The sequence below is a fragment of the Balaenoptera ricei genome, chromosome 4 (assembly GCF_028023285.1).
Source record: "Balaenoptera ricei isolate mBalRic1 chromosome 4, mBalRic1.hap2, whole genome shotgun sequence".
Taxonomy (NCBI): Eukaryota; Metazoa; Chordata; class Mammalia; order Artiodactyla; family Balaenopteridae; genus Balaenoptera; species Balaenoptera ricei.
The window spans coordinates 146,131,966-146,204,054 of record NC_082642.1 but is presented as its reverse complement, the minus strand read 5'-3'; the positions used below and the strand labels follow the sequence as shown (position 1 = coordinate 146,204,054).

The following is a 72,089-nucleotide window of genomic DNA, read 5'->3' as shown; positions in this document are numbered from 1 at the left end:
TTAGAACTCTCTCCCATCTCTTCTGTCTAGACTTTGGCTTTGTCTTCTCCTACTGTAGACAGATGTCTGCACATGGAGCTCATTCCCAACAGCTCTACACCCAAAGAGGAAAGGAGCTGTGGTATATTGGAGGACTGGTCCCAATTCTTTACCCCTCTACGTATCCACACACTAGCCATGGTCTGATCACAGGCTGTATATACTTCTGCCCTGGCTTTGGGCTTGTCCACGTGACTTGCTTTGGCCAATAACATATGGGCAGAAATGACAGTGTGCCACTTCTGAGACTAGGTCTCTGAGACTTGCATGTTCTCACCTGGTCTCTTGTGGAATATTCCCCAGCTAGTCTGCTGGAAGGTGAGAGACACACGCAGTAGACATGCAAACCTGAAGTATGGACTAGAGACACCCCAGCTGCTGTAGCCTAAATCAGTCCACCCAGGTCCAGCCTGAAGACTCATGGGTGAGCCCAGCTGCGATCAGCAGAGCCTGCCCAGCAGACCTGCAAATGTGTGAGCTAAATAAATGCTCACTGTTTCAAGTCACTTAGATTTTATGGGTTTTTTTGTTATGCAGCAGTAGCTGACTCATACAGGTAGCTCCTCTCTCTGAACCCTAGTTTGAAAAGTCCCAGGGAAGAATACTCTTGTCCACCTTGTTTCAAAGGCCCACATCTGTCACTAAGTAGTTATGTATTTTAAGAACAGGGTGCTGGTGCTGGTTTCAGGCAAAAATGATAAATTTTGTATCTTAAAATGTGAATTTGGTAATAAACATATTTTAAAATCCAAGTAAGAAAGAAATAGAGTTTTTTAAAATATCATTTACCACAACTGAGAGAAATAAGAACTGTTTTCCCAGGGAAGTAAAGAGAGCTGTCTCTCAAGTCACAGGTTTAAAGGATGACTTTAACATCTTATTGCCATCTGGCCACCAGCATCAGCTCCCGGCAAGGGATTAGAATAAATTACTTGGTACCAAAGGCAGGTGAACTGAGCTAGTGGGAGAAGCTATAGAAGGAAACTAGCCAGAAAAGTGAGGCAAAGGAGAAAGAAACAGTAAAAGGATTAAACAGAACAAGGATTAGGACTCACAGCAGAGTACAAAGAGGAGAATTTCACATACATTCTGGTTCCAAGGGTCTAGGAACAACCACAGCCATAATCTTTGGTGAGCAAGGCAGAGCACAACAGAGCAGAGAACCCTGGAATGTCAGATGGCTGCTTCTAAAGAAATCCATCCAAAATCGAAGCAGGATCAACAAGAAGAGGATCCATAGGAATTAAGTTCACAAGAGGGGAGGCAATGCCAGCTTTTGTCAAGGGAAAGCACACAACAGCATTTGAAACCCAAACATCTAAGAGAGCCAAGTGGAAAGAGGCTGGGTAAGCAGCCTGGTCTCCCTGGGAAGGGCATTCAGAGGATCAGTAGCTTTCAGTTACGAAGCAGACAAAAATTATTTCCAAATTTCGTTATTTCCAAGCACAGTTCTACTGATATACTGCTTCTGTGGCCTCTCTTTGGACCCATGATGAGTTGAAAACAGCCTGCAGATAATTGAGTACTTAGTAAAAACAGCTGGGATAAGGCTAGAGCAAAGCAAAGACTGAAATTTGGGGGGCCTTCAGGATTTTTCTGCTAAAGACTTTAAAGATCATATAACATCTTTATAACTATGGGCATATGTTGATCCAACTCTTGATATTTGCAGTAGGAAATCGGGTTAAGTGCTAGAGGACTCCTCCCTTGCCTTTCATCTTTTTAAGCACTATGACCCCTTGCCATGAATTAATAAGAACAATGGGTGTAGTCAGGGTTCTTCAGAGAAACAGAAACAGACTAATAGAATATGTGTGTGTCTACATATATATACACACAGGTTGGGGCCCATTTCTAGAGATGGAGTGGGATCCATGTCACCCACAGCACCTGGTTTGTGAATGGGGGAGGAGGGAGCTTCTGCAGTGTCTGGAGAAAGGAACATTATGTGCTGGAGAGACAACCAATAGAAGCGCACTACTGCCTGATGGCAAGAAAGTGTCAGGGCCTTTTCCCCTTTGATTCATTTCCTTCTGTGAAGTGGGGAGCCCAGGTAATTAAAGGGAGAAGAAATGAAAATAATTTGAGAAACACTTCATCCCACCTACAAAACAGTCATTCTCATCTATGCAGTTATTTACGGTTTTCAAAGCACTTTCTCAAACAGCACTGGACCTGCATTATAGCAGCTCTAGGGAGACAGCCTAGTGGGTAATATTATCCCCACTAGAGACCTGAAGCAAAGCAGCCTTCTTTTCTCACTGCTCAGGATGTGCCCCTCTCATGCTCACTGAAGGGGAAACTCCCAACCTGTCTGCATGGGAGGGAAATACTAGGAGATTCCATGAGAGGATGCTGGAGGCTGAGTGGTGAGAACAGAGGAGAAAGTGCAGAAAGAGGAGAAGAGGTTCAAGGTAGGAAAAGAAAAGCTGCAGAGTGATGGAACAAAGTGCCCACTACCAACAGCAGGAACTGTATTTGTTTCCACGAAGTGGGTGACTTAAGCAACAGAAATTTATTGTCTCACAGTTCTGGAGGCTAGAAGTCCACGATCAAGGTGACAGCAGGGTCAGCTCCTTCTGAGGGCTGAGAGGCAGAGGCTGTTCCACGTCTCTCCTCTAGCTTCTGGTAGCTTGCCAGCAAACTTCGGTGCTCCTTGGCTGGTAGGCACATCACCCCCTTCTCTGTCTTCATCTTCACATGGCGCTCTCCCTGTGAGTCTGTCTCCAAATTTCCCCATTTTATAAGGACGTCAGTCATATTGGATTAGGACGCATCCTAATGGTCTCATTTTAACTTGATTATCTCTGTAAATATCTCATCTCCAAATAAGGTCACCTCCTGAGGTACTGGGGGTTAGGTCTTCAACATCTGAATTTTGAGGGGACACAATTCAATCCATAACAGGTACTAAGTCTTTAGAGCTGAGCTGGATATCACGGTGCCCACTGGCCACATGTGGATATCGAGCACTTGACATGTGGCTAGTCTGAACAGAGGTGAGCTATGAGTGTAGAATAGACACCAGAGTTCAAACACTTAGAGTGAAAAAAAGAATGCAGGATACCTCAATTATCTTTATATTGATTACCCGCTAAATACTTTTGATATATTGGGTTAAAGAAACTAAAATACAGAATTAAGATTAATTTCCTCTCTTCTTATATATTTCAATGTGGCTTCTAGAAAATTTACAATTACACATACAGCTTATATTTGTGGCTTGCCTTATATTTCTATTGTACATCACTGTTCTAGAAAGAGAAATTCACCAGATCCCTGACACCTGATCACCTTGTGAGAAGATTTTCTGAACTTCTCACATAGTTCTCTGACAATGATGGCAAAAGTAAGCATTTGAATCACTTGAAATGTGACATACAGTAGACGGTAAACATCAAACTTTATACCTGTACAGCATACTCTAAATGTGAAATAAGTTTTTGTCTAACCTAAGTGACAAAAGATATATTTGATCAATAAGGATCGCACTTTATTTTTTATTACTAAGAACTCAATTTGGAACAGGCCACCCAATATCATCTTATAATAGTGGCTCCTGTTTAAGGTATTCACTTTTTCATTTACCTTGTGTGAGAAAAATGAGGCTGCATAGCAAGGATGCCTTTTATTAATGATTACATCAGAATAGTACCAGTGCTTATTAAAGATGGTTTTCCAAGTGAGGTTTTGCATATGTTCCATGCAGATAAATCATGGGTACCTTAGTGAAGTCACATCAGTGTAGATGGATTTTGCTTTATGAAATGCACTGGGTTATAAATACTCTGACCTTGTTTATAAAGGAAGCCGGTTAGTTCACTTAATGAAGACATTAATTTGCCATTCAGCTTGGACTGATTATTCATTAGCTGCTCTTTCCTGACCAACAGCTCTGCCTTACAAACGCAGCCCGTTTATTTGATTGTAGGCAGTGGTGTGCTGCCACCTATGGCTGGAAAGAAAAAAGGATAAGGTGCAGAGAGTTCTGACAAAGCCACAACTATTGAAAAGAGTCAGAGTATGAATAAAAAAAGGCTAGAACAAAATACGTTTGAAAGTATACTACTGTGGACCTTTCCCCATGTTAAAATCATTGTAAGACATTGACTTATTTGCAAGCAAAATAAAACCTAGATGAAGTAAGCCATAAATGTCACAACTGCAAAGTCTTAACCCAATTATTCTTGGTGGGGCTGGTGTCATAAGATCAACAGTACTGATAAGTCAAACAGTGTAAGATCTACTATAATCACTTTCCAAGTAGGCCACTGCTTGTATTTCCCAGAACTCACCTTGGGATCTTTCTTTTTTTCACTCTTCAGGTCTTTTCTCTACTCTAGGACAGCACCTTTGGCAACACTCAGCAAACATTTTTGGATTCCAGGCATTGTCCTGGATATTTGAGATGCAACATGGACGAGGATTTGTGTGTAAATCTCCTGCCCTTGAGATGCTTACATTCTAGTAGAGTGAGACAGGTAATAAACACGAAGCAAAAGAAATAAGCCAATTCTCTAGTATGTTGGAAGGTGACAGGTGATATGGAAAGAGAAAATGAAGGACAAGATACAGAGGTTGGAGGTGGGATGGTAAGATGGGGGTAGGGTGCAATCTTAACTAGGGGAGCCTCACTGAGAAGGTGACACTGGGTAAGTGTCACCTGGAAAGGTGTTAGAGGTAGCTGCAAGAAGAGCATTCTGGGAAGAGGGACCCCTTGGACCAAGGCCCCATGGAGTGACAGTGTCTGGTGTGCTGAGAAAGAAGAGGCCTGTGGAGCTGGGGACACAAAAGAGGAGGAGAGCTGGGAGATGAAGCCAGAGAGGAGGGGAGGGAGACCATCACAGCAGGCCTTGGGGACCACCATCAAGATCTCAGCTTTTAGCTGAGTGAAATATAACTTCCTGACTTTTTTACATTTCTGGCTGACCTACCCTTACATTTTTCTCTTTCTGGTTTTTGTTTTTAAAATCATGTTTGATAGTTTTATAGTTGTGGTGGTAGTTATTGTCTCAAGATTCATGTATACCCATGAAAGCAAATTGGAATAAATAAGAATGTGTTCACCTTTCACGGACTTCTTTTCATTATTTTCTATTCTATTCATTATTTTTCTATTCACATTATTTTTCTATTCATATTTCATATGCATGGTTATAATCATTCTCGATACATGTGTCTTGCTTTTATGTTTAGTATGTCACAAGCACTTTTCATGTTATTCTATGTTTATTATAAACAGCTTATTAGCTTAGTAAAACTCCTAAAAGAGGATAATATCTACCTTTCGAAGTTATTGTGAAGATTAAGTGAAAAAATCATGAAAAGAGATAAATGTAGTGTCTGGCACAGAATAAACCCTCAATAAACTTAGCTTTGAGTAGATGTACAGGGATTCACTTTTTTTCCATTTCTAAAGGTTTATTCACTACTATTTACTGGGTTAAATAATGCTTTGATGAACTACTTGGTACATAGAGGAATTTGTAGGATTAGTTTATGGCTAAAGTCTATTAGATCGCAAACTGCTTTCCCAAGCCTTCAGAACTTTGAGAAAATAAATTTCTGTTATGTAAACCACCTACTCTGTGGTCTTTTGTTATGGTAGCCCAAGCTGACTAATACACACTTCTTCCCATTCAGGAATGTGGTACAGTGCTCCATTTATTTAAATTTTCCTTTACAACTCTCAAAAACAGGTTTTCAATTTATTTTGAATAAGTTCCAGCCATTTCTCACCAGAATTTTATTTCTAGAAATGGCTATTTTGCTTTTATCATTATGTATTGGAAATCCTTTTTATCAGGATATTTTCTAGCCAATTATTGGAGATAAATAGAAAACCTTCTCATTTTATATATCTCATGTCTAGCCAGACACCTTATTGAACTATTATATGTAATAAATTCCTGTAAAAGCTAACAAGGAATTGGAGAATAAATTATTTAACAGAAATTATTTTAAAAGCACATTGCTCTCTACAGTTCTATGTAGTCAGAAGTAGGCCTCAAATTTTCTCTTACAAGCAAAAAAAATTAAAGGAGGAAACAAAATCCATCCTAAGTTAGTATAACTAGTTGTAGTTAATTCTTCCTACTTCTAAAATCTTCCTTACTACTGAAAAGCAATTTCTCTAATAGAGCCTCAATAAGAGGACCCAGCTTTCTCATAAAAGAAACTCTTTTTTTTGTTTGTTTGGTTGGCTGGTTTTTTAGGTGTTCACTGTGGCATTGTTTAAAATAGAGAAAAAACTGGACACAATTTATATATCCATCCACACAACCGCATAATTTAAATACAAAATACAATGTAATATTATGAAGTAGTTGTTTAAATTAGATCTCTCTATGTAATATGTATATATCTTTAAAATATACTGTAGGGACTTCCCCGGTGGCATAGTGGTCAAGAACCCGCCTGCCAATGCAGGGGACACGGGTTCGATCCCTGATCCGGGAAGATCCCACATGCCGTGGAGCAACCAAGCCCGTGCGCCACAACTTCTGAGCCTGCGCTCTAGAGCCCATGAGCCACAACCACTGAGCCCAAGCATCACAACTACTGAAGCCCGCATGCCTAGAGCCCGTGCTCTGCAACAAGAGAAGCCACCACAATGAGAAGCCCGTGCACTGCGATGAAGAGTAGCCCCTGCTCGCCACAACTAGAGAAAAGCCTGCACGCAGCAACGAAGACCCAACGCAGCCAAAAATAAACAAATTAATTAATTAATTTAAATATATATATATATACATAATGTAGAATGAAAAAAAGTAACAAGCAGAACAATAAGAAAGAAACTGTTTTTTAAGAGCCCATGACCTAACTCCTTCAAACCAAAGGACTGCAGTATTTCTTTTTGAAGTTTCTAGTTATCTTGGAGTTTCCGGCAAAAAGCTAAATTCAGAATCTGAATTCAAAACAAAGTTATGGTATACGTATACACCACCCAATTTTTCTGTAATAGGAGGTTTTTCTGTAACTTGGGCTCAAAATATTCAACTTACTCAGCTCCTACATAAAGAAACGCCTAGAAATTTTAGCTAATTCCTCCACCAAACCAACTAGCCCATATTTCAGTTGCTTTCTCCTGTGATGATGCAGTTAGTAGACATTCCATCAGCTCCCTAAAACTACACCCACACTCCCTCATTCCCCCAAAATGGAAAGCCCAGTCTTACAAACATCGTGGTGGTTTCCTGGAATCATTCAGCTGTCTTCCTCCTTCCAATGTCATGAGTCTATGGGATGGAGAAGCACATCCATACAGGAGTCTTCCTACAGAGACTTGTCTATGTTTGCAGCAGTTGCAGTGCCTAAAAGTGGACACAAACCCCCTCTCCTGAAAGGATGCAGGAGTTAGTGGATAAGAATACACAGCAATACAGAAGTCAATGGAGAAACACACATAACTGCTTTTCTCCTTATTTTAAACCCAATAACTCACTCTGTATATTCATTAAATTTACTCATCTGCATCCCACATCCCCCCCTAAAAACTATATTAATTTGGATTTTATTTATAATTCCCTAGGAAAGACATACTGATGTTTTTGTTTTGTTATCTATACTTGTAACAGTAAATATATCATAATTTTTTAAGTAATTAATACTAGAACCACCCTTATTTTAAAACCCTATTGAAATAGGAGAGAAATAGGTGAGGGAGATTAAGAGGTGCACACTTCCAGCTACAAAATAAATGTCATGAGTATGAAATGTACAGTGTGGGAAATACAATCAATAATAATGTAATACCTTTGTGTGATGACAGATGGTAACTAGACTTTTCATGGTGATCATTTTGTAGTGTAGGGGAGTATTGAATCACTGCTGTACACCAGGAACTGTGTAGTGTTGTAGGTCAATTATACTTCAAAAACAAACAAACTCATAGAAAAAGAGATCAGATTTGTGGTTACCAGAGGCAGGGGGCTGGGGGTGGGGGAATTGAATGAAGGTAGTCAAAGGTATAAATTTCCAGTTATAAGATAAATAAGTACTAGGTATGTAACGTACATCATGATAAATGTAATTAACACTGCTGTATGTTATATATGAAAGTTGTTAAGAAAGTAAATTCTAAAATTTCTCATCACAAGGAAATTTTTTTCTTTTTCTTTTACTTTCTATCTCTATGAGATGATGGATGTTCACTCGACTTATTGTGGTGATCATCCCATGGTGTATGTGGGTCAGGTCATTATGCTGTGTACCTTAAACTTACACAGTGCTGTATGTCAATTATATCTCAATGAAACTGGAAGGAGAAGGAAGGAAAGAAAGAAAGAAAAGAAAGAAAGAAAGAAAGAAAGAAAAAGAAAGAAAGAAAGAAAAGAAAGAAAGAAAGAAAGAAAGAAAGAAAGAAAGAAAGAAAGAGAGAAAGAAGGGGAGAAAGAAAGAGAGAGAGAGAAAAGAAGGAGAAGGAAGGAAGGAAGGAAAGAAGGAAGAGAGAAAGAAAGAAGGAAAGAAAGAGAGAGAGAGGAAGGAAGGAAGGAAGGAAAGAAGGAAGGAAGGAAAGAAGGAAGGAAGGAAAGGAAAAACTCCTTCACTGAAACAAATGAATGGATAAACAAAATGTAATATATACATACAGTGGAATATTATTCAGTCTTAAAAAAGGAATGAAGTTCTGAGACATGCTACAGCATGGATGAACCTTGAAAACTTTATGCTAAGTGAAATAAGCCAGATACAAAAGGACAATTACATGATTCCACTTATATGAGGTACCTAGAGTAGGTAGTCAAATTCATAGACAGAAAGTAGTCAGATTCATAGACAGAAAGTAGAATGATGGTTACCAGGGCCTGGGAGGAGGGGAGATTGGGGAGTTACTGTTTAATGAGAAGAGGGTTTTAGTTTGGATGATGAAAAATTCTGGAAATGGACAGTGATAACGGTTATACAACATTGTAAATGTACTTAATGCCACCGAGTTGTACACCTGAAAATGGTTAAAATGGTAAATGTTATGTATATTTTACCACAATAAGAAAAATGAATTTAAAAAGTGAACTCATTGTAATATACAGGGAGTCCCCTATGCTAAGCCCTTTGGCATCCTACCATGATACCACCATCAAGTACATTTTTAGCCAAGTGTTTCTAACTAGACCATAACATCTTGAAAAATGTTGTGAATAAATCTTTAGATGTTATCGAAACACCACTAGGAAGTTTGTACCAATTTACCTCTCAACTGGTAGTGTTCATTTCTTCACTTACTTGTTGACATTCAGCTTTGATTGGCAGTCATTTAAATCTTTGGCTGTAAGACTATAGTTTTATTTCAACTTCCCGTGTTATTAGTTGAGTTGGAAGATGTTTTCACAGGTTTGTTGGCCATGGCAGAACAAGCATTCTCTACACAAGCTGTTTTTGCTTTTCCACCTCTCACTTACCAGGTCACCTAGTCTCCCTAGACTTGGTCATGGTCAGACTCACCCTGAGCACCTCATCACCAGTGGAGATGTTCGGTCCTTATCTGACAGAAGGAGTGCATCTCCTTCCCAACACCACTCTTCCATGTTATTCTTGTCTTTCGATTTTCCTTCTCCTCTGGTGTTCCTTCTTGTCCCCTTGGTAGATTCTTCTCTCTTAAACATCATTATTCCTTTGGGGTCTGTCCAGGACTATCTTCTCTGCTCACTGTACACACTCCACTCACATGGCTTCAAAAGTAGATCATATGTTAATGCATAAATGTAAAGCTTGGGTGCAAATCTTCCTCCTGGGCACAAGTCTTATATATCAAGTACCAAATCGACCTCTCCACACAGAAGCACACGTTGTGTCTCACATGCTGTACATTCATCACAGAAGTCAGCATCTGTTCCTCAAACCTGCTTTGATCTTGTGTTCACCACCTCATTGAATAGCAACGTCTTCTACTCTGTTATTCAAGAAAGAAATCTGGGAATAGTCCATGATTCTTCTGCCCTTTTTTTTACCAATCCTTCTCCCCACCTCAAGTCAGTCACCTTTTTCCTGCCTGTTTCATGAATCTGGCTACTGTCTTGTTTTCCCACTAGCACGTCCTTAGTCCAGCCCACCATGATCCCTTGTCTGACTACAGCCATGGTCTTTTATTTAGCTCCCCAATTCCACTCTTTGACTCCACCATCTACTCTCTTCGCTACAGCCAAAGCAAACTTCTTAAAACACAAGACCAATCATATCACATCTTTCAGAAGTTTCCCATTGTCTTTAAGATAAATTCCAAATCCCATAGTATACCTAAGGAGGGCTGGACTCTTCTCACCCATCTCCATCTCATGCCACTCCTCCAACCTGCAGTCATCATCACCCTGACCACGCACACAGAGCATTCAATCATGCTAGACACACTTCAGGTCTACAAATAAATCAGGCCCTCTCTTATCCCTCAGCTTTTGCACATGCAATCATTTAGACTCAGGACACTCCTCCCCAACCCTTTTTACCTAAATTCCTGCTCATCTTTCAGATGTCTGTTGGTTGGCTACTTGCAATCCCTCATCAGCTCCTGTACCTGAGGGTAAATCTCAGTTTCTTCCTTTTAAAGCTGCCTCATCACCTGGCAGAAGCCCTCTTGCATAGGATCCCTTTGGAAATGACCCCAGACAAATAGCCCTCCCTTGGATTCCACATCTAGTGGCTAGAACCCTACAACTCTGACCCATACCAAAGCAAATCCCACTTCTTCTGAAATGCAGCCCTCTAGTCTGCCGCCACAGGTGTTCCATCCATCTCCCACCCCAAGGTTATTTTTGCTTTTTGTTTTCATGAGTCAGGTACCAGTCCTTTGCATCCCCCAAACTCCAGGTGACTTATGTCAAGGTTTACCTAGGGGGTCCCTCATAGCCCATCTCACTAAGCTTAAGAGGGTTAGATTCCCAACACAATAATAACATTTTCTAAAGAAATTCTCTATCTTCTCCAACAAATTCCTGTCAGTCTTCTGAACCACCTTTTTAGGCTGGAGGTGGGTGGTCAGTTAAGGATACTTAAACCAGTTCTTGGCCAGCTCCTTTCAGATGCTGCAGAGGAGAAGGAGGAAAACTTTGGCAAGTTGAAAAAACAGAGAGAGGACCTCTCACTGAAAGGTAATGACAAGAGAGGGGAGTGATATGAAAGGTAATCAGTAGGATAGAAAGGATGCAAGACCATGGTAGAGAGTTTTATATATATATATATATATTTTTTTTTTTTTTTAAAGGGAAACCACTGAAGCATTTTGAGCAGAGGAGAGACATGACCTGCTCACATGTCATAAAAGTCACTTTCTTTCCTTTGTGTAGAATGGAATGTAAAGGAACAAGAGGGAAACTAGGAGACCAGTTAGAAGGCATCTCAGTGCTCAGTGGCTCAGTGGAGAGATGGGAATGGCTCAGGTGAGATTGTTGACATCAGGTAAGAAGATCGCTCAATCAGATTAAAGCTACGTTTTGTGGGAGAACCAACAGGTATTGCTGGTGGATTGGATATGAGAAATGAAGTAAAAGGAGAAAAGAAGGATGGTTCTAAGGATTTTGCCTCAAGCAAATGGGATAATTTACTGAGGTGGAAATGACTGAAAGGGGAGCAGGATGCCGGTCAAAAAAGAGTATGTATTCAAAAGTCTATCTTGGTTATGTTAAGTTTGAGATGATGATTAGATATCCAAGTGGAGAGGTCAGGAGGGCAGCTGGAGTCTAGAGTCCAGATGTTCTACCATTCCAGTTATCTATTGCTATGTAACCACCCGCAAAACTTCGTGGCATAACTATAATTTTTCTTTATGCTCATGGAATCTGTGAGTCATGGACCAAGATGGTTTGTCTCTATTCCTTGATATCTGAGACCTCAGCTGGGGAGACTCAGACAGCGGGACATGGCTTGAATGACTGGGGATTAGGATCATCTGGAGGTTTCTTTACTCACATATCTGGCACGGAGCCTGGGATGACTTGAGGGCTGGGCTCAGCTGGTACCGTCAATGGGCGTGCCTACACAGGGCCTTTCCGTGTGACTTGGGCCTCCAAAAGCAAGGGTTCCAAAAAGCAAATATTCTGGTAAAAAACAAACAAGCAAAAAACCAAAACCAAACAAACAAACAAAAAACAGCCACAAGGCCTTTTGAGACCTAGGTTCAGAAATCTCAGAGAAAGAGTTCTACAGTGTTGTTCTATTGGTGGTGAATGCAGTCACAAGTCCACCCAGATTCAAGAAGAGAGGACATAACATAGATCACACTTTTCAATGGAGGAGTGTCAAAGAATCTGTGGCCATCCCCAGGATACTCTCAGAGTCCCTGCTCAATGGTGGAGACCTTGAAGAACAGGGAAGAACAGATAATTGTAGTGTGAATCTGAGAAACCAGTTTCACGAGAGGGAGATGGAGAGAAAAGTCAGACCACAAGGGCTTCCCTGGTGGCGCAGTGGTTAAGAATCCACCTGCCAATGCAGGGGACACGGGTTCGAGCCCTGGTCCGGGAAGATCCCACATGCCTCGGAGCAACTAAGCCCATGTGCCACAACTACTGAACCTGTGCTCTAGAGCCCGTGAGCCACAACTACTGAAGCCTGCGTGCCTAGAGCCCGTGTTCCACAACAAGAGGAACCACCGCAATGAGAAGCCCGAACACCGCAAGGAAGAGTAGCCCCCGCTCGCCGCAACTAGAGAAAGCCTGTGCGCAGCAAAGACCCAACACAGCCAAAAAAAAAAAAAAAAAAAAAAAAAGTCAGACCACAAGACTATAATTAGGGAAGAGAGAAAAACAATCTGCACATTTTACTAGCAAATGCCTCTGTGCAACAGTATATACTGGACCTTGAAATCGAAACTAAACCTTTCAGTTACATATTGTACATACCTAGTGTATTAAATGGGCCAAATCCCATAATGGTTTGGTTTTTCTTCCATCGCTTCTGATATTCTGTGATGTCTCTTCCCTATCCTCTGGTGGTAGCTCGGGCAAATCTCAAAACTTTACCATTGTTTTTGACTAAGAGAATAGTTTTATTTTCAGGTGTTCAAAAACCCAGAACAGAATCTGTTCAAAATATGTACTATATTTTGAAAATCGCATAGTTGCACACAAAAATCCAGCAGTCTGGCTTCTTTTGAAAACCTGAAGATCTGGTAACACCAGACCTGCACTGCAACAAATGGTAGAAGCTGAGTAGCACCTGTCCCTTTTTGGATAAGCTGAGCGCCTCTGGCCCACAGCCCTGCTCATCCTGTTTGTGAATTGCATTAACCTCACCTGCTTGGTCTCATGGCTCTGGGACCTGCCCCAGGGACTGGTCATGTGGTCTGCTCTTCCACTCCCTGGCTCTGCTTTCTCCTCATTGGCCCCTGATTTAATTTTCTCTTTACTGTTGATCCCTTTCAAGGCAGGCAACCAGATGTCAGCCTTCCCTTGGGAGGCATCTCTGTGGTCTCCTCAGAGATCTTCCACAGCGACATGGGGGAGGCACCTTCCAACTGACATCTGACAGCTACTGCTGCACCCAGACGCCTGCCTTCACCACACAAACAAAGACTTTGCCCCTTGTTATGAAGGCAGGTCCTTACGTGGCTTTAGCCTACCTACCCACTGTGGCACATACTCGGCACCAATGTGGGTTCCTCTGCTTGTGGTGGCCACAAGCAGCAGGGCAGGCTGTTCCTGCTATCTCTCCCCAACCCATTCTCACAGGCAACTCAGCCAGCCTCCCCATCATTAGACATCTCCACTGGGGAGCAGTTACCTCTCCGTCCACACAGACCCCCTCAAATTCTCAAGAACACAAACCCGGTTCACCCAAGAACCCTTTCCTACTTGCCTCTGAGAGCAGCCAAGGTGGGGGGCGGGTCACACACGTTTCTGCAGCTCAGACACATCCAGCCGGGAGTGAATATGATGTCAGACTCCCCTTCCACCAGACACCATATCTCTGTGTGAGGTTCTCCTGGCAGCCCCTTCACTTGACTTGTAAGATCAGAAGCTCCCCTTCCACACTCCACAGCACTCTCTACTCTGATGAATTCACTGGAAAGAGTCTAGTCTCTCAGTGAACCCTGAGGCTTCTCTTATCCAGGCTGGAGATCAGAGATTGTTTGGCCAAAAGCCTCATTTGGCCTCCACTAGTAAGCCCTGCACAAATGTGTCTATGCTAATATCTCTCTTTAATATGTGGGAGCACTTGTCTCCCACTGTCCTCAGCTATGAGGCTTGAGCTGAAATTCTAAGACAGCAGAGTCCCACGACACTCCTGTTATATATAAAACTGTATTTTCTTTGATTTATCAACATTAGATAGTCTCTTTAGCACTTCGCCATAGAGCTTTCTACAATGATAGACATGTGCCACGTCTGCACTGTGCAAAACTTCAGCCACCAGCCACATGTGGCTATTGAGAATTTGAAATGTGACTAGTGAGACTGAGAAATTGAATTTTTAATACTACTTAATTTGAATTAATGTAAGTTAAGATAGCCCCTTGTGGCTAGCAGGTACTGTATTGGAGGGCACCAGTCTACATAATAAGAAGACTGAAACTTATTACATGCTAGCTACGTACTAACTGGCCTTCTGAAAGGAATTATTCCATACATTGTTTCATTGGATTTTTACTATAGCCATACTAGATTGGTATTTTCTCTATTTTTTTCTTTATAACTTAAGCCACAAATAATCTTCAATGTATAACCAACTAAAACTCACTTAATGCCCTTCAGTTCTTTTTTCGAATGTCATCTTCTCGGATGACTTTCCGTCGTCACCCTGTGCACATCTGCCACCCCGCTCTTCCTTCTGTGCTTATTTTTCTCAGGCCCCTTTTCATCATCTAATACACTCTGTGCTTTATAATGCTGTTTACTGTCCATTTATCTGGACTAGAATGTAAACTCAGTGAGGACAGAGGCTTTCATCTCTTTCTCTAATGGATCCCTGGAGCCCAGAACAGTGTTTAGTCGTTCCTCCTGGAGCTTACTAGGTTTTTGTCGAATGAATGAATGAGCTGCCTTCTAGACGAGACTGCTCCACGAAATGCCCTCTGTTCTGCGGAGCCCTTGTGTGGCTTTGTAAGTGGAGATGGTCCAAAGCCATCCTCAGAGGCTGAGACTGGAGAGAGCTGAATGGGGGCTCCCCAGGGCAATCAGGAGGAGAAGGAAAGAGAGGGGAGCCAGGGGTGGCATGAGGCTGAGACCCAACATGAGGCTGGGCAGGCTGTGAAAATCCCCCAGTGGCGGGGAAGACCTCAAGACAGAGCTATCTCACAGCGTTCACATTGAAGCTGTCTGTATTGTTGTGAAATAAATATATTTCCCACATTTTCAATAAAGCCTACTCTACCCATACAAGTCTAGTGCTAGAGGTAATTTTTTACTGAAGTATAGTTGGTGTGCAATATTATATGCTACAGGTGTACAAGAGTGATTCACAATTTTTAAAGGTTATACTCCATTTACAGTTATTATAAAATATTGGCCATAGTCCCTGTATTGTACAATATATCCTTGTAGCTTATTTGATACATAATAGTTTGTACCTCTTAATACCCTAGCCAAGAGGTATTTTATTTGTTTGTTTGCTTACTTACTTTACTTACCTGCTTACTTATTCATTTGGGTGAAATTAAAGGACGTTATTGAGTTTAATGGCTCCATCAACAATGTGTAAAATGCAGCACAAGAAAAGATAAGCTGAACTATTTGGATGGAAGCAGGTGCCTAAGACAGGGTGACCATGAGACTCTAAGCCAATTCAACCACAAATACCCACACTCACTCTCCAGAAATCCACCCCTCCTTCCCAATTTAGGGAGAGCAATTAATAAATATGTGTTGAATAGCTGATTAGGACTTCCATAGGGTGTGAATGAGTTGGAGTCAATTTGACTTTGATCTCAAGGGCCAGAAGACGCACAGATAAGGAAACTATGGGAGAAATCAAACGCAATTTCCTATGGCTGTTCAGTGATGAAGTGTCAAAACCAGGCTTCAGAACTATGTGTCTTAACTCCAGGTCCATAATCTTTCTATTCGTCCCCATTGTCCTCTTTCTGAAAAGGCCTGGATTTGTGCCTGAGTCATTGCCTAAACTTGTGCAATTCCTTTAGTCCTTAAGTGCATACTTCATTTTTTAGCCTATTTAAAGTATGTTTGCAGCTGTCGGCTCTCCCAGACCCTAGTGAACACAAGGCCAGTCTATGAAGTGCTTGGACTAGCCAAATTCTCTTGCTTATCTTAGCAGCTTGATGTCCTTAACTTATATGTGCTCCACTCCTCATTCTTGTAAGTTTCAAACCCCATCCTTGATTCCACATCAAGCTTCCCTCCCAGAGGTCACTCATTTATCTGGTTGGCTGAAACAGGGCTGTCTGAGCAGATACCCAGATTTCTAGGAGGTATGGAAGACTTCTTGGCCGGTTAAGTTTTCCACAATTTCCCACAACAGACACCTCAAATATCAGGTGTTGAGCACAGTAGGTGAGGTCTTCTAAAAACACAGATAAAAATCTCTGACAAGCCCAAAACACGGTGTTTAAAAAGTTATTTTTTTTTAGAAAAATTTATTTTAAAGGTACTCGTAGTGGTCCTGTTCATTTAAGGTTACCATTTAAATCAAAGCAAGCAAAACAGAGTATACCTATTTCACAGAGGAAAATTCTTTGAAATTAATAGTCCAAAGCAAAAAGACTCTAAGTTTCTGAGATGGATCAAAGAGGTATTACTTTAGGAAGATTAAATTATAGTGGATATTTCCATATCTAATAGTGCTCTGGGTATTATTCACAGGATTTCCTTGCAAGAGATTAATATCACACCAGAAACCTGCTTAACAAGATGGTATCTAGAAAATTATTTAGGTCTAGTCTCCTGAAAGAAGGAAATTAACTGTTTAGAAAACAGCTGGCTTTCTGGACAGTGAGTAAATGTAAACTAAGCGGGGAGAAGGAAACAGTGTCTGCTGAAAAGACAGTTATTTTTAAATGAAAAAGAAATATGTGATCATCAATTTTTAAAATCTTTTCCATTCTCTTTTCTTTTAAACTTCTAGAACTGTGCAAATAACAGCAGTGAAGGAGAGGAAAAAGAAGTGTTTGGGCGTAAGCACAAGGTAATACTTTGTTTTTATTTTTTAATTTTTTAACATCTTTATTGGAGTATAACTGCTTTACAATGGTGTGTTAGTTTCTGCTGTATAACAGAGTGAATCAGCTATACATATACATATATCCCCATATAATACTTTGTTTTTAAACCTGAACCTATGTTCCCACTATGGGCGGAGTGGGAGGCTGAGGAGGCTGGGAGGCTGGGAGGCTGGGAGGCTGGGAGGGTGAGTTCATGACCTTCATCGCGGCCTGCTTCTCTTTTGAATACCTTGCTGTTTCTCTTCTTGTAAGCTTTCCAAAGCCCAGACTCACTGCCTCCATGTAATTCCTCTCCACATTTTCCCCTTAACCTCCTACGCTCTGGCTTCGGGAAGATCCTCCCTTAACCTCTTTACTCACTCTGTCCCTGGAGAGGTGGGAGCTGATTGATGAATTTGGGGAAAAATAACTGGCTGTTCTCCACTCGGCATGGCCCTTCTCCCTCTTGGGATACACCTGTAGCACCACTTGTACTCATTCCTGCCGCCATGCTGATAAGAGTAGAGGCAGTATAGGTGGTGTGGTGCTGCTTAGAGGAAAATCTCTCTTCACGGAAACCAGGAGTAGGGAAACGTTAATTCCCTCCAACAGGAAACAAACTGATAACATAAACGTGCCTCATTCTGGAGTTCACATCAGGCTCTCTAAGCTACTCCTTCGACTACTCTTTACTGAGGTTTTATTTTGGTTTTCCACCCACCATTCCTTCATTTTATTTCTCTAATTGCTCATAACCCAGGAAGGGAATATGAAATGTTCCTCTGGAAACCCAGAGGAGCAGGGCAGGGGGTTGGAGGGGGTCAGTGTTTAGAGATACTGAGAAATCAAAATCAGAAGAACAGAATTTGGTAGTGAAGTATACATGTGATCTGGAACCTCGGGGCCCCACGGTACACAGTGGAAGCCAGGGAATTTTAACTTCGGTGTTGCCTGGAGGCTTGGACTAGGCCCAGTGGGTTTTCACAGTAGCACAGGTGGCCTGGGCGAGAGGTTTTAAACCAGCCCGTGAGCCTTTTGAATCTGGAGGGTCATTGTGGCTTATGGTATTTTACTCATAAAATGTGACTTTCTGTGGAGTCCCAACTGCCCTTCTTGGGCTTTTGAAAAGGATGAGTGGGTATCTTTAAGCCACAGGCGCGAAGGCCTCAGCAGAGGTGTGGGTTGCCCCTCACAGGGTCAACGTCATTCCTTCAGGGACTCAGAAGTTGTAATAAGGATACACACAATATTATCACAGTACTTGTGCCACCTGGTTTGAAAACAAGCCAGCATCCAACCATCAGAGCAGTTATCCCAGGAAAAGTCACATGCCCAGAACACAGAACCCAGTGTACCCAAAGGCCGTGGTAGACACTCAGCGGCCCGCAGAGATTCCTTGCATCAGTTTTCCCGATTCCAGTCAATGCCCACTTGCCAGAATCTACTGCCTATGAACTTAAATTCAGTTGGCAGAAACACCCTCGCACACACACTCTGGTGGACTGCAAGAGGCCTTGGGAAATGGGTGCAATGTGGCATAAATGAACTTGCAGGCAGCAGGCCTGTGGGTTCCTCTCCAAACAGCAGCAGCACTGCAGCCTTACAAGCAAAAGCCCAGCAGCAGCCAGCCTTCAGCCCAGGCAGGTAGCCTCAAGGCACCACTGCTGAGTTTCCAGGAAAAAGGACTTCACAGCGCTGTTAGGCAGAACTGGGAAGAATATGTGTTGCTTTCCTGCTTTTTTCAAGGCATCTGGGTCCCAGTGCCCTAGAGAGTACTGGTAAGGTTCTAGCTTTTAACTGGTAGTGCCAGGCCAGTGTCACCAACACTGCACTTACTGACCCAAATTCCATTCTGCATGCAGGCCCAAGGAGGGAACGCAGAGGGACCAGCTTTGGATCCACGTGGCTTGTCTTTAGTTGCCTCTGGATTGCTTAAGTCCACGTAAAGGAAAAAATATCCCTGGGAGGCGGCTTTCTTAGGTCTGAACATTGCTTTGCAAGGGGCAGCCTACACATCACTGAGGCTCAGGCCTGAAAATGCTTGTTCACACAGGAGTGCGGCCCTGAGCCCCTAGAGGGAGCCCTCACTCAATCCGTCCTGGGTGCCAGAAATACCACTGGAAGGGGAAATGTAAATGAAGGCCATTATGCAACGGTTAAGGCTCTCCCCCAGAAACGATCAATGCATAAAGACAAAATTAAGCCTCCACACAGGATGCAATATCACCCCCAGTTGAGACTCACAATTATTGGATCAGAAGACCCTGATCTGGATGCAGATAGCTCTGGGCAGCTGCTCGAAGCTTGATTACAAGGGCCTGGTTAGAAGTTGAATGTAACATGGTAGAATTGACTCTACAGATAAATTTTTTAAAACTGAGGACTGAAAGAGATACTACCCCTTAAAGAACCCTACAGCTCTAGCCAAAGACTAAAATTAAATCAGAAGCAAGGCTAAAATCTGTGCTTCCTTGAACACCCGACTGCTGGGAACTTTCTTTTCAGGCATGATAATCAACTAATGAAAGACTCTCTCATACAAATGCCAGAGTCATACTGTTTATTGATCAAAAGACCAAAATTAGTAAACTCATATGAGAGATGAAAAAATGGAAATGGAATGTACAACTCTAGTCAATCAGAAGCAATTTTAGAGAATTTTATTGAACTGTCATTTTATTACCAACATCTAACATTTCTAGCTTTGCTACATTTGGATAAGCACATTAGGAAGAAAATGTAAATTAAATACTATGAAAGTTCACTTTTAATGAAACATAATCTTAACAGATATGGATATATTAATTTAGTGGTTTTATTGCATTGTTAGAAAATTATATTATGAAAGATACAAAAAAATCAATAGCCGTTATTATTTCTGTTTATTTTACAATCAGTATGCCATCTTTACCATTACGGCTTTAAAATTTCATTCTGCCCAACAAGTTTCAAAGAATACTTTATTACATGCCTTAATAAAACAGTTAAAATATTTACAAATTCAAAATAGATGTTTCATAACTGAAAAAAGTTCACCTGAGAATTCATTGTAACATTGCCATTTTTTGATTTTTTTTCCAAGTTGTTAATGTGGCTGAGTGTCCACATGCAACCTGTATCGTCTACTGCACCAAATATATTTGATTCCTTATTTTAAATTAGTTAAGCATTAAGCTATAGTAAATTATGTTATAAAATGTACAGATGGAGAACTTAGATTTATATCCATATTTGTTTTGAATTTAACAATTTAATGACAAATTATTTGCTATAGCTGCAGGATTCAAATAATAAAAAAAATTTTAAGGTATGGTTATTTTATCAAGTTAGACCTAACAGCTTTTTAAAAATCATCAAGCAGTGAGAAGGCTAACTCATAAAATAAGGAACAATGATCATGTAAATATGCAATATACAAACTGAAAAACACCTTGCCAAAATTCTGCATGAAGGAAAAGATATACACTGTATACACATAATCCTGTCATTTGTCTTCGGCAGCCTCAAAAAAAAAAAAAGAATCAACTTAAAACACATTTTCTTAGAAAAACTTCTTTAGAAGTTAATGTTAAAATAGGCATAAATGTGTAATGCTATGCAATATATAAAAACTTCCCCACTTTATGGCCAAAAGACAAAGATAAAAAAATTTTTTATCTATCTGTCCCTCTGGATTACAACTTGAAAATCATATAGGTATGAGGTAGTGTAGTTACTTGTATTACATGCTGGCTATTAAAAGTAATGCTATATTTTACGAAACATTACACTTGGCCAATAATCAGAATATGATTAAAATAAACCCTTAATGCTAAACTGTTTATATGTAGAGAGAAATTTAAACCAAGTGCCTTAAAGATCGTATTTAAACTCTGGAGACAACTAGGTTTATCATAAAATAGAAAGTAATCTTTCAAAGCAGTTATTTACAGTAGCAATTAAAGCAAAAGATTGACATTTGCACATACACAAACTGATGTGACAAACAGTTGAGTGTACACTGAGGTAGGAAATCAAGGAGTCCATTGGCTTGTATAAGATTTTGCATTTTGTAAACCAGAAAAGGTTTTATATTATTGTATATTTTGAAGTTAAAATTTAAAATTACAAGTATCAAAGAAATAGGTACATGGGGGTGTATATATATATATATATATATATACACACAAACACGTACACATATCATTCTTTTGTAGTACGGGATACATTACCATTGAATTATCATTCTCCCTGACAAACTGAGTGTACTTATAAAAGCCTCTAGAAAATAAACAAGCCCAACCAGTTTTCTCTTACAACTAAGCTGATAACAGAGATAACACACAAACCAATGAGGATACTAGCCGTATCTTCCCAACGCCACCCGCCCCCATGAAAAAGGGTAACATTTGACAAATTGCTCTGAAATATGAAGTCTGGTCCCCACATCCCCTCACAGCAGAGGCCTACTGGCTTGCGACCCATTCCTACACGGCACATGGCCGTCTCCCACATCAGCTACACAAGCCCTTCACTAGACTCAGGATGCAATCTACAAAAGTCTCCTCTCAGGTGTCTCATCTTGGTGAAATGAAGTACTTTCTAATCCAAACACTAAAAATCACTCTCTGTACCCTTTCAAACTGGATTCTGCAAATGTTTCTGTGACTGTGAATATGAAATTTTGTTTTCGTCATTGAGAGGTCCATAGCTTTCGTTTGACTCCCAAACAAGCCTACAACAGCAGAATGGCTAAGAACCACAGTAAAATGTTATGGGGTAGGGGCTCAGATTATGAAAACACTATTGTAAAACAGGATTGAATAAACACAAAGACTGATTTTAAAATGCCCAAGTCCAAAATGATTTGTGTGCCCTTATATACTAGATTTGGGGAAGAGAACAAGATTAAATCTGGCTTCCAAATTCAAACCCACCATGGAACAAGATCAAGTTTCATCCTATTTCACAAACCTGCACGGCTGTTGCAGATACATTTTTATCTACCATAATGCTTTTTACAAAGAAACCACAGGGCTTCAAAAAATAGGATGGAAAATGAACTGCCACTCCTGATCAATGTAGGCCATCTTCTTACCCCACGATATCTGGTTTCCTTGCATGGGTGACTTATGGTGGGCAGGCCGACAGCCTTGTATCTGGGGAGCTCTCCAAGATTCTAGGGAGGCTAAGACAATGCTCCCAACACGTGAGCTCATGCCACTGTATCCTGAGTCTCATTTCTTCTTCCAAAGTGACAAGAACGTCAGGAAACAGAAAGATCATGATGGACTCAGATGTGGAAGAGACTGAAGAGAAAAAAGAAAAGAGGGAAGTGACGCTTATCTACCGCTGACGCAGCCAGAACTCTTTGAGAGTCGACACCGAGGAGGAGCAGAAGCCTCTGCCTTAGCCCACCGCTTGCCCGTTTCCCAACTATTCAGGACTCACAGTGCAGGCCAGCCAATCCCCGGTTTTACCAGGAGCTGAAGAGCAAAGTGCCAGGATTCAGGCAAGACGATTACGTCATGTTTTCACACTGCAGTTCTACACCAATATTCCCAAGGAGCTGACACCCTACTTCGCAGTAGAACTGAACCCTATCAGCAGACTTGGGGAGAAATTTTCTTTTAAACCAGTATGTTGTAAGAAGGCCAGATTATTAAACTTTTGCAGGCTACTTCTTGATAGTAAGAACTATCTGCCGACGTTTCAAGGTGTTTAAATGTTGTTTGATATGCTACAGTTTTCATTTTCTTATTCATTTTTAATACTGGGAAGAGTCATTACTAATAGTTATTATTCTTTAAAACACGTGAGTTTTCAAAGCCTTACTACATTTCCACATATGATTTTTCGGTATCCAGGAGACAAGTCATTTCTGCATTTCCTGTGGAAATCAAGGAAAAGTCAAGGGTTGACTTCAGAGGAATTCCCTTCACGGCAAACTACAAGGGGAGAAAAACGATATTGTTAGGAGACACATGGCTACGGCTATGTCAGGCTTTCAAGACAATGTCAGAACTTCAGTAGAAAATGAGACGGTCTGAAGGAAGTGGAAGCAAGTTTACTCATCAGTAGTACATTTGTCGGTCATCTGCTGACAGAAATCCGAGATGCCACCACTCTGGCGACACTGCTCCCCGGGCCCGGCCTGCTCCGAGGGGGCGCTGGCAGCTGCCCGGGACTCCGGGCCCCAGGCACCACCCGCCTCACCACCCTCGGCACTGGGATAGCGAGGGCTCTGCTCCCCAGCAGGCGGCCCAGCTGCAGGCCCTTCAGGCAAACTCAAAATCGATGGTAACGTGAGCTCACCATCAGCAGTACTCTTTCCTTTCTCAGAAATTAAAAAGGAAAGTGGGCAATCGGAGGCCGAGTACTTGGCGAGTATCTGTATTTGTTCTTGACTTAGAGCTGCTTCTTTACAGACTTGCTGGCAAAGTCCAGTTAGGTTCTGCTTTGTCTCGCCCAGAGTGGACAAAATGTGATCCCTTTCCTTCAACAAGCTCTCCTTTTCGTTTTGCTGTGAGGGTGAGAAAGAGAATACAGTGAATTGTGTTTATGAGCTCAATCAACATTCCTAAGGTGAGCAAACATTCATACCCACAGTGTCTTCTCATTATATAAGGTCATGTGGAATTTTTCCTGTCAATTCAATTCAAAAATATATTTAATACCTCAGGTCCATAAGCCCCCATCCCAAACTCTTAGGCCGACATGTATCTTGGGATTCAGAATTTTTCAGATTTTAGAAAGAAAATACTACAGATGCACACATAATTCCTCCAGCAGGGTCTGAGGTAGCACCCCACTATCAAACGTCTTCACATTTCTAAATAAAACACATGAAAGTATCCATGCGCAAAGTAGGTTAAATAAAGACTCTACCTACCCTGTCAGCTTGTGTCAGTTTTGTGGCCAAAACAGTTTGTGACGAACTTACGTGATTTTCAGAGCTTTTTGGATTTGTGGATTGCAAGTAAATGAGTGTGAACTTTCTGGATGGAATGCAACCAAAAAAAGTACAAGCACAGTGATCAGAACTCCTGCAAGATTCTAGTCATGACTGACATCAGTTGGGCATTTACTTTGTGCCAGATATTGTGCTAAATGTTTTGAAATATGTAACCTCAGCTACGTAATCCTCACAATGACTCTGTTGATTTCAGTAATATCAAACCCATTTTACAGATGGGATTCAGAGTTTAATATGCCCAGAGTCAGAAAGCTAGTGGGTGAGTTACTAAAGTGTGAAGAAGGGAGAAGGGGAGGGGGACTTGTGTTTGTTCATTATTATTACTACTGGTGCTGTTATTATTTTCATTTAAATGTTTATCCCTACAGGAAAGTCCACCATGGAATTCTGTTCAAGTTTTCCTGGTTCCGGCCTTTCTGTCCGCCATCACTAGCTGCTGCTGACGGTGTGTCTTTTTTCTATCATTGCCCCACCTCATCCTTCCTACTCTACCACTGCATTGCTCCTAATCTAGTATGAGCTAGAAAACCAAATAATCAAGCTGTTTATAGGGTAAGAGTAAATAAATATTGATAGAGGGTCAAAGAGTTCTCTTGTGAAATTTATGACAACTCTCTTGGCCTCCTGCTCATTGGCAGCTTCAAGAGAGCTGAGCTGTTAAATGTTGCCAGTTAACATTTAGACAGGTTATTTCATAGTAATCATCCACAATGGCCAACCTTTAAATAGATGCTTTTCTGGGACAAAAATGGCTAAAAGGCTTGCACAAAAGTACTGTTGCGGTTTTATGTAAAAGTTTTTCTACAAAACTGTGTGTGACTCCAACTATTGGTAGTTAGTTTTTAAATATTTCAAGGCCATCTAATATTTTGAGAAAATCTGCAATGAATACAAAACACTAAATTTTTATATTGCAAGGTATTCTCCAGTTTGTTGTGGTTTGAAAAAATAGGTAGACGCCAAGAATTTAAAAAAATATATATATATAAAATAATTAAAAGCAAGATCAATGTTCAGGAAGTACATTTTTTCTTACAGAAGGTTTGTCAGTTGTAGCCTTCTGATAAAACGAGTCTGCTGGTGCCTACAGGGAGAGAACAGTGCCTACCACCTGACCAGAGAAAGAAAGCAATCAGCACCCACTTCTCTTTATGGCCCTTCAGAAGCCAATCCAAATGAGGATGGAAACAAAGCTTCCAGAAGAAAATAAGAAACCTTTTTACTTAGTCATAACAATATCAGCCATTGACTCCTCTATCAAAGTTAAGATAAATCTCTGTTCTAAATAACAACAGACAAAATTTCAACTGTTCGCTGGTTTTTTAAATTAAATATAGTTAAGGAAAATAATGAATATTTGACCTTCCTCCCAGAAATTAGAACTACTACTTGACCTACAGATACTATGAAGATGACAAATATTTTATAACTTCCATATCTTTTGATAAATATCAATACAACCTTAAATATTCTCACTACTACCTCACTAAATAAAGGATGACAGGACTATAAGTATGTCCCATACAAGATGGCTTGCTTCTTTACAACAATTAAAACCAATAGGTACAACCCTGAAACTCTACGATGATTATTTCTAGAAATTAAATGTTCCCTTTCTGTTCCTCTATACTTTAAGCTAACTCCTACATGGGTAAGTTTCCAGACAGTTAGCTGATTTTTCCATTCCACTCTCATTTTTTAAAACACAAATTTACTTCAATAGCACTCAGTTTAACTAAAGCAATTCAACTTAAGAACTTCATGATATCATTACTAAAGATACCTCCCAAACATACTACCAGTGTCCTGCTACCTATTTCTACAATATACTTTAATTTTCTTATAATGTAACTCTATAAATCATAGTGTGAAGTGCTATGGCTTTAATCACAGATCTATTTTTTAAAAATGAATCCTGGTATTATTCTGCATTTTATGGGAAGAAAACAAATTTACATCCAAATCCACATTTTCAACAGCTAGTGTACGATATTCATTCAATATAAGAAGTTTAAAAAAAATCAAAATATAACTCACCCAGTAAAGATAAGGAGTGGAAGAATTTGGCACCAAAAGAGCCAGGTGACAGTGACAATTTACTTTAGATTAAAGGGTACTCACTGCTAGAAAATGGTGACTAATAGTCCCTTATGATGCAAAACCTCTGAATAGACAGTTCATAGAAATATAAAAATGAGCCTTAAAAATATGAATACAAGTGCTCAGTTTCACTCATAAGAGAGAGAAAAATAAAAGCTACCGTGAGATATCAATTCTCACAATCAGATTGGGGAAAGAAACAAAAGCTGACAACAAACTCTCCGCTGAGGTTGTGGGCAGACAGACACATACATTACTGCTGGTGGGAAAGCAAAATGCCATAACCGCTACTGAAGGGAATTCAATAATATCTAACAAAATTACATATGTATTTACTCTTGATCCAACAATCCTACTTCTAGGAATCTATCCTGAAGACACATCTTCTCAAACATGAGAGAAAACAATGTTCAAAGTTCTTAACTATGGCATCCCAAATGTCCACTAATAAGAAACTGGTTTGCATTAACTGTGTGTGCTACAGACAGCCACAACTGAGTACTATGGAGCTATAAAGCAGAATGACAATCACTGTGAACTAAGAAAAATATTTCCTGGAAATCACTTCTTGAGCGAAAACAGAATACAGAATGGTATATATAGAATACTTTTCTGTAGCAGAAAGGGTAATAAAAATACATACAAAACATTAACCCGTTTTTAGAAAAGAAACACAAGAGAAAAAATCTAGAGATTAATGATAACAGTTACCTACAGGAAATAGCTATGAATAGGGTATAGGGAGAAAATGGGATCAAGACTTTGGAGTAGCTTTTTTAAAACATAGTTTTAACTTTTAAACCATACAGATGTTTTACATATTCAAAAATTAAACTTAAAAAATGTGAAGAGTAAATCCTAGAAACAGAAATAGAAACAAATTAATTGTATATCAAATTGCTAACATAAAGAACTACTTTCAATAATTTTTAAATTTTAAACTTCAGTACTATGGTATATATATATATTTTTTTCCTATGGTATATATTTAAGGGCAAAGAAAAAGCAAAGAAATTTTAAATTTTACTCAATCTCTTTATTATTGATAGTAATATTGACATTATAATTTTATGACATATATTTTATATGTATGTATTTATCAAATAGTAAATATATTAATATAATTGGAAGCCAAGATTTTCCCTATAATGAAAAGAGATAAAATATAAATACAGGGACTGCCCTGGTGGTGCAGTGGTTAAGAATCCGCCTGCCAATGCAGGGGACACAGGTTCGAGCCCTGGTCCGTGAAGATCCCACACGCCGCGGAGCAACTAAGCCCATGTGTCACAACCACTGAGCCTGCGCTCTAGAGCCCGCAAGCCACAACTACTGAGCCTGTGTGCCACAACTACTGAAGCCCGCATGCCTAGAGCCCGTGCTCCACAACAAGAGAAGCCACTGAAATGAGAAGCCCACGCACCGCAACTAGAGAAAGACCACGTGCGGCAATGAAGACCCAACGCAGCCAAAAATAAATAAATAAATATTTTTAAAAAAATATATATATACATATAATCGAAGCAAAAAGACAAAAGTTCTAAACTACTAAATTTTGACTAAAAATATCTGCATGAACTCATGATTTCTAACATACTTTTATTTATTGAAGCATAATATACATCCTGAATGCACTCATGATTTTACATACGCGCGCGCACACACACACACACACACACACACACACACACACATATTTCCCAGAAGAAGCAACACTCCAGCAGCAAGCATGCTTTCTAGTCTAATACCTGCTATAAGAAACCAGGGATTTTTAGAGAAAGGGGTGATTCCCAAATGTTCAAACAAGAGAGGTACAAGGTGAGCCTATGACATGCTGTTCTAAATGGCACAGAAGCACTAATGGGGTCATGTCAAAAGCACACAGCACCTGGCAGAGGAGGCTGGCTCTCCCCGGGAAAGTCTGAAAAAATGTCAACATCAAGAAGATCGATGACTACTATGGGTTCTAAGAAATTAAATTAGAAAAAAATTAATCCATGAGTCCACAGTGATACTAAAGAGGTGTGGTGGGAGGGAGGGAAACAGGAGGGAAGGAAAGTTCTTTTTATAGAGGAATACCAATAAATGTAAGTGGAATGACAGAATTAGAAAAATCATGATTTTGCAACCCCCATTGTAAAGGCCATCAAAGTATGCTTAAAACCAAAGGACAGGGGCTTCCCTGGTGGCGCAGTGGTTGAGAATCTGCCTGCTAATGCAGGGGACACGGGTTCGAGCCCTGGTCTGGGAGGATCCCACGTGCCGCGGAGCAGCTGGGCCCGTGAGCCACAACTACTGAGCCTGCGCGTCTGGAGCCTGTGCCCCGCAGCGGGAGGGGCCGCGATAGTGAAAGGCCCGCGCACCGCGATGAAGAGCAGCCCCCGCACCGCGATGAAAAGTGGCCCCCACTTGCCGCAACTAGAGAGAGCCCTCACACGAAAACTAAGAGACCCAACACAGTCATAAATAAATAAATAAAATAAATAAATAAAGTATTAAAAAAAAAAGAAAAAGAAAAAAAAAAACAAAGGACATAGGAGTGTTGGGGAACTGGATATTCGTAAAGTGCCTAATAAATACTCCACAGGTTACTAAACAATTACAAAGGCAAAAAAAATAATTTTGGAAATGATCTGGCAATTCCCATGCACTCAGGTGGGACACCCTGACGTTGTGCCTCCCCAAGTGACGCAGTATGAAGGACACAAGGATGAACGCTTAATCTCAACCTAAGAACTCACACTTCCACAGTTTACGTGAAATACAAGGAGTGAAGGAAGGTGTTAAATGGAACCAAGGGGAAACAATCAGACAAACTTTAAGAGTGGGACACTTTATGAGAACACTGGCGTAGACTCTTCAAAAAGTTACTGTCATTAAAAAAATAAAGGAGGGGGCGAGAAGGAGTATTTGTTCTAGATGAAGAGACTAAAAAGACAGAACCAAACGCATCATGTGAGGATAGGATCCTAGTTTGAAAAGGGGAAAAAAAAGCATATAGATGAAATATGTTTTGGGAACAATTAGGGTAATCTGAATAGGAACTATATATATTATTTAAGATTTATGAATTTTCTCAGGTGTGACAAAGATATTGATAAATATATTTGATAAAGATATATAAAAATGTCTATTTCTAGAAGATTCATGTTTAAGCATTTACGGGTGAAATGTCATAATGCGGTAGGTTTCAAATGGTTCAGAAAATAAAAGTAGAGCGATAGAGACAGAAAGACACTGAGACCAAGATCACCCAACTGCGGTTAGAAAGAGTCCAAAACTGACTAAGAAGGACAGAGAGAGAGAAAGACCCATAGACCAACCAAGCGGAGCAGGGGGACACACACCTGGCCAGAGAGACAGAGACTAAGATCCACAGAAACACGGAGACAGCAAAGGTGGCAAAATGTCAGTAACTGTTGAATCTACCCAGGGAGTATATGGTTGCTGATTGTACCATTCATTTAACTTTTCTGAAAGCTTGAAATTTTTAGAATGGGGAGGAGGAAAGTGAATCTCAAAAAAAAATGAAAACACATGAACCTGGCTCCCTGTGACACTACAAGCATTTTACTGACAAGGACTATGTCTCGTTGATCTTTGACTTCCTGGTTTTCCACATTTAATATGGAGTGATCAGCAGATGCTTATAGAAAACACAACTACTAATATTTCTGGAGCCCTGAACACATGCTGGGCAGTACAAAGAGCTTTCCATCCTTGAAGGTATCAGATCCTCGCACCACACCTGAGGGAGGTACTGTTCTTACCTCCATGTTATCAATGAGGGAATTCGGTATTGGAGGTGAAATTATTTCTCCAGGCCACAAAGCTACCAGTGGCCAGGCAGAGTTTCCAGCTGTTTGACTCCAAAGCCTCCAACTGACTTTTGTGTGCTAGTGCAGTAGGTTCTCAAAATTTAATGTGCATAATAAATATTTACCCGGGAAACTTTTATAAAATGCATGTTCCTGGGCCCCTCCCACAGGTCTGGGAGGGAGCTAAGGCAGGTGCATTTTGAGGAGGCACCCCCGGGTAACTCTGATGCCAATGGTAAACAGACCACATTTCAAGACAGGCTGCTAAAGGGCCTCACAGAATGGCAGAGGGCAGGTTCCAGAAACCCATGGGAGGGTTTGGAGACAACAGTGCACACGTGACTAGAGCAGCCAGTAAAATGTGACTAGAAAAGGTTTATTTTTAATAAAATAATACAATCTTCACAACAAAATTCAAAACACTAAAGACAGATGAGGTCATTTTACTCCTACACCATCATAATGGACAACGGCAATGAAATAAAATGGTGTGTGAACACCTCAACCCTGAGTTACAGAGTTTTGTGAATATTGTGATTTCTGATCACTTATAAGTTGATATCAATCAATATTTGATATCTTCTAAGAGAAATTACATTTTGGTAATTTAATTTTTTTTCTTTAAAAAGCAAGTTTCATTTCAAGGTTACCTTTGTTTCAGGCCAAAATGGTATCAGAGACACACATTTTCTAACTTCTGAATTAATCTTACAGAAAAGAATACACATGGACCTTGTAAAGAATCCTATAGAGACAAGAGACTTGTAAGTCAAACACATAACAGAAGTTGAATGATTCCTGAGCTTTGTTTCAAGATCTTATATTTATTGGTAAAAAGAAATGTTATGTTTTTGGTTTATAGATTATGCATATTCAATTCTTATAGTCAAAGCAATACTGAATTAATGCCTAACCTCTAACATATTATCAAATTTAAAATAAACATTAAAAGTCAATGCCATCGATTTATCAACCAAATAAATACACACCTTTCCTTTTCTTCAAAGGTTTTGTTTGACTCTGACAGAACTTCTTGTTGAGAAATACAACTCATTAATTTATTGAATTCGAACTAACGTCTCCCTTTGGCTTTCCCAGCACATAGAGACTATAAAAGCACCCTTTACACATGATAATTATCCTACTGACCCACCCTAAAGACATCTATTTTCGAATCCCTATTCTTATTGTAATCAAGTACTTTTTTTCATGTGCTGATCCATCCACAGTCTATTAGGCTATTACTTTTAGGACCAACTACAAAAAGTTCACAGTCAATAGCCAAAGACCAAAGCTTACAAAAATAGGGGACCCTTCACCTGAATATTAATACCAAATGGGCATACTGTGAATTTATTAATATTTAATTCAATCAATCATTGGCTATATTAAAATGGATGTTTATGAAACATGTAATTTCCCTTAAATAGGTCTGCTAATTCCACCCAGACCATAAAGACTGGGAAACACTGCTTGTCTACTGCTTCCAAAAAGTGACATCCCGATAAAAAAAAAAAGAAATCTGTCCCACTCTTCCATATTCTTAACTCTCCATACTACTAAACAGGAATGTGTGATGGACGCGTGGGGGTAACTTCTCTCTCTACAAAAGACAAGAAGGTCCACAGTATCACCCAAAAACCAGGGTCTAAGTTCTAAGTAAACTTCTTAATGTAATAAGTATCTTAAGCATCAAACTCTTTTACTTCTGGAAAAGGGCCAGCCAGCTTGTAATTCTAATTAGCTAAGAAGTAGCATACTTTCTGCTTATTTTCATCTGAGACAAACATCTGCGGCAGGACAGAAATTTATAACATGCCTCTTATAATTTGCAACTGGAGTTTGCCTGTATAAATCACTAGAACCAAGAGCAGTATGAAGGACGGAGCAGAATTCAAGGAAGCCAAAACACAACGTAAATCATTCAGATTAAAAAAAAAAAAAATTTACCGTATCTCCCCTGGGGATATTCTAGAAGAGGAAAGAGACCAAGTTCAGCCTGGCGCACATCTGGGTAATGAGACCCCTGTCGGGCTGTCTGCTCTACCTGCCCAGATGTGAGCTCTTGGCAGCCACGTTTTCTGTTTCTGCTGTTTGTCCCTGCTCTCTAGTCACAGAAGAGGACACCCGAACCCGAAACAGGCCAACAGGCTAACTCCTTGGGAACTGAGAACTGACTAGAACTGTAGTCTCTGCCTGGACTGGTCTCTGGAGGAGAGGGAAACTATTCCTGAGCTGTGCTGTGGCCACTCTTCCCATACACACTTGGTGGCACACACAGCCAGAGAGAAGGTTCTCTGGGTTCCTGGCAATTTTCTACTTTCTTGTTCTACACTATTTATGAGGCCTGGCTCCATTCTTTGGCTTCTAATTGAGACACACGTAAATTCTTACAACAAATTCAGTAATTCGTGTTTCAGATGGTTTCTGTCTCTTGCAACCAAACAGTCCAAATTAATACAATAGGTAAATGGGGTACTGACCACTCTGGTTTCTTATTTCATAAGAACTGCAGGAAAACCAAATATTCCCTTCTATTGGAAATTAACCAAGAGTTATTCCACTGACCATATGAAAGGAACCTTTCTATAATGAGAGAGGCAATATAAAGGTGAGGTCCAAACCCAGAATTTACAGTTTAGGCAGAGACATTAGGAAAGGAGCAATTAAGGGAGAGAAAACTGAAAATTGATAAATAATAGTATAGCAATAAGAAGAAGAAGAAAAAGGTAATATTTATTGAGTGCTTACTATGTCCAGGCACTCTTCTAAGTGCTTAGATGTATTAACTCATTTAATCTTCAAAAATGAATAACCACTCTATAAAGTAAGAATTAGTATTATCCCATCTTAAAGAGGAGAAACCTGAGGGACAGAGAAATTGAACGGCCTGCCCAGAGTTACAAAGTGCCACAGACAGGCACATAATCCCACACTTTCAACCACTGTATCTCCCACTGCTCTCTGTTGAAGCAAAGGCAGAGGGAGCAGAAAGTCCAAAGAAAGTCGCAAGACCTCTTCATCCTAGATACCTGAAATTCAGTAAAAACATCAACTGTCCAGCAATCCAACGTCTGACTGCAATGAAAAAATATAAATATGACCTATGAGTCATGAAATAGACTAGTTCTAAAGGGTAATAGTTACTCTCCAACATATTTGCATAGTACATGTCTAAAATAAAGTTACTGATGAAACAAACTCAATCGATATGAAGGGTTTTTTTGTTTTGTTTTCATTTTTGTTTGTTTTTAGGAGGAAGAAAACCAGATAAATTCTACTGGCAGCTAAAAATCATCAGTAGCTGAGGGGGAAGACAGAACTAAAAGAAGCAGGTATAGTAGTACTCCAGTAGTGCAAGTTTATTCAACATTGATTTCAAATAGCACTATACAACCCAACAGTCTAGGAAGCATCTCTGTATTACAGTACAGAATAAAAACTAAGGCTAAAATGCTGTACTCTGTCTAAAGGCAGGTAAGTGTTTAATCCAAAGCTGGATAATAAGAAAGGACACTAGTGCTTACAGGTATGGACGGATACACACCCCAAGGGTACTGGGTAAATGTTACTGAATTTGTCACTTTTCTTCTTTGGTCTTAACAACTCTAATCATTCAGCAATATCATATAGGTTTTTTAATATCTCTCATGCCTCTATGTGTAAAACATATGGTTTCTTTTTCATCTTCTTATACAGTTTGCTTCATCTTTTTATACAGTTAAACATCTTCATCTTTTTGCCGAAAGTGTATCACAATACTATATAAATAACAAATTTTTATTTTTCCACTTTTCTGAAGGCATATAAATGCAGTGTCTTTTTTCTAAATTGTTGCTGTTTACTTACTATTCATAGCTAGGAACATTCATGTTTAAAGATTTGCTACAATCGCAATTTTAAACTTTTACCAATAATTAACAAAGACCCAAAACCGAACATTCAATGAATGTTTTTACTACTTCTAGGCACTTTTTCCCTGATGTCTCTAACCTTATTTTTAGCTTTGGCTGGCCTGCACTATCAGTTATCTTTTTTCATACAATGTTTCCTTCTATCAACCACTAGGGTGTAGAAAAACATGGGTGGAAGTTAATCTACTTTTTGGGTTAATTTGTGTTTTGATGCTGGAATAGAAAATAAGATTCAATAAAGTAAGCATTCTTCTCACTTAGGATCTCATTAGATCTTAAAATTTTCTATTTATACCAGCACGTGAATTCTTTCCCTTAGATGAAAGATCCAAGTTGGCTGGTTTGTTTTGGTATCAACCAAAACAAGTTACTAGTTATTAAAACTAACAACTGGAACATCAGCTTTTATAGACACCAAACACAGCACAAAGAGATTAAAGTGCTTTATTAATATCTTTAACCCTTACTCAACCACCAAGAATTCGGTAGACAGTAGAATTATCCTTAATCTATAAATCATTTTTTTAAAAGCACACAGAAATAGTCCTCAACTTACATATGGTTGTATATCATGCTAAATATGTAGAACACTTACTCAAGTAAAATAGTCTATGAAAACACTCATTGTTTTTTATTTCCTAAGCTTTCTGAAAATGTCATATAATTTTCTTAAAATGATAATTGGTAAATTTTAAAATTAATGTATAATTGAGCATTATATCTGACTTAGGAATTGAAATAGCTATTTCCTGTCTGAAAAAAAAAGAAAGAATGAATTGTTGGAATTAGAATAAGAAGAAACTTGCATACTTACCAGCTTCTCAATTTCTGACTCAAGATTCTGTATACAATCAAGTTTTCTCTTGCGACAGCGCTGTGCAGCAATTCTGTTTTTACTTCTTCTCCGAATATCATGGATGCAATCCAGTTGTTCTGGAGTCAACTTGTGCATTTTCAACAAGGATTGAAAATCATTTCGAGAGAGCGAAATTATTCGTTGTGCATTAAATGGTAGTTTTACCTAGAAGGTGAAACAAACGTTAGTAGTTGCTGTATTTTGTAGTTTCTACTTAAATCTAGGAAGAGAAAGATATGCACCTATGTTTTCCAGAGAACTTCATTTAGACGTTAAAAGAAAAAAAAAGACCCCTATTTCCAATTTCTATACAATTCTTTAAAGACTGATAATTTAATTGATATTCCGATTCTATTTTAGAGAGGGTTAAGAAGACAAACAAATTGAGAAGCAAATTTTTTTCAGCAAATCAAACATTATCAACACAAATATTAATGTATTTAAGATGAAAAAACAGAATTTAAATTATTTTACTAGGGCATGTTAATAACCCATAGTGGGCTTCCCTGGTGGCACAGCGGTTGAGAATCTGCCTGCCAATGCAGGGGACACGGGTTCGAGCCCTGGTCTGGGAAGATCCCACATGCCACGGAGCAACTGGGCCCGTGAGCCACAATTACTGAGCCTGCGCGTCTGGAGCCTGTGCTCCGCAACAAGAGAGGCCGCGATAGTGAGAGGCCCGCGCACCGCGATGAGGAGAGGCCCCCGCTTGCCACAACTAGAGAAAGCCCTAGCACAGAAACGAAGACCCAACACAGCAAAAAAAATAAATAAATAAATAAATAAAAAATTAAGAAGTGTTGTAAGAAACGTTTAAAAAAAAAAAAAATAACCCATAGATATCTTTAAGGCTCTTTCTAAAGTATTTTTAATGTATTTTTACCCAAACCAAAAAAAAAAAAAATCTATTTTATTCTTTGATTTATATTACTGTGTAGCACTGATTTAATACTGGTATATTAACACTAGTAATTTCTAAAGCATTTCAGAAAATTTATTTTTCTGTCAGGAAAATGGCAGTTTCACATAACTCATTTCACTTGCCAATGTAGAAATGGTTAGAAAAACCTTATGAATATTTTAAAGTCATTTTCAACATACTTAAATTTGAAAAAAATAAGAAGATAATTTAAAAACATAACAAAACTGTGGGACAGTTTAATTGTATTAATTATCAAAAACACAAATGAAACACTGGTCAGTTTCTGTGGTAACTTAGTCTTTCAAGCTGACAGAAATTAGTTACACAAAATACTCTAAAATTTCTTAAAAGTTTTATTTTTAGCATTCTTTTCACAGTTCCAAACACTGGATTTATAAATATCATATAAAAATCTATAGATGTAACTCATGCATACATATTACTTCTTAAATTAAACCACCAATCACCTCCTTCCACATCCAAGGGAAAAAAAAAACCTCTTTCAAACTATGTCATCCAACAGCTATCAAACCAAAGAACATGATAAAGAACTAACATGCCCTTATTATTACTGGAACTATAGTAATGTTTTACAAAAAAGCATCTATCAAATACAAACATTTGTACACAAAGTATACAGATCAAGCTTAGTATGATTAATACCATACCATCTACACGTAATTCATGGTAAATTATTAAGACATTCTTTAAATTAATAGATGAAATAACTAAGGGAAAATAAGAAAAAAATTCATAGCTCTGAGAAAATAGTGTAAAGAAAACTCTGTGGGGGGAGAAAGACTGCGATTGACATATACACACTACTATATAAAAAATAGATAACTAATAAGAACCTACTGTATAGCACAGGGAACTCTACTCAATACTCTGTAATGACCTATATGGGAAAAGAATCTAAAACAGAGTGGATATATGTATACGTATAACTGATTCACTTTGCTGTACAGAAACTAACACATCATTGTAAATCAACTATACTACAATAAAAATTAATTGAAAAATTATTAACTAGTTCTGTACTCAGATAAAAAAGAGGGGTGATAAAAAAAGAAAGAAAGAAAGAAAACTCTGGATCAGAAGCCACATTCTTACAACCAGTCACTGCTAAGTCATTGCCAAGTGACTAGTCCCACGTCTAGACATCCACGTGGCAGTGAGTAAGACTGAATATATGCTGTATTTAACCAAAAGTTATCACATAATGCTATAGAGTCATTTTTCTTTTTCCTCTCGGGACCTGGCATTTGATTTAAACAGTTAAACAGCCAATGTGTGAATCCATAACCTGGTTAACAAAATAAATACACCTACTTGAAATAAATGAACACAGAAGTCCTTCAAACGTCATCACACACTCCTGGTATTTATCATATGGTTGTATAATTAACTGTGTATGGGTTTCCTCCTCCCTCTCTGAGCCGGCTCACATCCCCAGTGATGCGACAGGAGCTGACACATTAATCCCAATTAACAGTGGTAAAACAATGACTTAACAACACACTCATTTTCTGCTCACCTCACATTCTTGTTCTCTGGCTGAACAGGGTTCACTGTCTCCTTCGGTATCCGTCTCAGAGTCGTCTCCCAAGCTAATCACACAAGCGTAGGGACAAGGTTCCTGTTGGGGCTCTGAAACGTAGTCATCGTTTCCAATTTCCAAATTGCTAGAACAGCCTTCGGTACTCAGAGTACTTATGAAAGGGCAGTTGACAGAACTCAATGTTGTGAAAGTCCTCTGACCCGGTTCTGGGCTGTCACTAATCCTGATACCTAACCAGGGACATTCAGACCGTTTCTGGGAGTAGATCTGTTCTGAGCCATCTTTGGCCACGGCAGGTGATAACTGCATTTGGCAAGGAGAGTCCGTGCTGCAAATGTCACTCCAGAAGCCTTTCGCTAGGTGTTCTGCCACTTCTCGTTCCACGCTACTCAGATCACTCGAGGCGAGGTTACTATCTTCCCTGGGGCCAGAGTCAGATTTCAAATCTTGACTCTCACTGAAAGTTTTCTCTTCTCGAACATCTGAAGCTGACAAAGGCTTTTCTGTTAACACTGTCGTGTTTTGCATACCAGCAAAATTCAAGTCACCATACTGGTCATACGTGTGTAAAAGAGACAGAGAATAGAGCCCATGGGGATCTGTAGAACTGGGGGGAAAAGGAGTCGCTTCTGTTTTTCCTGATGGGCACTGAGAAGCAGGATCTTTCTTCTTGGTTTCTTCATGTTCCATTGCTAATTTTCTTTCTTCACATTTTAAAATCACCTGCAAATCTGCACAGTCCTGGATTCCTCCTAGACACTCATTTTCGGACGTCTCATTTGGCTGAACAGAAGAAGTATGAATGTCTTTGACACTGGATTCCACAGTACGGACTCTGTCAGTTCCAAACGCTTTTTGGAATTTTCGGTATTTGGGGCATAAAGATGGCAGAGCCAGAGCAGCACCCTTTTCTAAGCACATGGATTCACATGTTTGACTAGCACTGTCTTGTAGAGGAGGAGATACTTTTGCACTGCCTTGATACCTACGGAGTTTACAGTGAGGAGTCTGAACATTTTTATTTTCCAAAATTTCCTCCACCTCATCAATTTCTAAATCCCTCTGGTCCAAAAGTGAAAATTTAAAATCTGGTTTCTGACAGGGTGATGAGAAGCATTTTTTTCTTGGACATTCTTGCTGGTCTGCAGTGGAGTCCAAAAACTTGTATTTGAGAAACTGAAAGCAGGATTCCTCAATATCAGGTACACCTAAAAATTCCACACACTTGTACACTTCATCCACATTGTCCTTACTTAGTATCAGTTTAGCAGTGTAGGCAAACTGAATTAAAGGTTCAAATCCTTTAACTGTCACCTGTTAATATACAAAACAAAAACAAATGCATCACATGAAAGCTGTCTAGTAGATAAGTACAAGAAAAGTAGGAGGGTGGCAAGAGAGTAACCTCTGCAATATTTACAAAACGGGTATTTTAATTTGGTAAGAAAACATATTCTTCTAGGAAATGTAAAGCTAAGGGAATCTTGAAAAGCATGCTTCTCACATCTTGTTCATTGGGACCACACCCTTCACTTTATAGACTCCACCCTTTATGACCCATGGAGTATGATTTACTCATATGAGGTAAAGATATAAACATTACCACAATTTTCCACATAGCTGAAAGAAATCATCTATGGAATAAAGCAACATGGATACAATTTGCAACACATAGTCAAGTGCCAGGTGTCTGTTGCCATCCCAGCCCCATGTGGTCACTATAATCCAAACAACTATAAACTACAACTGCTATAAACTACAAAAGCGAAATTTTCAAGGATGGAAAACAATATATCCACGGCACTTAAAGTAGTCCTGGTCCACGGTGAATGCATAGTAAATGCTAATTATTATCTTCATTTCATGCCAAAAATTTCTAATAAAATTTTTAAAGACTCAGATTTTAAAAATGATCTAAGTGAAGGTCTAAAACTCGTGCCCAGTACTGTTTTAGCAAAGACTCATGGACTCTAGGTAATAAAATTTTTCAGCAGAAACTTGCACATTTACACTGAACCTGCCTCTGCAAAGTGCGGGGCAAATGAAACCTACTGTAGGGCAGGGAAAGCCTCATTCTGGGCTCAAAATACAAAATTAATTTTAAAACACTGAATTCCTATAAGAGTGATCAATATATAATTTTTTGTGATCTTCTTAAAATACTGCTAAACTGGGAGTACTTAATTAGCTTTTACATGGCTAAAATAAAAAATAGCAACAATACTGGTGAAGATGTGGAGAAACTGGATCACTCATGTATTGCTGGTGGGAATGTAAAATGGTGCAGCCACTTTGAAAACCAGTTTGGTAGTTTCTTAAAAAAACTAAACATGCAACCACCCTACGTCCCAGCAACTGCACTCCTGTTCTTTTATGTCAGAAAAATGAAAACTCATGTTTGTACAAGTGCTCACAGCAACTTTATTTGTAACAGCCAAAAACTGGAATCAGCCTGATTTCCTTCAATAGGTGTACAGCTAAATAAAAACTGGTACAGCCACCCTATGGAATACAGTAAAAAGGAACACACTACCTGATGCATACAACTTTGATAAAGCTCAAAGGAATTATGCTAAGCGGAAAAAGGCCAATCCCAAAAGGCCACGTACTATTATGATTCCATTTATGTAACATTTTTAAAATGACAAGACTTTAGAAAAGGACAGATTAGTGGTTGCCAGGGATTAGGAATGGAGCAAGGGGGTAAGGGAGTGCAGACAGAGGGCAGGAAGGAAGTGGGTGTGGTTATAAGAGGGCAACACAAGGGATCCTTGGGTGGGTGCTGAAACTGTTCAGACTGTGGTGGTGGATACATGGATCCACCCAGAAAATTAAACTGTATAGAACTTCATACACACACACAATTTAGTACAAGTAAAACCAGGGAGGTCTGAATAAGATGGGTGAACTGTATTACTGTCAGAATCCTGGTTGTGATATTGTACTATAATTTTGCAAAATGTTACTAATTAGAAGAAACTGGACAAAGTGCAACAAGGGATCTCTCTGCATTGTCTTACAGCTACATGTGAATTTATAATTATCTCAATAAATATTTCAATTAAAAAATTTTCAAATAAGTTAAAATAATCAAAAGAGGCTTTTAAGACAGTTACACAATGACCTTTTCAATCTGCCACTATGATGAAACACTTCAAATATTTGAAAATTTATGATTTACCCTCAAATTAGAAGGAACGAATGCATATACACACACATGCATGCATATACCTTCCCTTCCATGCACATGAATCAAATTTTTCTCTACTTGGAAAGTCATATTAAGTAATTTGAAACTACAGACCATAATAAGGATATCTCCATTATGATACGTGATGCTACTTTTTAAAAAACAATGGCTAACCTATAGTTGGCCCTTCCTGTCGTTGTCTTGGTTACCATATTATTTGCTCTGACCTCTGCCACAGAACTGACCTTTTTATTCCCCAAACTGTAGCTGCAATTTCCTGTATGTACGCACAGCCAGCGATAAGCTCAACTGTAGACTTAGCGTCATCACAGAGCAGCCCACACACACCTGTCGTACACAGAGAAGTTCTACATACTTTGTCCAAATTCCTTTTAACAACTTCTGATGTGTGTCCCAATGCCACAAGGCTCAGCATTCTTCTAGCTGCAGTTACTAATGAAATCAAGCAAGCTGTTATAAGAGTCAGTGTATACCCAGCACTCCTGCCCAGAGAGAGGTCTCCTGGAGGCAGGATGGTAACAAGGACTTAAATATCTAGGTGTGTGAGCTCCACAACAGGCTGGTGGGCAAAAGGTGTGTAAGAACAAGGCTCTATAAGTATGACACAAAATCACCTTTCTTCTACCAACGCATAGCCACAATCTCAAGAAGAAAGGGAGAGAAAGAACACTTCTAGAGTACCTAACAGCCACATGTAGACAAAACGAGGAGGCTGGAATGCATAATCTTCTGGTTTCCTCCAAATTCTAAAATCCTTAGCTAACAGCTGCTTGAAAAACTAATAGATCTGACAACTCTGACTCATAGTGAAAACAATAAAACTGAACATCACAGGCAGGCTGTCACGTGCAACTCACTCCCAACCCATATCCATGAGGGCGGGTCCTAGAGAAATGGATGTTTTAGAGAACCCTAATCCCTGTCAGTTTCCCATCACAGGAGAAGGTCCGAAGGGAGAGAAGAGCACACGGTATGGCCTCTCCCAGCATGACCTCTCTGAATGTCTGTAATCCACTGGCTGGGTCCTTTCATTAAAAATAACAATGGGTTGGGAATTCCCTGGCAGTCCAGTGGTTAGGACTCTGTGCTCTGCCGAGGGCCTGGGTTCTTTCCCTGGTAGGGGAACTAACATCCCAGAAGCAGCACAGCACAGCCAAACACACAAACAAACAAAATTACAGGGGGTCAAGTTATTCAACTGCTCAACAAACATTCACGCACATCCAAAGTTAATCGTTTTACGTGTAAAACGGCATCATTTCTATGAAGAAAGTTAAAGCCATGTGCTGTGGCACAAGCTGGGAACTGCTCCTCGGCCTGAGGACGGGGGAGACTGGGTCTTCTTTTAACTTTATAAACCAGGAGAGATTTAATTAAGTTAAACTGCAATCAGGACGACCTCTCCTACCTCTTCGGGCAGAGTGATGCGCAGCTCGGCGTCGGCCTGGCCCGCGAGCCTGGAGCGGAAGTAGGCGCTGCAGGCGGCCAGCACGGCGCGGTGGGCGCGGAAGGGCCGGCCCTCCACCAGCACCGTGACGTCGCACAGCACGTCCTTCTGGCGCTGCTCGTCCAGGCTGCGCAGCACGTGGCCGCTGTGCACCGACGACTCGTAGGCGAACACCGCGTTCTCACCCAGCGACATTCTGCGTCACAGGTGGCTTCGGGAGGCTCCGAGAGTGCATGCTTCTGACGGTCATTAATCCTGCCAAGACACAGGCCAGGTGTCACTCGCAGAAAATCTTGGTAAAGAGGTTTGTTAAAGTGACACTAGCAAATAACGATTAAAATACTCATCACTAAAACCCAACTGAAAACAACAGCCTCTCGAGAGCCTGGAAGCATTTATTCACTTTACCTCATTTAAAATTGGTTCTTGATAAGCAGTTCTTAGGGTGAGGGAGGGAAGACCTTTTTGAAGCAAGGATTTCAGGGCTCTCTGAAAATGAGACATTTTGTACGGAGAAAACAGCTCCAAAGAGCACACAGGGCGGCCGAGAAATTTCTGGGTGGCATCCCAATCCTGTTGCTTTAAGACATTAATGGGCGTGTGTATAGATCACCTGAGGTCACACTTTGGGCTGGGACTCAACAGTGGAACAAGCATATGGCACTCCACATTCTCCATGCCCCATTCCCCAACATCTGACAGCAGGTAGGAGGGCTTGGTGCTTCAGAACAAGGGGCACATCCTACGAAAGGTGAAGTCCCTCCAACATGAAGAAGAAAAGGACTTCCCTTGATTGAAAGCCTCAAATCTGTCAGGCCAGATCTTAGTAATGAGTCTTTTTCACATAACAAGCCTTACTTGACACGACAAAACGTAGGCAACAAATAGGACTACTCCACCGTTAAGAACATGGTTTACCACACACAGAAACTCTTGGTTTTCTCAAAATGCTAAAACATAAGAGAAAGTTATCAAAAATGTATATTTTAAAAAATACATAATAACATACAGTAGCCTCCAAACTTTTTTTGATCCATACATACTACTGGCAAAAAAAAAAAAAGGGCAGCCCCAATATATGTATGTTTGTCCATATATTTCAGACGTGTACCATTCTTATATATTACATATGTTATAAAACACACAGAGGCTGAACGTAAGAGGCTGAAAGAGAAGCTCTAATATTTTCTTCCGGCCCCCAATGGCCAGCAGAGAGCACCCCGAGGTGTGTGTACACACCCCACCACGGCACGGCAACCCCAGTGGAGGCTGAAAAGCTCCTCACGGGTCATCCCTGTGTCGTTCACTTTTGCTCTTCTGACACCTTATTCACTGCCTGAAACGTGAAGGTCCACAAATGTTCAGTGACTGAATAAATGTTACTGTTTTCAGTTGCTATACTCCAAACAAAAATGAAAGGAGAAGTAAGAACTACTAAAGTTCATACAGACCAGGCCCAAATCATGGGTGAATTCCACCTCAAAGACAGGGTGTCTTAGTAACAAACACATGAAGTGCATCCATGAATTCCACTTATGTGTTTATTTTTAAGGTGCTCATTATAGCTGAAATGTTAGGTTCCTCAGAAATAGTCAACTACAGTAAAATCTCTCACTATGTGGTTAAACTCTACCGAAGGTCAAGGAATCACAACCTATCATTTACTGATTCAGCATACCACATGAAATCATAGCAACTCCAAAATCATGTCCTAGGACTAACTCGACTTTTGGGTTGTGCCCATAGGAAAGGGTAGTAAATTCCCTTTAGCAATGGGTCTTAATATTTCAACTATCAACACAAGGAATTAGTGTTAGGAGTAGGGGGGAGGAACCATCATTCAAAGAAATTATGTATCTTGTGTGTGTGGTACCACACAGACCACTGCCCTTCACTTTATCTGAAACTGTATACCCTCCCCAGCCAAGCCCGATTCAACAGCTGACCACATGCCTTGCTATGTCTCTGCACAAGTCTCCAGCCTCCTTATTTTTTCCTATCCTCTGCCTTGCAAACCCTTAAAACTATACAAAAATCTTACCCTAGTCCTACTCTGTTGGTGGTAATGTAAATTGGTGAAGCCACTATGGAAAACAGTGGGGAAATTACTCAGAAAATTAAGAATAGAAGTACCATATAATCCAACCATTCCACTTCTGGGTATTTATCCAAAAAATATGAAAACACTAATTGGAAAACATATACACACCCCCATGTTCAATGCAGCATTATTTACAATAGCCAACATACGGAAACAACATATATGTCCATCAATGGATGAATGGATAAAGATGTGGTATATATATACAATGGAATACTACTCGGCCATAAAAAAATGAAATCTTGCCATTTGCAACAATACAAATGGACCTTGAGGGTATAACGTTAAGTGTAAATAGTCAGATGGAGAAAGATAAATACTGTATGATCCCACTCATATATGGAGTCTAAAAGAAAACATAACAAACAAAAACAAAATAAAATTTGTATATACAGAGAATAGACTGCTGGTTACCAGAAGGGAACAGGGTTAGGGGTGAGCAAAATAGATGAAGTGGTCAGCTGTATGGCTGGTGATGGATGGTAACTAGAGATTTGGTGGTAAGCACTTTGTAATGTACATAGATGTGGAATTATAATGGTAAACACCTGAAGGTTATATAATGTTTATATACCAATTTTACCTCAATTAAAAAAAGCTATATTGAAAGACACTGAGGAGCACCTAAATAAATGGAGAGATGTGTTCACATAAAACAGAGACCAATGCCTATACCTTCACTCTAGAGCTGCAGTTAGCCCACATGTGTTTGTGTGGCCCACTGCCACCAGTTTGCTCACTACTCGCCTCAAATTCAAGAGAGAATTTACTCTTGGCTCAACCCCCCTGTTGAGCCGTTTTGTGTGACGGGTTACCTCTTAAGTTCATGGTCAGCTTGCAGATTTGGGCCATATGCCAACACCAAGTTCCATCAGCTGCAGCTGAGAATCAGGCAGTAAAAGCCACCCGGGACGACCCCTCTAAGAAGGGTCAGTCTCCCTTAAAGCGTACTGATCTTGCTCCCACCAGAAACCTGGGACTCATCGCTGACACCTCCCACACTCGGCCCCAGTGTCCAATCTCTTACCGAGACCTGGTGCCTCGGCTTCTTACAGCTGAGACCCGTTTGTCTCCGTCTACACCGCCACAACTCCAGTCCAAGCCATCAATGCAATGTCTTACAAGCTCACACATGTACAAATATAGTTACATAAAATGAAAAGTGGCACAAAGTTTCATATATCAATATTTTATCCTTACTAGTGCAAAGTAGTCTAATTTCTACTCTGTTCTATTAAAAAAAAATTCCAGTTGTGATCCACTCCAATTTCAAGAACCAATAATGGACCATGACCTCATACACTGAAAACACAAGCCCACTGGCTAACAGAACAGGGTCTAGAATCATATGCTGTCTGGGTTCAAATCCCAGCTCTGCCACTTACTCACTATATGGCCTTGGACAACCTGCTTAACCTTGCTGGGTTGGGTCTTGTTTTCCTCACCTGTAAAACAAGGATAACAGCAGCACTTCACTGGGTTGTTGTGAGGTTTACATGAAGAAAATGAGGGTAAAGGGTTGAACACAGTGTCTGGCCCAAAGCAAACAAATCATAAATATTAGCTATTAATTATGATGATAATACAAATAACAAAAGCCTCAGCCCCCTCAAGCCCCTCTTGATCCTCTCCAATTTACTCCCCTATATCAATGTCTCCCTTGCTGAAAACCCCACGTCTTCCAAATTTCTTATGATCAATTCTAAATCCTTAGCATGTCCTCCAGACCTGCCTGGTCAGGTTTTCTATTAATCCAGCCTTGCCTCAAAGCCTTTGTCTCCCTCTCTCGCTATTCTCCAGCCTGACCTTCCTTCCTTCTCACCCAAAGGCATCAAGCTCCTTCTGACCTCAGGACCTCTGCACATGCTCTCCCCACTCCCTGGACTTCTACTCTTCAGCTGGCTAACTCCTCACCTTTAGGTCTCAGCGTAAATGTCAAAACCTTGCCTGACTTGTTCTCTACCACAACTCAAGCATATAACAGAGTACCTGGCCCAATGCAGGTACTTGCTTCTGAACAAATGACTTGGCATTTTTAGTATAAACCCAGAACCCCAATCATCTACATCTTCTTCCAAACACAGCACAGTCAGCTATTCCAATACATAAGGGAATAATGCCGCTGAGCCAAGTACTCAGAGAAGATTCCTTGGATAGGTTTTCCAGAGTCAGGAGGAGCAAAAGGGAGGCCCAGCTCTGGGAGCAACTGGCCAAAGGAGAGCAAAGGTTGGCAACTATAAACACAGCCAATACAACTACCCAAACTTGGCTTCATTAGCATGGAGCACTACAAAAAGTTGTTCTGAAAGTCCATTTTCCTAATTCTGAAAGCCATCAAGTGGTCAATAATCCAATTTTACCGAATAACAATAACTAAGTAATGACTAAACCAGGTAAGAAGGGCACACATCCTTCTAACGTCTGTCACCTTCTATCATTTTTCAAACCTAAACAGTAAAATGTAATACCCCCCCAGAGCCTGCCAGACCTAAAATTCTGTTAATTTCTTAACACCAAATTCAGATTCCTGTTACACATGAATTTTTCTATATTCTTGGAAATAGAAACTATTGTTACAGTTCAAAATAAGGTTCACTGACCTGAGCAAATTGCTGATTCATTCAGTAATGCTGATAAAGGATGAACAGGCATTTTAAAGCTTCCTGCATCTCAATTTGGAAATAACTTCTACTCTCTGCTCAATATACAGAATATAAATTTAAGTTTTAATAGTTACTTCTTAATGTTTTTGCTTTCAAAAGCATTTTTTAAAAGAAACAAGATGATGTTGCTTTATCACATTTCAATAACTTTAAAGATAATATACTTAAAAAAAACTTTTAAAATCCTGAGGTGAATATTGGATCACGGAGCCAGATCTACAGTACTTCACAACAAAAATTCAGAATGAAGATGAAGTTCCACGTGTACAGAAGAGCTGGACACAGGGCACAGGGAGTAACCTAGTAGGGCACAGGGAGTAACCTAACACCAAGGATTCATATAAAAAAGACTATCATCCGAACATCCTTCATCTTCACTGAACAATGACAAACGTTCTTTCTACAAGTGCCTACCTGTGCCACATAATAAACTAGGTGCCATAAAAACACAAACAAAAGACAGTCCCTACGTTCAAGAAGAACACAACCTGGAGATGTTCAAAATGAAAATGGTACTTTGGGGTGAAAGAGATGACAATGATCTCTATAAACAACTTCCACAGGAATGTGGGCATTCCTAAAGGTATTTGCAGTAAGCCTTCAAACAAAAACTACTTTCTGGTTAATTCTCATTTAACCATAATATTCAATTACTAAGAACGACTATTTTCAAAATAGTTGTTAGCCAAGGGGGTGCGTGTGTATGGCTGGGCATGAGAGACTGGTGACCCTGGACATCAGAAATGGCACAACAGGCAAATGTCTTGGCCTTTATATAAAGGCAGTGCCCTTCATCTGCAGCCTGGGTGAGTTCCTCCCAACTCTCCTTCTCCTTCTTTCTTGTGGCCATTTGGAATTTCTGCCTTTTTCTCCTTACTGCTTCTGCCTGCCACCACCCATCATCCTGTCAATTACTTTTGCCTCACTCAATTTCAGGGCAGGGTCTTTGGAAGACAGGCAAATTCTTCCTACCACGCCACCCTTCTTGGTTCCCTCTTTAGCTTCAAAATCTGCTAAGCCGGTACCTGTTACAATATACCCAAGATACCAACAGTTTAAGTGTTCTTAAATTAGGTGAGTCTTATCTTCTATTTTTCAAGAGGATGGCGAAGACCAAACAGTATCGTGTGTTTGCACCTTCAGTCCTTTATCTTTTCTTTAAAGGCCTTTAAAAAACATTTTTTTTATTTTAATTTAAGGTGGAGATGCTCATAGGAAAGAATCTTTTTAAAGATAAGGGATCTCCTTGTTATCATCCCCAAGTTTGAAAGAACCTTAACATCAAAAATTCTATGGGAGCTGAAATCACAGACAATAACTTAAATCTGCATTCTTCCAATGTTCTAAGACCTGACTTAACAGCCAGAAAGAGCCAGTAGGAATAAATCAGAACCAAGATTTGCTATTTTCTTTAATCATCTGCAGATCCTAAATATCACGCTTGTTTAAACACTGTATCTGATAATCACATTTTCTAAATCCACTTCTCTCAGCCTTATGAAAAAAAATCTTAAATATGACTGGATAAGGTACATGGATGCATATACCAAAAGAAGCTAAAGGAAAACAGAAAACATAAGTTTGAATTAAGGTAAGTAGCACAGGTGCTTATAGCAGCACCAAAAACAATGACATTGTGTTTTAAGGACTTCTACGGTGACATATGGGAAACCAACCTGACAATCTATGTTAAAATTATGTAACAAAAGATGCTATAGCTTTTTAAAAATGGAGGTGGTGGGGTGAGGGAATCACTACAATTTTTGCAGCTCATGGTTATTACAACAAATGTGAGGTTCCATAGAGAGAAAGTTGGATTTTTTTCCATTTACTTTTCCTATTATTGAGAATTATATATTTAATCATGGATCTTGTTATACTTACTTGGTCTAATTCCGTATGTGAAATTAAGCTAAAATTATACTTAGAAGGGAGAAGTCTGAATGGTTACAGAAGTTTACAGTTGTTTATGGACTCACCTGGTAACAGATCAGAAACAAAAGGTTTTTTTTCCTTCCCAAATCAACAAATTCAAATTTGTTAAATTCTGGGTAAAAGTTTAAAATAGCTTGGAAGGGAATAAAGGAAGAAAAAAGGAACACAGGAAATCCAAGTACCAGAACTAAAACAAGAGTAACAGATTCTTCTGTTATACCTTCTTACTACAAAAAATTTAAGAAACAATGAAGTCTTTTATTTGTTTAACAGATCTGACAGCTATGTGATCCTTAATAGGACTGTTACACCTCAATGGAATACGACTGTGTTGAAAACATGAACTAGCAACTAGAATTGGCTTATCCCGGTACAGCTTATTTACTGAATTATATATTTTCTAACATGCACTTGTCAGTCACTATTTTATTTATCAACTTAGAGGTATGATTTTCCTTGAATGAACTGCACTGTTTAAAGCAGAGCATTTAATGAGTTTTGAGACTTGTATATGTGAACGAAACCACCACCACAATCAAGATAAATTTCCATCACTTCTCAAAATTCCACATGCCTCTTTGAGGTCTCTCCCTCCTTGTTCCCCTGGCTCCAGGTAACCAATGATTTGCTTTATGTCACTGTCGACCAGCATGCATTTTCTATGATTTTTATATAAATGGAATCACACATTATGTACTTTGGCTTCAGGTTTCTTTCACTCGGCTTAATGACGATCAGGTTGCGGACATTAGATGTTTGGGTTTTTTATTGCTGAATACTATTCCATTATATGTATGTACCACCATTTGTTTATCCATTTAATGGTAAATGGACTTTTTATTGTAATAAAGATGGACAACTACAACTACATTGTTTCCAGTTTTGGATTATTGTAATAAAGCTTCAGTGAACATCTGCATGGACATTACTTCATTTCTCTTGGGTAACTGAATACCTAGAAGTGGAGAAGCTGAGTGATATTGTGGGTTTCCGTTTAACTTCTTAGAAACTGCTAAACACTTTTCCAAAGTAACTGTATCATTTTCATTGCTACCAGCAGTGTATGACCACTCCAGCTGCTCCACATTCTCACCAACCTTGGTATTGTCAGTCTTTTTAATCTCAGCTATCCTAATAAATATACAGTGGTACAGAGCTGTGGTTTTAGTTTGCATTTCTTGGTGGCTAATGATGTTCGGCATCCCTATAAATGCTTACTGGCCATTTGTGTATCTTCTTTTGTGAAATGTCTGTTCAATTCTTCTGCCCATTTTTAACTGGGCTGTCTTCTTCTCGAGTTGTAAGAGCCAGTGTAATTTTGATTAGAACTGCAGTGAATCTACACAGCAATTTTAGGAGAACCAACATCTAACAAACTGAGTCTTCTGATGCATGAACATGGCATATCTCCCCATTTACTTAGGTCTTCTTTAATTTCTCTCAGCATTATTCTGATGTTTTTTAGTAAAGAGGGCTTGCATATCTTTTGTTAGATTTATTCCTAAGTATTTTACGGTATTTTGTAGATACTATAAATGGATTTGTTTGTTAAACTTCATTTTCTGGTTTTCTGCTGCTACTATATAAACATAAAATTGGTTTTTTTAATATTAACCTTAAATTCTCTGCAACCTTACTTAATTCTTATTAGTTCTGACAGTTTCTTTGTAGATTCCTTAGGATTTCTATGTACACAATCATGTCATCTGCAAATAGAGACACTTTTACTTCTTTCCCATCTTTACACTTACTTCTTTTTTCCCCTTATTGCAACGACTGAATAGTGAGAGTGGTGAGAAAGGGCATCCTTGCCTTCCTGTAAGGAAAGTGTTCAATGTTTCACCATGAAATATGATGTTAACTGTAGGTTTTCTAAGCTGAGCAACTGATGGGCAGAAAGGGGGGTGTACTAGTTACTATCCCAGTTAACTTAGAACTCCTATAAGAAACTCAAAGGGGAAAAAAAAGCAGAGTGAAAACTTCCAACAATTCCCCTGAAGAGTAAAATTCCCCAACTCACTCAGCACCCTCATTCCCACACCACTTTCAAAGTATTCACCCCAGACATCTATAAGATCCCACAGTCAGGGGCTAGAGATAAGAAGGACAGAGATTAATCATCAGAGAGCACACCTAAGACTGACTCTTTCAGAACCTCACAAACATGGCAGCTGGCTGCTCTAGAGAGCACCAGAGGTGGACAGCGCAGAATATTATTTTATAGCTTGATGGCAACCCTGCCAGTTGGGCAAATTACTTTACATCTCTCTGACAATTCCCTTTTTTTGGGGGGGTGGGGAGAAGTAAGGGACAAGAATAGTACTTTTTGTTGGGAGGATCAAATGAAATAATATACATAATGTCCTTAAGACAGTGCCTGACACATACAAGTGCTCTGTAATTGTTAACTATTATTTGAATTTGATGTTAGAAATGTTTCTGGAAACACGAAAGATCCCAAATAGCCAAAGCAATCTTGAGAAAGAAAAACAGAGCTACAGGAATCAGGCTCCCTGACTTCAGACTATACTACAAAGCTATAGTAATCAATACAGTATGGTACTGGCACAAAAACAGAAATATAGATCAATGAAACAGGATAGAAACCCAGAAACAAACCCACGCACCTATGGTCAATTAATCTATGACAAAGGAGAAAAAAGTATACAATGGAGAAAAGACAGCCTCTTCAATAAGTGGTGCTGGGAAAATTGGACAGCTATATGTAAAAGAATGAAATTACAACATTCTCTTACACCACACACAAAAATAAACTCAAAACGGATTCAAGACTTAAGTGTAAGAACAGATACTATAAAACTAGAGGAAAACACAGGCAGAACACCCTTAGATATAAACTGCAGCAATATCTTTTTGGATCCATCTCCTAGAGTAATGGAAATAAAAACAAAAACAAACAAACAGAACCTAATAAAACTTAAAAGCTGTTGCACAGCAAAGGAAACCATAAATAAAACAAAACAAAATGACAACCTACAGAATGGGAGAAAATATTTGCAAATAATGCAACCAACAAGGGATTAACCTCCAAAACATACAAATAGTTCATACAGCTCAATATCAAAAACACAAATAACCCAATCAAAGAATGGACAGAAGATCTAAACAGACATTTCTCCAAAGGCACACAGATGGCCAAAAGGCACATGAAAAGATGCTCAACATCGCTAATAATTAGGGAAATGCAAATCAGAATTACAACGAGGTATCACCTCACACTGGTCAGAATGGCCATCATCAAAAACTCTACAAATAATAAATGCTGGAGAGAGTGTAGAGAAAAAGGAACCTTCCTTCACTGTTGGTAAGAACGTAAATTGGTACAGCCACTATGGAGAACAGTATGGAGGTTCCTTAAAAAACTAAAAATAGAGCTACCATATGACCCTGCAATCCCACTCCTGGGCATATATCCAGAGAAAACCACAATTTGAAAAGATAAATACACCCCAATGCTCACGGCAGCACTATTCACAGTAGCCAAGACATGGAAGCAACCTAAATGTCCACTGACAGAGGAATGGATAAAGAAGATGTGATACATACACATACACACATACACACACACACACACACACACACACACCATGGAGTATTATTCAGCCATAAAAAAAGAATGAAATAATGCCATTTGCAGCAACAAGGATGAACCTAGAGATTATCATACTAAGTGAAGTAAGCCAGAGAAAGACAAACATTATATGATATCACTTATATGTGGAATCTAAAAAAAAGAAAAGATACAAATTAATTTATATACAAAACAGAAAGAGACCCACAGACATAGAAAACAAACTTATAGTTACCAAAGGGGAAAGTTGGGGGGGAGGAGGGATAAATTAGGAGTTTGGGATTAATAGTGTGTAGATACACACTATTACATATAAAACAGATAACCGACAAGGACCTACTGTATAGCACAGGGAACTATACTCAATATTCTCTAATAACCTATATGGAAAAAGAATCTGAAAAAGAATAGATACATAGATATAGATGTATAACTGAATCACTGTGCTGTACACCTAAAACTAACACAACATTGTAAATCAACTATACTTCAATTAAAAAAAAAAAATGTTTTTGAGTGGCACAGGGTGACAGTGAAACCATAAAGAAAAAAGTGTAATAGCATGTTACTTAGCTTTCCAGTGCCCAATATGGACACAGATATAATAACATGAACACTGTTAACTGGTTTTCAACTTTCAGAACAAATAATGGAAGACTTAATTATGGTTATTAAATGAAATGTAATTATTAACCTTAGTAAAATAAAAGTGGCCAGCTGAGAGATGGAATCAGACAGAACTGAAAGGAAAGGTAGTATTTCTATATAACTTATAATGTACAGAGTCAAAAGATACTGCCTTAGATTAATGAGACCAAATTTTAAAAAAGGTGGAGGGGGGATTGTAGAGGTGACTAAGAACAGAAATAGAATGATTATAAATACAGCTGATGGGATGGCAGAAGCAAACAAAATCAACATCTATGGTAACAGAAAGTAAACAGATAACATCTTAGGTTCATAAATAAAATGAGGTACAAACATCTTAGAGACACAGAGGTCTGTGTCTCTAAAAAATTAAATAGCAGAAATGGGTAAAGATGAATATTATCTTTGAAGCAGAATTAAGTGTGTAACAGATGAAGTTGCTTTATGATAAATTTATTGTTTTTAAATCAAAAATATGTAATACTCTGTAAAAACATAAACTTAAAAGATGCTTAAATAGACAGTAGACAAAAAACAGTCAAACTCAGTTAAGTCTAAACTGTTGATAACTTGGCTGTAAGTCTTAATGCAACTTTTCAAAGATTCTTCAAATAGAAAAGGAATTTGATAAAGAGAAAAATCAATCTTTAACCAAAATCTTCGATTATTTTAACAAAACTAGGCGATAGGAAGGGTAGAAAAATATAGTAAGATTTCTTCTTGTTTGGGAACAATGTTATACATACTGTTTAACATTTCATATTGACAAAGATATCAATTCAGATAGAATCTTTAAAAATGTAAGGGTATCTTTTAGGGAAACAAGCTGTTAAAACTTCCAAACTGGAGCGCTGGTTCTCCGACTTACAGAATCTAATGAAATCTACTGTATTTCCACCAAGAAAACCACTCACATAATAAAATTTTGCAGCTACTTTTGATAGAACTGATGACTTAAACCATGAGCTGATTTTTTTTTAATTTTTATTGGAGTATAGTTGCTGTACAATGTTGTGTTACTTTCTGCTGTACAGCAAAGTGAATCAGCTATATATATATACATATATCCCCTCTTTCTTGGATTTCCTTCCCATTTAGGTCACCGCAGAGCACTGAGTAGAGTTCCCTGTGCTATACAGTAGGTTCTCATTAGTTAGTTATTTTATACATAGTTTCTATAGTGTATATATGTCAATCCCAATCCCTTCCACCCCTTTTCCCCCCAGGAGCTGATTCTTTAAGGAAACCAATAAAATTGACAAACTTCTGCAAAGTCTCACCAAGCAAAATATGAGAAAAAAATGAATACACTACATTCCCACTGGCATACAAAAATACTGTAATGGCTCTTTTCTTAAAATAAAATTTCTTGACCCTCCCCACATCCTTCTAACTACAGTAAAATTCACTGCTCTTCTTTATAGTAGAACTCCCCCAAAAAGCCATTTATATTCACACCATCTCCACTTCCCTCTCTCCCAATTTCATTTGAGCCCACTAAAATCAGACCTTTTCCCCTAAACTCCATGGGAATTACTTTGTGAGGATCAGCGGCCTTCACATTGCCAAATGGCAAATTTTGAGTCTTCTTAGACAGCATCTCAGCAACATTCAACAGGTTTATCATTCCCTCCCTGAAATCCTTTCTTCACTTGGCTTCTGATTCACCACCTCACTAGCAGCCCCGTGTCAATTCGGTGGATCCTCCTTCTCCTCCAAACCCCTAAATGCTGGAGAGCCAGGGCTTGGTGCTCAGATCTCTCCTCCTCTTTGTAACACTCCCTACGAGAACTCATCCAGACTCACAGCGTGGACACGATCACTCATGGACTTACTGTACACTCTCATATTTATATTTGGTCTAATCTCGACTATTCTCTTGAACTTCGTACTCATGTATCCAACTGCATACTCAAATTACTACTTGTATGTCTAACAGGCATCTCACATTTAACATGTCCAGAAACCTTGGTTCCTCCACCTCTAGTTAGGGTATGTATCAAAATATTAACAATGGTTACATCCAGGTAATTTTTGTTTCTGCATTCAAATTCTTAACCATAAACATATTACTTTATAATCAGAAAAATGTTCAAAGAGACAACAAACCATAAACAAAAACATATGCCTTCGGAAAAAATGCAATTCACATTTCTTTCGGCTGTCTTGAAGGCTCCCAAAGGATGTCAATTACTTTTTTCCCCCTTGATAATAGATTATTTCCTCCACTCATCAGGATATTGGTTTTTCACTATCTAGAAAATTCATGGGCAACTCTAAAACACAGCAGCCTCCACTGATATCTTCACAGTAAGCACAAAAGAATAAATTAAATTTTATAGAAATTTAAAATAAAAAGATGCTTTGATGTGGAAAAAGAGAACCCTGTTACAGGAAAATAAGGAGAAAAAACCCATCAAGTCAGGTCTAGCTCTGTGAACACGGGCAAATGTGTACCCTTGAGACTTAAGGAGGGAGCCCCTGCCCTACTTATGTCACAAAGCCCTTTGAAAAAGGATAAAGTGCTAAACACCAAATATACAGAATTATGAAATGCAAAAGAAAATCAATTTTAGGTATTTTAAAACAACCAGCAGCATGATATTGGAAAGAACGGGAAGTACTGGGATATAATTAAGGTTCTGCAGACATTACCAACGGTGTGATCTATAAGATACCTGACCTCACCCTTTAGGTTCCCCATAAGGAAAACAACATCAACACTTACTCTAAGGATTGAATGGTTGGGCGCATTTAATAGCACAGCGCCTGGCATGAGATCATTAACATTTTATTATTATTATTGCCATCTTTATCCAAAAGATGACCAAAAGAATACTGCATTTTCAAAGGTTCTACAAACCCAAGAGTTAAACTACAAAATACAGAGATTCCTGAACCTTTAAGAATGAAATGTCAATAAGTCTAATAAAGATCTCAACAAGATAAAAAGAAAATATTAAAATTATACAAGTCTGCTCAAGAAAATTGATAATTTCACAGACCCAAAGAATTCCCAACTGAAAGAGCACATTCACCCAATACAACCCACTTCCACACTTCGGTTACAGATGAGGAAACTGAAGCCCTTAGAGGGTCAGTCACTTAGAGGTTAAAAAGTTCTTCTGCCCCAGGTCCAAATATTACATTTCAATTCATATGACATGGCCTGAAGAGCAAGGTTGTTTTGAGGGTGGGGGTAAAAGTGAGGAGGATAAAAAAAACAAGACTAGAGGGAAATGTCTCAAGTATCCTGTGTGTGTGATGAGAACAATGTTAGACAAGCAGATTAAAAGGGCATTTATGGAATAGAAATTTTTCCTTATTATTCAATATTTAGTTTATTAATTTCTGATTAACACTTCTTGGATTACATAATCTATCGTTAAAAAGAATCTGACACCAAACTATGCTGAACTTAAATCAAAGTTTGTAGTTATACCCAACTACATATGGAAAATTAAACGAAGGACACAGTGCTGGAGATATTTCACCAAAAGTCATTTTCCATATAGAATAATAAGTGTTCGTGTCCCACATTCATAATGAAATATTCATATGTTATTTTGTTTTCAAACTGTAAAAATTATAACCATGATTCACATTATTTACTTCTGATTGCCTAGAGGAAGTGAAAGCCCTAAAACTAGATCTAGGTCAGAATGACCCTCTGTAGGTCTAAGACTTGACAAATATAGCATGCAAAGTAACTGAAAAAACAAGCAAACCACCAAAAAGGTGCCCTTCAAATTCCCAACCATTCCTTAAACACCTTTTCACCCCAACTCATAATAAATTTGAGTCAAAAAAAAAGGATTAAGAGGAAAAAATGTTAAGTAACAATGTTAATTAAATAAGGCAGCAGTTACAGTAGAGCAATTAGAATATGAATCACAGATATGAAACTTTTTAATTTTGGTAGAGGTACTAAATTGAAATGCTTTATTTAAAGATAACCTAATCCACTAATCCCTGGTAGGCACTATAGTGCTAGGTATCTCAATATACATAGCTAAAACTAAATTTTTAAAATCTATTTCTTGTTATTGATGTTAACTTGGAAGTCAAAATTACGGAAGTCAAAATTACCATCTCTAAAATGGAGATTAACGAGCTGTAGACTTTCCACCTGAGCCCTCAGATAGCTACTTTCCAATATACAGTCACAAGATTTAGTCAAATAAGTAATAATTTTAGGCCTGTAAAAAAAAAAAAAAAAAAAAAAAGTTGAAATATTTCTCAGTTCAAATATCATTCGAGGAACAACTGAGTAGGTAAATACTATTGTTTTTTTACCGGAGATGAAAATTATTTTGGCAGTATTGTCTTTCTAAATTCTATCCAAAAAAGTAACACTATTTCAAAAGCCTACCCTAACCATCTATCATAGCTATTCGTTATTCTCAAATAGAAAAAAAACTATTAGTAATTATTTTCTATTTTATGAATTTACAGCACTAAGTATTTATGTATTTACATTATCTGTTTGCCTTTCCCATCCATACAAAGCACCAAAACTTAGGATTGAGAAGAAGGAACAAGAATTAAACACAAGTCCTTTGAACATATCAAAGTGCAGTAAACAGTTTAGGAGTGCTACAGGAACACTGTATAAAATTAACGTGGAATTATTCTTGAAGTCTGAAAGGAATGGCAAATAAACTAACCACAGGACAGCTTTCCCTCCTAGACGAAGAATGAGTGTGTAAAGAGGGAGTGATGTTCCCGTTAGTATCCCAGATTCAAGAATGTGGGTTCCAAAGAATGCTGGCCTATCCAGGCAATGAATCAACCATTCCATTCAAACCAGACTAGCCTCACCACTCACTGAGAGCCACAGACATCACAGATGGGCATGCCCTACAGAGTAAGAGAGAGAGAGTGGTCCTCTTGGTATAGACACAATCAGAAGCTACAAGATATTATTATATATTCTTCTTTCCCTGAAAGTATTAGGAGAATAACAGAGAACCTCAGAACTATTTAGAGCAGCAGTCCCCAACCTTTTTGGCACCAGGGACTGGTCTCATGGAAGACAATTTTTCCACGGATGTCAGGGGGGATGGTTCAGGCAGTAATGCGAGCGACGGGGAGCAGCCGATGAAGCTTTGCTCACGTGCCCACTGCTCACCTCCTGCTGTGCAGCCCAGTTCCTAACAGGGCCCAGTACCAGTCTGCGGCCCGGGGGTTGGGGACCCCTGGTTTACAGTACTGAAAGAAATGTATTCCTACTACATGTAATTTTTTGGATAGAATGGGCAAATTTTCAATTTTAAAATCATTTTAAAATAAAACATTTATTTGATCTGACTGTAAAAATAATACTTGATCATAGTAGGATATATAAGAGGAAAAAAGTCACCAAAAACTCCAAATCCGAAGACAACCACGTTTTCTTTTTCTACTCAGAAGTATGTGTCTGTGCGTAGCGTTGATACAAGTAGCAGGCAAGGATGACACTGTTGGCCATCCAGTTCCATTTGCCCCCTCATTTTCTAACCACATCCTGATTGTGCCCACAAATCTACTCTCTACCTGAGGCCATGAGTTTCGGGGGTAGCAAACCCTAGTCCCAACCCAAGATGAATCGCAATCCATTTAAGCCAATCACAGTGGTCTGACTTCTCTTGACATTGACTGATTTAGGCATAAACTTATGCAATGCTGGCCCCAAAAAGGAGAGGCTGGGGTGGTATTTACTATGAGGTCTTTGGGAAAGGCTTTTATCACTAATAAAGAGATATCACAGAAAAAAAAAAAAAAAAAGTCTTCTTCCAAGAAACTCAGTTATATTTACTGGTACACTTGAACTTGTGCCAGTCATCTTGCAACCATAAGAGGAACTAGCCACGGATAAAAGAAAGACATAGCCTGCATTTTCAACCTTTTCCCACTGACCTTATTTTTAAATACATACAGACGCAGACACACAACCTTCCTGACCCAACCTCCCCCAACTAAAATCTCTCTTCTCTTCATTGCTATGCTTCTCAAAAGAGCGGTCAAAACAAGCTGCCTCCTCCACTAAATTATGCATTCATCACTGACATTCCTAAGGCTTTCTTAATTTCCCAAAGCTTAAGCTTCTTCTCATACCCTATGGTTTCAAGCCACATCTTACATGTTGCTATTTTAGCAATTACCACATGCTACAGTAATGGTCTGCCTGTCAGACTGTAACCTCTGAAAAATTCTGTATTGCCAACATCTAGAAAAGTTCCTGGCATATCAAGGCACAAATATGTTTCATTAACCAAATGTAAACCCGATACCTAACACGTAGGCATACCATGAACGGTGAAATGAGTTTAGCAACCCTACTATCTACACACACCAGAATATGTGTTTGAGTGTAAACTGGGGAGAAGAACAGCATGCACAGGAAGATAAGAGACCAAAGTGCCTTGAAACTTAAAAACACAATTATTCTTTACTCCCCAGGGATCAGAGAGCTGGTCAAAGTTAACTCAGTAGGAGAGAAGAGGATGTTTCCACACTGGTGTATGAGAAGCCATGGCAGGGAGGCGTGCTAGTACCTGAGCAGCTCTGCCACTGGTGAGCACTGCTGCCAACCTGCTCCCCAGAGGAAAAGGTGTCCCAGACCTCCTAGGGTCTGGAACAGGCAACAAACCAGGCCAGTGACAACAGACATGCGCTTAAAGGCAACACACATTTTTTTAAAAGCCCAGAGAAATATATCTAGAGCTTGAACAGTACTTGCAACAGTCCAAGAGACAATGAAGCAGGCGAAGCTGCTCGTAGCTACAGACTCGTCCCTAACCAGCATTTCCTTTGCTATCTCTGGATGACAACTGGGAATGAAGGAATGAAGCAAAGATCCCTACTCAGCTGGGCAAAATTCTTTTCTACTTCAAAAGTCTCTTACTAATGTGGGAAAACTGATTAAAAGGGCAATGTCTTTTTTCTTACTTCCCCTTGTAATTTTAGTAGTAAATCCTATCTAGAGGAGCCCTGCTGGGGACACTCCTCAGAAAAACAGAGTAAATAAAGAGACATTAGGTACTTTAAAAATGTAAAGTGTCTTGGGCCAAGATTTGACAACCACTTTACATTTTATAAAATAACAGTTCAGTGCAAAATACACATTAATGAAATTACTGATCTTACCAAAACCCACTTACTCCAAATTGACAAACTAATAATTACAACCTAATAAGTTCATTGAAAGACTAATAAATCTTTTATAGTCACCTATTTTATAGCAAACTCTCTGATGGATAAGTACATCTCCTCACTGATTTAACTGACTTCCAAAAGACGTTGGCACATTTTAGAGAAGGAATAAGGCATTAAGGATATGAAGATACCAGGAAGTAGGGTCTTCCCATTTCTTCAATAAGACCCTAAGAGTTCATCTCCTTAGGCCAAAAACATCTCCCCTGGGAATCCTAGAGGCTGACCAGTCAGTAAAAAGAAGAGATTAATGACAGGGGGGAAAGAAAAGGCAGAAGAGGGAGGTAAGACATTCCCCATACCACGTTTAGTCTATAACCTTAGAGGTGGGATATTGACAAGGTCCAGGCTACAAAGGAACTGAAAAAATGACCCCACTATATAAAACACTTTTTAATGTAATTCCACTTTAATGGGGGATGGGGAAGTGGAGTACAGCTAACCACTATGACTCTGATTCAATCTAAGAAATGACAAATTAAAAAAGTGAAAATGACTTTACCAGATAGAAGCTAGGAACAGTTATTTTCTTACAAAAATATCCTTTGATTACTAACTTTCCTAAGGCATTAAGAAAATGACTCAAATTTATTTTTAAAAGAATATGGGGCTTCCCTGGTGGCGCAGTGGTTGAGAGTCTGCCTGCCAATGCAGGGGACACGGGTTCGAGCCCTGGTCCGGGAGGATCCCACATGCCACAGAGCAACTAGGCCCGTGAGCCACAACTACTGAGCCTGTGCGTCTGGAGCCTGTGCTCCGCAACAAGAGAGGCCGCGACAGTGAGAGGCCCGCGCACTGCGATGAAGAGTGGCCCCAGCTCGCCGCAACTGGAGAAAGCCCTCGCACAGAAACGAAGACCCAACACAGCCAAAAATAAATTAATTAATTAATTAATTAAAAAAAAAAAAAAAAAAAAAGAATACGATTTGCACACAGCTTCACCTGCACTGATGTAACATTTTCTAAACGGTGCCAGTACTGAGAAAGGAGCCAGCAGCCCGCCAACTCCACTGCATGCCCACAGTGCTCCTAGGACAGTCATTAACAACCAAGATCCTGGCAACCACTATTTCTTTGTTCCTTATATTTGCTTGGGGACAATTTTTATGATCCTATTAATATTCTCTAAACTGTCCCTGATCCTAAATAAAACAAAGGATCTGTTCCAGAGGAGTGATCATATTAAAGGAAAGTATTAGATGTATAAGAGGTTTAGCATCTAGACAACCCAAATTATATTTTGCTCGATCCAATTCTAAGTCAATTACAAGGAAAAAGAAGTCAGAAGACAAATTTCCTTTCTATCTCAGGAGATGAACTAAATGATTTAAATCCAGGTGCTTCCTCAATCCTCACACCAATGATGGAAACAGAAAGTAGAATTCTAAATGATCAAGGGTTTCAATTCAGTACATATTTAAAATAACTTACGAGGTACAACATATACTGTTTTCTCCTTCACTCTTTTAAAAATCCCCAAGTTTCAAAACCACAGAACCAAAAAGAATCCATGTTATACTACTAGTGCAGCGACTGACAGTTTATGGAACAAACAGCCAAAGCACGTTCACTGTTCCACGGAGATAAACAGAAGACATGCATCTTCATTAAGAAACTTACACTCTAGTCAAAAGGATGGTCAAAATGTTTGACACAACCTTTCTGAATTACTAACCGGTGCAAGAAGCCACATGATAAACATATCTACTGTTTATCATGGATAATTTTTCTATATTAGCACAAACATGTCATTTAAAGAAAATACAATACTTAGAAATAACTGGCAGGTAAACTTACATTCCAAATGTTCACTACAAGTCAGGAATGAGAATCAAAAAATGAGTTCTGTCCTGATGTTAATAAGCAGGAAGGGGGTAGACAGGTTACTAACCCTGCTGGACCACAGTGTCCTCAATTATAACATGAAGAATAGATGAGATGCAGGATGGCAGATGTTATTTCTTCAAAAGCCAATTCCAATTAACTGGTGAAAACTGCCTCTAGAGCATTTTGCTGAGACTGTTAGATTCCTTTACTAAAAAGCCATGTCCTATGTTACTTGCCCTCAGAAGTGGGGTGTTTGTTTGAGATGCTGCTACTGATTTGTCAGAATGTTCACTTGAGTTGTTTTCCCAGTAGCAGCCACGTGCTGCACACCCACGCTTCTCCTCACTCTCTCCTCTGATCAGTCGTGAAATGCAGCTCAGGGAGGCTGCAAAATGTGGCTGTGTAACCAAGCACTTCCCTGATTCTGAAGAACAGACAATAACAACTAATGCGTACTGATGTTTAATACGGAGCCAGCACTGTTCTAACCGCTTAACACATATTAATGCACTTTGCAACAACCCCTATGATATAGATTCTATTATCATCATCCCATTTTACAGATGAGAAAAAGAGGCACAACTAAGTGAAGTAACTTGTCTAAGGCTTCACAGCAGGTAAGTAACAAAGCAAGAACTTGACCTTCAGCAGTCTGGCTCCAGATGGCCCACTTTTAACGACTTTGCTTACTGCTTCTCTGTCAACTGTACAGTGATCAAATCTACAACTTCAATTTTCTTAATGCTATGCACTAAGCCAGAAGCCCAGGTTTCATGGTGGTGTAAGTCTATATTTTACCTGCAGTCTTGAAATGTTTACTCTCTCCAAGGGGCCTGGATTCTGGCAAATAGTGCTCAAATTACCCATACCTTGAGCTCTGGTATATTACCTGGTTTGGTATATTTTTTAAAATCAAAATAGTTTCCTAAGTCACCCATTCAGCCACACAAAATACACCCTCCATTTAGTAGAATCCTCAGGAAATGTGAGTTTAGGGTTAAAGCAATTCTCCCATTAACAGAACATTAGTCAGAAAAGGGAGGACGAGCTGATCCTTAAAACCTAAGTCTTGGAGAGGATCAGCACCGTGAAGAGCAGTAACGGGGGGAATGCCACTTCCCAAGTGATTTGCTGGGTATGCAGTCTTATTAATCCTTGTGAAAGGGGCCCCTTGTAAACTTGGCCCCCAAAAATGCAGACTTCAAGGAGTAACAGTGATCTTTCAAAGAATTTGTTATATACAAGTTATACTCCAATGTGCAGATTATCTTCTGGTGGTCCCATTATACCCTTTTTACCTATTACTACACTTCAAATCATACCCATGAAACAAACCAACCATCTGGCTTGTCTCCAAATTCAAAATACATGGTATTATATGTAATAGGCAACAATGTATTTTTTGTTATTTCCATTCTCCACATCAACAATGTAATAAGAAATTTACACTCAAGCTTCTAATCTTTAAAATACAGCATAAAAAGAATAGAACTACATGTGAAATAAAAATTAAAATGAATTAAGAACATCTGAAAAAATGACAGCTTTTAAGAGGAAATCACAAGTTTTAAAAAAAGTACCCCAATTGTTGAAAGAGTGTTACTGGCAGTGGTTAACAAACTCTTTATGTTCCCCAACAGAAAAGGGGGAGGCATAAACCCAAGTTATATAACATGCATGTACTACTGTTATCCTGTATCTTGAAGATGAATGTCTTTCTTATTTTATATAAAAGTGAGTTTTCAAAAAATCAAGGGTTTATTATTTTCTTCCAAATGAATCATCTTGCACTCACCTTAGAAACCCTAATCCCTAAAAAATTCATGATTTTTAATCTCTTCTAGTCCCAAAAGTAAGGCACCTTTTTCTACTACAAAATGTTTTAATGAGCTACCATCAATAAGAATCAGTCATTCTTCTGACCACAGATAAGGGTCAGATCCACCCCCACTCCACACTTCCCTTCCCTAAACTCTGTTAGCAATAGGGACTGTATGCTTGGGTCCTGTGCTCATTTTTAAAGCAAGAAGTAATGATCCGAGACGGAAAGACACCAGCGCCAACACTACGACAATGAGACAGATATCCATATGGTTTGCCTTTCACCCGACAGTGCTTTCAAGACTCGATCCAAAGAGACCTGTTAATTCCACCCACATTCTCCTTCCCCTCCTCTCTGCCACCAGAAACTACTAGTGTATGTAATGAAAAGCCAGGGGCCATGAAAACCACGAGGAAGGCTCGTGGAGGAAGCCTCCTTCTGTGTTCTCCTAAAGAAATCTTTATGAAGAACAAATTAAGTTCACTTTCTGAAATGTATAAACCACAGAACAACAAAACCACAAAAGGGAAACAAAAAACTAAGTACAATAAGAAGAGTGAATACTTTTGTTACAATACTATTAAGAGGTGACTCCTAGCTGCAAATTTCTTCCTCAGTTTTAGCTCTCTCCAGCACAAACTTCTCAGGCAGTAGGTCACGAGGCTGCTCTGTTTACCCACCACCTCAGCGCTCCTCGGCCACTTCCTAAGAGCGCTGGCACCTCACCCGCTGATTACCTGTATCAACACAAACAGCCCCAGCTTCAGGCCTCTGAAGCAACCCCTCTTGAGTGCTCCTTGGCCTTTTACAGTGGAGGCATGTGATGAGAGTATCTGCACCAGCTGTTCCTAATTACCTCTCAGGCTGGGGCGAATGACTCAGCAGCCCAACTTTTTTTAAGGAGTCATCTACCTTGTTAGCCAACCAATATATTGAACAATGGTAAACCACTTGACAGAGCCACAGGTTAAACAACAGTAATGCACGATGCCATGCCATCACTTAAACCAAGGCCATCCTACTCCCAGCTGACTCACCAAGTGTTCTTTTTCCCCAGGCTTCTTTAATCCAAAGGCTGAAGTGGCAAGCGCCTTCAAGCCCAGCCCAGCCCTTGCACCACTACCCAAGACCAGGAAGAAGCAGCCGGCCTCTTCCCATTTCTCTGCTTGACCATGTGAAGCGCTCAAGCGCTCTGGCACTAACACGTCCGGTGTTTCCACCCTCTATCTTTCGGAACTGCTTGAAATGCAAACCCTGCTGGATATAAGCAGTGTTAAACTACATGAACAAAGACCTAGTCGCAGCACCCTCCAGACCCAATACTGATAGAATTCTCCCGAAAGATAGGCATCCCTACAAAACAGCCTTTGTTCCTTCAAGCGTGACACTGGAGTCTGTTTTTCCCACACACGTTCTTTCACAATCACTACTACGCTATACCTTGAATCAGCCCAAATTCAACGCAGAAGGCTCACTGCACAAAAACCTTCTGTACCATTCTACTCAGTGACATAAAACTGCCGTGCAAGAACGAGAAAACCATGGCACTCGCGTTTCATTAGACGAGCACAAAGCTGGTGACTCTACGATCAACACCCACTCTCACCCGACTGTGGGAGTCTTTAATTACAACGCGCGGGCAAAACTCCAACAAAGGGAGCCCTGGGATCTCCAGGCCCCCAAACCAATCTTCGCTAAATCCAGTCCCGCAGGGTGGTATTTTTGCTCCAGCCATGAACTCGGCCTTTCTTACGTGATTACACGCGCGACCTACACCCAGGCTGGGCAGACGGGAGGCAAACAGCTCGCCGGACGCGGCGGCTGCCGACGGTGGTGAGAGGGGGCGGAGGGACAATACGGAGCCGGGGCGGCCGCGCGGGCGGTGCTGATGTGTCACAGCCCCGGCGGGCCGCGCGCCGGCTGGGGGTTGGGGGGTTGCCGGGCTCGAACCCAGGTGCCCAAGAGGCGGGGAAGGGGGAGCGGGCGCCCAGGCCCCAGCACATCCCGGCCCCCCGCCCGCCGGCCGGGGGTAAAGTACAGCGCGGGCCCGTAAACAACGGCGCCGGCCGCGCGCGGGGGCACGGGGCGCCGACCCGTCGCCCCTTCCGGCGGACGCGGCCACTTCCAGGAACGGGAGCCGCAGCCGCCCCCCGCGGGCCCCGCTTAATGCCCCCCGCCCAGAAAGCAGCCGCCCCGGTCTCCCTCACCACCTCCCCAGGACCTGCCCGCGGACCGCCCCTCACAGGCCGGCGGCCCAGACCGCGCGGGCGACGCCGCCGCGCTTACCCTGCCGGGGAAGAGCGCCCGGGACAGGCGAGCCACTCACCAGAGCCGAGGCGCGACGCAGCCCGACTGACGGCAGCGAGCGAGCCTGGCGGGCCGCGCGGGCAGCTATCAGGTGACTCACTCCCTCTCCGTGGCCGGCCGCCCCCTCCCCTTCCTTTCCCTTTCCTCCCTCGCCTCCCCTCCCTTCCCCTCTCGTTCCCTCCCCTTCCCTCCGCCGCCGCGGCCACCGCCCCCTCCTGGCGCCCAAGCCCCGCCCCCTAGCGAGGTCCCGCCCCCTAGCGAGGTCCCTCCCCGTAGGCCTGCCTCGCGAGACCCCGCCCTTCCCCGCTCTGTAGCGCCTAAACTCCGCCCTCACTAAAGGCCCCGCCCCGCCAGCCTGGAAGCCTCGGTACGCGGATCCCTGCGGCTCCCTGCGTGTAGGCAGAAGCCCACACGAGGGGATGCAGGGAGGCATCGCGCAAGCCCTGGGCAGGGCAGGCCTCGAGGAGGCGGCGGCGGGGTCCCGCAACCTCCGTGGGCAGCGCCCCTTTGCGAGCACAGCCCGCAGCCTGAACGAAAAAGCCACCCGAGGACCACCTCCTCCTTTCCTGCTGAAAGCAGAAAGGAAAAGCCTGACGGCCTGCTCGCTCTAAGTGTTGCCGGGATACCCGGAATCGAGTGCCAGCGGACACCAGCAGGGAGGACGAGCGCCGGCCACGTCCCTCCCCAGACCAGACCCCCTCAGGAGTAGCTTCTGGCAGCCCCTGCAGCAGAGCTTCTTCTCTGCCTTCTCCTGGGGGTGGCGGGAAGCCCAGGTTCGCAAGGTTTTTGAGCTTCCTGATAGGGATGCATCAAATGCATCCAGGATTTTGTAGAAAGCCTCTGGCAGCCCTACTTTTGTCTGACAGTGAAAACAGTGGCGTCGGCTAACAGGTGTTCCCTCTACGTGGTGGCCGCCAGGAAACTTGGAACCAGGTTGAGCGCCCAATGGTGTCAGCCGGCTCATCTCAAGCCCAGGTCAGGCTTTCATCTTCTGCTGCTTATTCCGGTGTTCATCCAATTGTTGGTGTTAAAATTAAGTTCCCAAGCCATTTAGCATCTTTGGAGTTCAAAGCACTGACTGTGCGAAAAGATGTGCACCTGGCAAAGCCTACACTTATCAATCTTAAGGGAGACCCGAGCACTCTGGCACTGTGCCAGCCGACCTGATTGGAGTTGGGATCTTGTAAAGGGGTTTTGCCGTTGGCTTTTGAGTTCAGGTCGAAAGACAGAAAGAAGTCGATGGCTGGACAGCATCAGCACCAGGATGTGTGGGCTCATTCTTGCACACAGGAAGACAGCCCTGGACCTCTCAGGGCAAAACAAGACTGCCAAGTTAATGAAGTCAGGTATTATCACTAACATGACTGCGTTTGTATTCACAGGCGGTGAGATTTAGGGACATTTGAGTTACATCCAAAATACACGAGAAAATGATGAGTGAAATTGTGTGGGAGTCCAAGGGGTAAAGTGATTCGCTGTGACCTAGAATTTGGGCAGTAGGTAACATTTGCATTGGATCTTAACTGGGAAGAATGGGGCCCTGCAGTCCAGGGAGGGAAGAGCATATGCAATAGTCCAGACGTTGGAGGCAGATGGCATTTCAGGCTACCTGAGTTCATGGTGGGGTAAAAATATTTAGTTAGAAAGGAGGAAAGAACAGTTGGAAATAGACATGAAAGGACTGGGGTTCTTACATGCACCTGAGCATTTTTGAGGCTTCACTCACCTTCCACCCAAAGCCAGTGGAATTCTAGTCTTCCTTCCTCCCACGCCTTTGCAGTTTCTTCGAGAGGAAGAACAGACCCTCCTCTTTGCGAGGAACTCTTCCTTCTGTACTCTCGATAAATGGCAGTGAAAGTTTCTAGCATATGCTCTGATATGTTAAATTATTTGAAAAGCCTTACAAAGGTATATCAAGGTGTTGAGAATATCAAGGCTGTTAGGAGTTACTCTCAAACTTTAGTGTTCATGAGAATCTCTGGATAGCCAGGACATGGAAGCAACCCAAATGTCCATCAACAGAGGAATGGATAAAGAAGATGTGGTACATATACACAGTGGAATATTACTCAGCCATAAAAAGGAACAAAACAGTGCAATTTGCAGAGATGTGGATAGACCTAGAGACTGTCATACAGAGTGAAGTAAGTCAGAAAGAAAACAAATATATAATATCGCTTATATGTGGAATCTAGAAAAATGGTACAGACGAACTTATTTGCAAAGCAGAAATAGAGACATAGATGTAGAGAACAAGCTTATGAATACCAAGGGGGGAAGGGGGGATGAATTGGGAGATTGGGATTGATATATATACACTACTATGTATGAAATAAATAACTAATGAGAACCTACTGTATAACACAGGGAACTCTACTCAGTGCTCTGTGGTGACCTAAATGGGAAGGAAATCTAAAAAAAGAGGTGATATATGTATATGTATAACTGATTCACTTTGCTGTACAACAGAAACTAACACAACATTGTAAAGCAACTATACTCCAGTAAAAATTAAAAAAAAAAAAAAAAAAGAATCTCTGGGGTACTTGTTAAAAATATAGATTCCTGGGCTCTGCCCCCAAAGATTCTGGTTTCATAAGTCTGAATGTGCCCCAAGGATCTGCATTATTTTTAATAGTGATGCAAATGGTCTTCAAACCTCACTTGAGAAGTACTGAGTTAAAGCTTATGGTGTATATTAGGTGCAGGGCAAAAAAAAAAAAAAACTAGAGAATGATATAAAACCGAGTCAGATATGTCAATATTATGACATAGTATGAGTGTGTTTCATGTTTGGTAATTGCAATCATTGTTGCTTTTGTTGTGGTCATCCATGTACAATGCCTGGTGTCAGTCTATTTATCTCTTGTAAAAATAAAATATAGTGTGTGTGTGTGAAAAAATAAAAAAATAAATAAAAATAAGAAAAAAAAAAAACCAAGTCAGAATGGGAAGGGCCTCGTGCAGTGTGCCTACAGTTTGAACTTTATCCCATGGGCTGAAGGGAGTGTGTAGAGGTATTTAAGTCATGTGATTGTTTTTAGAAGCTAACTCTAGAGAACCTCATTCACTCCATTTCCATTGCCTTAGCTCCTTCTGTCTCTAAATATTCATTCACTAATTAAATCAACGATATTTGGAGGTTGAACAAATTGTTTTAAACTGTAAACGATTACCAAGATAAAACAAGAATAGGTCACCACAAGTTGAAAAACTGCCAGTTCACACTTCTTCCCTCAAAAATGATTATGAATTAAAACCCTACCACCCCTACCCCTAGGTTGAAAGATTTTTGTAAAAAATGAACATATTTCATTAGAAGACAGGCTTCCTTGAGCAGGATGGGCAAACACACCCTAGTGTTTACCTGCTATCTGAAATGAAAGGTAAGGTGAAAGGAATGTAGCCTCTGACTTGGGATATTCACAGCGTCTAAGATTTTAAAAAGGCAGAAATTATAAAATAAGCTACAAGGATATATTGTACAACACAGGGAATATAGCCAATATTTTATAATAACAATAAATGGAGTATAACCTTTAAAAATTCTGAGTCACTATATTGTACACCTGTCACATATAATATTGTACATCAGCTATACTTCAATTTTTTTTAAAGGCAGTAGAAGAGAAAGAAAGAACACAATATTGGAGCAGAAGAACTTAACGTGACAGGGGCCAAATTGGTGAAAGAGGTGCTACTTGAATACCAGATGTAATGACAACCAAAGTGGCACAGTGTAGGGTCCAAGTAGGGAAAAATTCTTGTGCCTCCAACAAAACCAACTGGAGTAACTCTTTTGTCACTCTCCCCATCGAGAAGGGGAATCTGTTGTCCATCCACTCGAAGCGGGGTTGGCCCTGTAACTTCATAGCCAAGAGAACACTGCGGAAGTGACGCTCTGTTAGTTCTGGGTCTAGTCTTTGGATTGGCATCTCCCGCTTCCTCCTTCTTGGGACCCTCCCTCACAGACAAGTCACCATGCTGTGACAAGCCCAGCATGGGACCTGTGTAGCCTCTGCAGGCAACAGCCCTAGCAGGACAACCAGCCAATAGTTGGCATTAAATGTGTCATGTGAGCGAGCCACCTTGTTTGTTCTGTTCTAGTCAAGTTTATACATGACTCCAGCCCCAGCCAAAAGAAAAAAAAAAAAAAAAAAAAACCCGAACGGAGCCCAGTCAACTCATAGAATTATAAGATAATAAAATGATTGCTGTTTTAAACCACTAAGTCTTGGGGCAGTTTGGTTAAAGAAAATATCTGATGATGGAGTAGAGCATGAAAATGTAGTTAAATTTTGTGAGAAGACCCACAAGACCGATGGTCAAGGCTTAGAGGAAAGTTCAGATAAATAAAACAGAAAATATGTAGAAGAGACCGGTTAATTTTAAACTGTGTTAAGCTCCTTGATCTGAGATGACACTTGAGATTTTCCTCAATTACAAATTAATTGTGCCCCCAATTTCTCTCACTCTGCTGTATATATTTATCTAATGAAGTAGAGAAATTGTTATTCTCTCAGAAGCTAATGCTAAAAATCATACTCAAGAAATATATATATGTATATGTATATATACATACACACATATAAATGCTTATGGGTAGAAGGTGAGACCCTCAGGATTCTGAATGTCGCCTGACTGCTCTTCACAACTGGGGAGATGAGAGAGAGTTGGAAGCAGCAGACTGCACAGAGTCTGATGTAACCAGTCCCTCAAGCCCAAAGTAAAGTCACTAAATGTTGGGTGCACGTGTCCTTCCTGTGGAGCCTGATATTTGTGCTTGGTGCTGAGTCAGAAACAGCAAGCAGAGCCTTCAGGCACAGTCACATGTCTGCAAAGGGCAGAAAGATCCAGCCTGATAGCTTTGTTACCTGTATTTGTTGAGGTTTACACCCAGAATTATACCTGCAGCTCTTGGTCTTTTATTTTCAAAATTAATGCAGGTGTTAAATTCTACTTCATAATATATTTGTCTTAATAAAATTTTTCTCAAAAAAAATTGTTTTTGAGTAAAACTGACACAACTAGCAGAGGTGCCGTATTTTAACTCATAGTTTCTTTCACCTCTGACACGCACTGTTTCATTCACCTAGAGCAGCGGGTCTCCACAGAGGCCGGTTTTGCCCCCCAGGAGATATTGGTATTGATATGGGACAGGGGCGGCAGGTGGGGGGTGGGGAATGCTACTGGTATCTAGTGGGTAGAGGCCAGAGATGCTCCTAAACAACCTACAATGCACCGGGGAGTCCCCATGGATAAACTGCACTGTGAATATAGACTCCTTATTCTCCATTCATAACAAAGAATTCTCAGGCCCAACGCATCAATAATGTCAAGGTTGAAAAACCCTCAATGAGATGTACTCATGCTCCAATATGAGAAGTGTATACATAAATTAATAATAATTAATAATAAATAAGTGGAAGGAAAATACAATGAAACCAGGGAAGAAGCTAAACGTACATATCACAAAACAGATATCCTTGACAAAGATGACCTCCAGAATTCTCTGCCATCTCCTAGCAGCCAGGTAGAAAGGGAAACCTGTTAAGTCAATAATGAGCTACCTAGGGGTTGGATAGGAGTGATCACCGTGGGAGGAAGAAGTACTGAACTCTGAGAGAAGACGAAAAAAATGGGCACGGGCTATGACCCCCAGCACAACAACACATTTCCTGGACTGGGGTGCCAGATGTAGGAAGTGCTTTGGAAATAGAGTAGAATGAGTAACCTCTGAGGTTTAAAAGTTATCAAATAAGATAGACCTATGGGGTCAGAGGAGAGATATGCATACTGCCATAAAGAGATAGAACCGTCACTTGGGGGTGCTGGATTTTCTCCACTGGACACTCCTGATTCCCTGTACAGTCTTCCCCACCCTGCTCTGTGCCCCAGGAAGCTGTTCTCTAGGCGCAGCATCCAGAGGGTCCCCTGCTTCCTCACTTCTGGTCGTACTTGGATAACCGGAGGTGTCAGCAGGAATGCAGCTGTCTCCCATCCCAGGCGGTAGGTTGGCTCTAGCTATGTTCCTCTAACAAAAGTCCAGCGGCCCTCAGGCAACCTCTACGTAGAGCTACAGCCGAAGCAA

General features: G+C 40.1%; 2 protein-coding genes across 6 annotated transcripts; one reads left to right on the top strand and one right to left on the bottom strand.

The window, feature by feature from the left end:
• Positions 1 to 19,769: 19,769 nt before the first annotated feature.
• On the bottom strand, positions 19,770 to 66,139 carry BACH1 (BTB domain and CNC homolog 1). Of its 5 annotated transcripts, XM_059921430.1 has the most exons (6): positions 66,018 to 66,139; positions 41,871 to 42,164; positions 37,228 to 38,565; positions 34,727 to 34,933; positions 23,420 to 23,627; positions 19,770 to 23,052 (listed from the first exon to the last, which is right to left on the bottom strand). In XM_059921430.1, exons 2-6 carry the CDS (start codon positions 42,102 to 42,104, stop codon positions 23,015 to 23,017), a joined length of 2,025 nt encoding a protein of 674 aa, XP_059777413.1. In that variant the 5' UTR covers positions 42,105 to 42,164; positions 66,018 to 66,139; the 3' UTR covers positions 19,770 to 23,014. The 5 variants fall into 5 exon arrangements, with proteins under 5 accessions (XP_059777413.1, XP_059777409.1, XP_059777408.1 ...); XM_059921426.1 differs by having other exon boundaries at positions 19,770 to 23,627; positions 65,978 to 66,139; XM_059921425.1 differs by having other exon boundaries at positions 19,770 to 23,627.
• On the top strand, positions 44,837 to 69,084 carry LOC132364443 (uncharacterized). The gene is made up of 4 exons (XM_059920009.1): positions 44,837 to 45,074; positions 65,254 to 65,524; positions 65,910 to 66,089; positions 66,353 to 69,084. Exons 1-4 carry the CDS (start codon positions 44,837 to 44,839, stop codon positions 66,705 to 66,707), a joined length of 1,044 nt encoding a protein of 347 aa, XP_059775992.1. The 3' UTR covers positions 66,708 to 69,084.
• Positions 69,085 to 72,089: the final 3,005 nt, after the last annotated feature.

Coding starts and splice junctions, on each gene's coding strand:
- BACH1 (XM_059921426.1), bottom strand. CDS start 42,104: ATGTCGCTGGGTGAGAACGCGGTGTTCGCCTACGAGTCGTCGGTGCAC. Junction 38,566..41,870: donor GCATCACTCTGCCCGAAGAG/GTAGGAGAGGTC, acceptor GTATATTAACAG/GTGACAGTTAAAGGATTTGA. Junction 34,934..37,227: donor CCAGAGAACAAGAATGTGAG/GTGAGCAGAAAA, acceptor TTCACCTTCTAG/GTAAAACTACCATTTAATGC.
- LOC132364443 (XM_059920009.1), top strand. CDS start 44,837: ATGGTCAGCTTGCAGATTTGGGCCATATGCCAACACCAAGTTCCATCA. Junction 45,075..65,253: donor GCTTCTTACAGCTGAGACCC/GTTTGTCTCCGT, acceptor GCGTTTCATTAG/ACGAGCACAAAGCTGGTGAC. Junction 66,090..66,352: donor GCCGCGCGGGCAGCTATCAG/GTGACTCACTCC, acceptor CCGCCCCGCCAG/CCTGGAAGCCTCGGTACGCG.